This window comes from Pongo abelii, chromosome 13 (assembly GCF_028885655.2).
Source record: "Pongo abelii isolate AG06213 chromosome 13, NHGRI_mPonAbe1-v2.0_pri, whole genome shotgun sequence".
Taxonomy (NCBI): domain Eukaryota; kingdom Metazoa; phylum Chordata; class Mammalia; order Primates; family Hominidae; genus Pongo; species Pongo abelii.
In genome coordinates, this window is record NC_071998.2 from 50,292,890 (window position 1) to 50,364,978 (window position 72,089).

Consider the following 72,089-nt stretch of genomic DNA (forward strand, 5'->3'; position numbering starts at 1 on the left):
CCCCCTGCTGACTTAGAACTGTTTAAAACCCATCACCCACACCTCCCTGGTAAGCAGGTTTCTACCACAGCAGGCTGCATGGTGGAATTTGGCGAGTGTGGGGAGAGTGGAGATGGAGAAACTGTCCAAAAAGAAATTGGCCACTATGCTAGTGTGGTTTTACTGCGTTCATTTGGAACACTTGGAAAGCATGGAGAGTGCTTAATGAAGACCCATTAAAGGGAAAGCTGGATTGTTTAAAGAGCCATCAATTGTGTTAAGCCTGGTTCAGCAATTCAGAATTTTATACACAGATTTTCAATTTTGCCTCAAAAATCGCCATCGCCATTGCTTACATCCAAAAAACAAACAAACAAACAAACAAACAAAAAGCACAACCGTGTCCAGATAAAAGACTTCACTGACATCTATTTTACATGGGCTTAGGCAGGATTGGAGTTGCTAATTTGTTTTCACTACTGGTGAATCTGGAAATGTGAAAGGAAACCTCAAGTCCTTCCAAATAGTGGAGAAAGGAAAGTGTGCATTGTGCCCCTGGTTTGGTTTCAAAATATCCATGAATAAATTGCCCCTGCTCTGGGCAAGTCACTGTGCAAGGAATGGTGAATAATAAATATGAATAAATACAGAGTCTAAGTCCTCAAGAAGATTACATTGTAATAGTGGAGACTGCACCCCAGCCTACCCCAATAATGGGAAGAGCACAGAGAGACTGGAATGGGGCTGAGTTCCAGCAGAAAGTGTCTAAGTTGCATAATTCAGCAATTCAGTAACATCATCAAGGACAAATGTCCTTTTGTCTTTCCTCTCTGCCATCCTCAGGGATGGATGCCTTTTTTTTTTCCTTAGGTTGGATTCCTTAAACACTTCATAGTGGCTAAATGTTGAAGACACCATTCAAAGGCAGAAGAGAGAAATGTACCTTTCTTATGTTCCTTTTAAAAAGTCTGATAAACTCTCAGCTGACTTCCTCTCCCATGTCATTGTCTTGAAAATGTTATATAAATTTTCTAAAACCAATTACTGGGAAGGGTTAAAAATGAGTCCCAGAATTATCCAATGAATAGCAATTGTATAGCACCATATTATCTTGTGGAAAAAGATTAATTTATTAAATGTGAACTTTAAAAATACACTCCAACTTTGTGTAGTTCTGTTTTACATTTTTTCATTTGTTTTATTGTTCATACTTTAACATTATGTCACCATATACTAAAAAAGTAGAAATAGCCCAGCCTCTCTCAACCTGTGAGAAGCTCTGTGGGGAGACTGGACTAGCCACAGGAGACTCATGGAAAAGCAGTCTGACTGGGAATCTCTCAAGCTACTTTGGCCAATCATATGATTTAATCCATAAGAAATAGAATAAATTTACTGCTCTAGCACCAACCAGGCCCAAAGAGCTGAAATTATGAAATGCCTTTAATGGTTTTGTGGCCCACACTGAGTTCTGGTGTCATTTTGGCAAAATGAATAAGAAGGAATCACAGAGTGAGCTCTTGATGCCAATAATGAACGTAATGGAAATTGACTTCTTTCCATTCCAGCTGCAGCAGCAGGAGTAGTATTGCTGCCAACAGAAAACTCCATCATGGTTTACAGTTGAAATACTGGTCAAATTGAAGGGCAGGGGTAACATTCAGCACAGATGCCACATGCCAAATTGCCAATCTCATGCCCAAAGCTTTGCTTCTGGTGTCACAAACACCTCCTTTGAGATTGTTTATCCCATTCTAGCCTTTTGACTAATGAACTATTCATTAACATTCATTAGTAATAACAACTGTCATCTGTACATTTTTTGTAAAGTGCTTTACCTTTTATGTTATCTTATTTAATCTCTGCAGCCATTCAGTGAGCTAGCTATTATTATTATCTCCTTTTGACCTGCGCAGAAATCAAACTCAGAATGTAACATGTGTAACTTGCCCTAGGTAAAATGTATAAGCTTTGAAAATGAGAGTTGAGCCTATTAAAAACCCAACATTGGGAAGCTGGGCAACATACAACTCTGGACTTGGGAGAACCTATTTTGTTGCTGGAAAAATGAGGAATGCAGATAAAGAATATCCGGTAAGTTGTTGGAGGCACTAAATGAGAGGTACACAAGAGAAGTACAATGCAGGGGAGAGAAAGAAAAGCCCATCATTTATTGGAGTAGTCCAGACTATTTATTATATGTTTCTTTTCAAGGTGGAGGTAAATTAATGTTTTTGATATCTTTCAGTGCTGACATGTTGGGTTTTGATATTCTATTAGCCTCTAGATGACATCATAAGATCTTACGCATGGTCTACACCCAAGGGCAGAATAGGGAGATCAGCTCAACTTTCCAATTCAGGTATCAGTATAAATACTGTGACCTCAGATAAACCTTAACTCTTAGGGTAATTAAATTCATATATTTTTTTTCCCACTGACTGCCATGAGGGAGAATTGAGAAAAGTCATGATAGTTTAGTAACTTACAGGGGAAACAAAAATAGCCAGGAAACACATCAGATAGAAACATAGAAATTCAGAACCTAACTTTTAGAATCTTTTCTCTTTTGAACTGGAATGACCTTCTTCTTCATGCTTGTCACTTATTATGATGGGCATTTCTATTTGTAGAAACCGACCACTTGATACATTAAAGGAGCCTTTCAGAGGATGTTTTTCACTTCTACTAATTTCGGGCTTAGAATTCATCACTGAAGGTATGAAACTGTCTTCTGTGGAACCAACTCACACATGATCTTTTTATTCTGGTATCAGCTCCTGGATTTTTTGTTTTATCTTTGAAATTATCTGTATAAAATTGAGTATCAAACCAATTATTTAAGCTGTCCACTGATAATCGAACAACGAGCAGGTGTGAGTCCCTTAGCATAGGAAAATTTGATAAAACTATCCCGAAAGGTCCTTGTGATATTGAAGAAAATAATTTTTGTGGCTGTCTGAACTCAAATCTATCACAAGTATCCAACCCTTTGAGAAAACACCAACTCACTTCTGGAAGTATTGCTCCTTGAAATGTGGCTTTCTGAATGTCTTCTATGTCTAGTGTTCAACAAAGATCCCCTCCACTGTGTTGTCTTCTGTTCTGAAGCCACTTATCTGCAATTCTGAAGCCAAAGTGCTCAACATACGTAAGACTTTAAGGATAAGACTTCACCAACAGTACCAATGGAGTAGATAAGGGAATGAAAAAATTTGAAAGAAAAAGCTTGCCAGTGCAAAATTGTCTTTAGCCATGGCTACACAGCTTACAAAAATGCTTCCTTGGAAACCTTCTAAATTTCTCTAAGTTGTATGTATTTTTTAAAGAAAACATAACAACAAAGTCCTCCATTAGTTAGAAAGATAACTGAAGACATTTTGTAGTTGTATCAGAGCTTTGATTTCAGGATTGGTTGGCGATGTATGAAGGCACTTTCAACTCTGTAATATTATCGATTTGTACTTTGAAAACAGCAAATTAAGGAATGATGGAAAATAATTGAATGGTCATGACAGTACTATTTTTTTCTTCGCATATTTTCAAAGCCAAAGAAGAAAAACTTCAAATTGAATTTCGTCTTGAGCTAAATTAATTCCCAGGGTATTCCTTTCAAGAGCCTTGGTAAATCAGCACACTGTGAGTTTTTCCTGGTACTCAGATATGTAAACTTGGTGTCCCTTTTATCCCTGGTGCCTTGTGGTTAAGGCCAACAGATGGCCTGTGACTTATTTAAAAGTTTTCTGTACCAACAAAAGTAAAGCAGAAAAAGCGCAGAACAATTGCCTAAGCCTAGCTTACATTTGATGTTGCTTGTACACATTTTAGTATATCTTATTATTTAAATTTGATTCAAGAGTTTGGAGGAAGGAGGGAGGCAGAGGTACCTGTAGAGTGATCATACCCTATAAAAAGTTGCAGGCCTGGGAAGCCTTGAGATCCCTCTCCCCTGTTACAGGCAGTAGTCAATCTCTCAGTGGTACAAAGTAAAGGATTAGGTTGGTGCAAAAGTAATTGCGGTTTTTGCCATTACTTTTAATTATTTTAATAGGTGAAGGTCGAGAAATAGAATTGTGGTAAACAGTTCTAGGACAGCAGAAGATTCTAAATGTCAGCATGGGGTTCATTTCTCCTTCAGCCAACATCCAAACCACTGCTTAAGTATACAAGGGAAGGCTTCAGGAAATCAATAGCATCTTAATGTTCAAAATTCACAGTGATAATCAGTGACTGCAGAATCAGTTATATCTTCCTTACACACTAGAGTTATATGAAATTAGTGTTGGTAGTTGATAAGAAATAATGAGAACACTGTAAATGCCTTCACTCAATCCAATACTGTTTTAATCTTTTTTAAATGTTTTATTGAAATCCAAAAAGGATAGAGAGGCTGAAAGAATTTCTGACTCAGCCTGTAGTTCTTCAAGATTGATTACTGTCCTCATTACAAGATACTTACATTTATAGATAGGAAAGGTATTCCCCTCCAAGTCTCCCCTTCTCAGTTTTTATCAGAATTTAATTTTGCAAAGACAATAAATGACAGCAAAGTGCGGTTGCAATAAAATAATAATCACAAAACAAGCTGATTTTGGCATAAAAATAACAAATTCCTGTGAAGAGGTTCATATTTGTGGGGCTCAAATAAAATGTTAATGTGATCTTGTATAATAAAAGGTGACGGGAAGAAATTTAAGACAAATGGTCATAAATGTGGTGAGCAAAATTTACGACTTAGTGATGTTACAGTTCCACTCACATCAACACTCTGTGTTCAGTTGTTGGTGGATGGTCTAATTAGTTCTTTCTGTTGTACTATATTAAGGGCAACCATTTCTCTTCAGCAAAATGGAAATGAAGAAAAGTCTGAAATTTCACTTTGCAGTATCTCTTTCTCAGATTTCTCATTCTATGGGTTCTTCTTTCATACCATTCCTTTTCCCATTTGTTTTCATTTTCTTTGCTAGGAACTTTTATTGTCCTAACGTTTAAATTCCTGAATTTTCACCACATCTTGGACACTGGCTTTAATTAAGCATTGGTCATTCATCACACAAACATGTTTTTGATTAGAACAAGCTTGTCCAACCCATGGCCCACGGACCACATGTAGCCCAGGACAGCTTTGAATGTGGCCCAACATACATTTACAAGCTTTCTTAAAACATTATGAGAATTTTGTGGGTAATTTCTTTTTTTTTTAAGCTCATCAGCTATTGTTAGTGTAGTATATTTTATGTGTGGCCCAAGACAATTCTTCCAATGTGGCCCAGGAAAGCTAAAAGATTGGACATCCTAGTTTAAATCATGGTATGTATTGACTGTTGTTCTTAATGTCTCATCTCAGTCCTCACATTTTCAGATAAGCCTTTACTAACTTCCTGATTTAGGTCAAAGCCCCATTATCTGTGTAATGTATCTTTTTTTCATATCACCTTTCACGGTTGTAACTTTACATTTATTTGTATGACTTCATTTAATGGCAGACTTCTGACTAGCCCTTAGCTCAAAGTGTGGGCAGAGTGCGTGTCTATTTTTGTTTTCCACTGTATGCTCCATGTCTAGCACATAGTATGTGCTCAATCAATATTTGTTTAATAAATGAATAAACTAGAAAAGTCTTCCTGCACATAACATTTGCTGACTAACAAGCATCCTAAGCATAACAAATCCAAAACTGAGGTCTCAGTCCTTCCAAACTCTTTTGTCCTGTAGTCTTCTCCATTCTGATAAATGGAGGAAAACTTAGTTTTCCTGCTTCTTAGCCCCAAATTCTTTGTGTCATCTTTGACTCCTCACTCTTTTTCTCACACTGCAAGTTCATTTCATCAGTAAAGCCATTTGGCTCTATCTTCAAAATTCTGTTTTTGCAGAATTCAGCCACATTGCCCCATGTCCACTGTACACCTTCTAGTCTAATTCACTATCCTCTTTGGTTGGATTAGTGCAATGGCCTCCTAACTGGTCTCCCTTTTTGCTCCTTCACCTCATTATATTTATTTCTGACACGGCAGAGTATTCTTTTGAAAACATAAATCAAATTATGTTACTCCTCTCTCAAACTCTCCAATGGCTGTCTACCTCCTCCCTGGTAAAAGTTCCTATGGTGACTTACAAAACCCTGCACAACCATGACAATAGGCACTTTGCTGTTATGTTATCTGCTATTTCTGCAGTGCTTAGGAAAGTCAGCAGCACAAAGTAGACACTCAATATTTGTTGAATAAATTTCTGCACCTACTAGTCAGAGGCTCTGTTATTTAAAAAAGTATTCTCTGACTCTTAAAAAAAATAGACCCTTCTAATGGGTTCCAATGGATACAATTACCTGTTAGTTAACTCATACTAATAGTGTCCATTACATAGCATGACATTATGAACCTTTGTTCCAAGTCCTACTCCTGAAAAACATGCATAACAATACTTGTATTGTGAAGTCAATTTTGACTCATTAGGAAAATCATTATTGCAATCAATATTAGCTCAAAGAATCATTCAAGGGCGTACTATGTCACAGGCTGCCTATTGTGGTTGCCTGAACTTAGAATTAGGAAAAAAAAAAATTCTACTTGGTAATTTAGTCTGTTTTTATGCACTAGAATAACTGATCAGTTTGGTGGTGATTTTGTGACATTTTTCAGGTAGTGGAAATCATAATCCTTGAATATTTTTGGTGAGGATTTTTTATTTGCATTTTGACAACTGGCAAATCACTAAATCTACAATTCTACACCAAATCATATGCCAATATCATTAGTGTTTGCTTCTGTAACCTGCTTGTGATATGGAGATTTAGCATGGTACAATTTAAGATCTTAAAGGGAAAATAAGGTAAGGGGAATGTAGTCATAGTAAGCCTCTGAAAGCAATTTATAGGATTTTCCCACCTGTACATACTAGCATATGCAACTAAAGTGAATAGTGAATATGTTAAATTGAGAAGACAGTGGTGACATTTCATATAATTTAAATGAAAAGTAATGGCTAATGTACTATGAATTTTTACCTGTCCTTCATCCTAAGATGGCTTTCTGAGATGATTTTGATGTTAAAATTGAAATGAGGATGATGAAAGGAGTAGAGGAAAGGTGGTGATGTTAAAAGGTGATTATTAAAAGATTGGCTTCTGAACTGTTCATCCTTCCTCAAACTCCTTCATTTCTATACTTTGAAGTGCATCTAAGGGTGTTTCAGAAAATTCAATTTTGTTCTTGTGGTTGGAGAAGCTTTATAATTTTGTTAACTACATTTCATTAATTCAACAAATATTTATTGAGCACCTACTTAGAAAAGCCGAACGCTTTTCTAAGCTCTGGATTTGAATGCTATTGCATGCACTTCAGTAGAGAGCCATCACATGTCATTCAGAACTGCCTGGAAGGAAGATTTGTCTCATGAAAAGACTCAACAAAATTTGAAGCAAAAAAGAAGAATTTATCTTATTTGGATAAGAAGAATTCATAGCAAATAATTTTCCCAAAGTCACACTTTTATTTGTTCCAGAAACTGGAAGGTAGAAAGGAAGAAATTTGGGAATAACACTTTAAAATATATATATATATTTCAACCATTTAATACAATAACAATGATCTTGAATAAAATAAATGGGGATTTATGGAAAAATCAGGTCATTTTATATGCAAAACTTTTTTTACAAGTTATTTTAATGATTGATTTTCAGGTGATTGATTTGTTATTGAAATAGACAATCTGAGATTAACATTAAGATTGCTAAAATATGAACAAAAAACCAAAACAATAAACAATGGATTGGCTTCTCTTTATTAAGTGACTTTTGCCATATAGACATGGGAAAATGTACAATAAATCAGTAGATTTAAGTGCTGCAATTTACTGTAACTGAGTCCAACCCAGGAGAGTAAACCCAAGGTCCTCTTTGCTTTTTCATTTGTTATCAAAGCAGTTATTGCAGCAGAAAATTCAAAGAAATGACATTCATTTAAGGGTAGGAGAGAAAGTCACACACAAAAAACAAACAAACAAAAGTAAAAGAATCAAGTTTCACAGCTGTTGAAAAAGATACACTATGAACCTTCTAAAATCTAGGGCTCACAGAAACATACCACATCCATATTCAACATTCCGATAAACACATTAGATCCTTAGGCATCCTTTAAAGACCCATATATTTGGTGCAATTGCATCAAACATAGATAAATTTCCAAGGCCTGAGAATGTTTCACTTATTTTATTCAAGGAAGTAACCTGCTTAAGCAATGAGACCCTCCTCAAAAACCCCCTTCTAACCAAGAATGGCCTAGAGCTCATGCTGCCCACCCATAGCAAATGCGTCGCAAATGAATGGAACTTATTACACTGTAGAAGACTGACTCTAAAATAATAAAAATTACTTATCCTTAAAGAGGATTAAACATATCCTCAAACTAGAAAACTTAAGACAGCTGAAATTCTGTACATTTGCATGCACACATTTAAGCAATAACAGTTAACCAAAATTCAAACTATCAGAAACACATCACTGAGCAACCTAGGGATTTCACTGTCAGCTACAATGCTGCAGTGGGAACCTTATATTACATGTCACCCTGTCTTGACTCTTCTTCTCCTAAGTCCTTCACCAGGCAGTAGAAATTCCCCAGGAGAATGCTAGCTGTTTTCTTTTGGAAATACACAATAATGATGCATGATTATAGGTTAGACTTACATTCTTGAGATGCCCCTCCCCACATATATATCATAATGAGTTTGAATTATTCTTCAAAGTATATAACCAAACGAGTCCCTCTGTATGCAATGTTTGTATCACCAACTTTACAACTATGTGAATTACAATGAAATGAGTAACAGTAGGTGGGGAAGAGCACTGGGTTCTACCCATTTTCTTAATCTGTGGGTTAATCATCATAGCTAGGGCAATTCTAGCTAATCTTAAAAAGATCTAAGTTTAAATGACTGCATCATTGAGATGTTGAGCATGGGTGGCCATTGTAGTCTAGGTGCCCATACTGTTTTGCTTGAGGACCCTTGGTTTGCTGAAGAAGGAAGATGGAATGGGAGCTAGGACACTTGGAGGGGCCAGATAGAAGCAGGGACTTGGTATGGGACAAAGCAGCATCTTTTCTCTCAGGCCTCATGGACTGTGGAGTTTTCATTTCTTGTAAGCATTTGCCCTGAAGGGAGCACGCCCTTTAGCTCTGACATCATCTTCAAGAAGGAGAAGGGCAAACTGGCACCAAATAGCTACAGAAAAAGGGAGGGGAGTCTGTCCTTTCTTTTTTTCATTTTTTTTTTTTTTTGAGCCCATCACCCAGGCTGGAGTACAGTGTCGTGGTTTTGGCTCACTGCAACCTCCGCCTCCTGGGTTCAAGCAATTCTCCTGCCTCAGCCTCCCAAGTAGCTGGGACTACAGGTGTGTGCCACTACGCCTGGCTAATTTTTTGTATTTTTAGTAGAGAGAGAGTTTCACCATGTTAGCCAGGATGCTGTCGACCTCCTGACCTTGTGATCCTCCCGCCTCGGCCTCCCAAAGTGCTGGGATTACAGGTGTGAGCCACTGTGCCTGGCCGAATCTGTCCTTTTAAGTATAGAACAAAACAGGACACCACTTTGGGGCTCCAAGGACTGGTGGCTTCCTATTGCTTTTCCTTCTCAGAGAGTGAGAAAGATGTAACCATTTGATATTGTGGTAATTAATGTTTGGAGTCTTAGCCTGCCTTCCCAAGGCCCAATGAGGCGGAGTGTTATTTCTGCCCCTTAATTGGGAGGCAGGAGGAGGCCCCATGGACATATGTTTTGTTCATGCCCATGGCCTCACCAGAAGTCTCCTGGCTGACAGCCACAGGACACAGTTCACCATGCATCAAGCATGAGCCTTGTCACAGGTTGGCAGGAGAGCAAGCTAGAGCTGCATTTCCTGGCCTCAGAAATTCCTCCTAGTACATATTTAAGTTTCCTTGATTTATTCCCCATATGGTCCATGTGGTTAACCACGGTTTTATTTTTTCTTAATAGCAGTAAAGAGAGACTCATCATGACCCTTCCTCAGGCTCATCACTCGCTCAGACCTATAATTTATTAGGAACATCCTCTGTGGGGAAGAACAGCTCAGCTATTTGGTAATAGGATATGGAGCATATGCACACTGTGCGCTGTGCTGTTTAGGGCCAGATGACAGCTCTGGTAAGTCAGTGAGGCAAGTGAGAATCTGTCTTCCATCCTAATCCACCAAACAGGCCAGGTAGGGCCCAGGCTAGGTCAAGAGGGGGCCAAGTCTTCCTTCTTTGCATACCTTCAGTGCTGTCTGGAGGGCCTCATGGAAATGGCATAGACATTTGAGCAAGGTAGACTTCTGTCTGATTTCAGGACTCTAATGCAGTGGTTCCCAACGAGGGTCTTTTGGTCCCCCAGGAAACATTTGGCATTGTCTAGAGACATTTGTGATTGTTATGATCTGGGAGGTGCTACTGGGAGGAGGCCAAAGAGCATTAAACTTCCTGCAATGCACAGGAGAGCCCTTCTCCCCTTGCAACAAAGAATTATCTAGCTCAGAAGGTCAGGACTGCTGAAGTTGGGACATCCCATCTTGCTGGTTGATACTAGTTTCTTTGCCTCTTCTAAGAGAAGAGCTAAGTATTGATCCTAGTTATAGGATTGTCATAAAGATTAAAGTAAAAAAAAATGAGTACAAAATATCTATACTAGGTACAGGACTGAGACAATTCCTGTCCCCTTCCTCCTTCCTCTTCTCCTGGTATCCTAGTGTCTACATGCTCTCTACTTGCACTTGCCGTCTGCTCCCCAGTACAAATCTGTTTTCAACTCAGCTTAGGCTAAGTTATGTTAAGTTATTCTAAATTATTCCAAGGTAACAACAAAAAAAAACCCCCCAAATCTCAGGGGCCTGTACCAACCAATGTTGGTTTCTCACTTCTGTGACTGCCTCTCAGGGTTGGCTCCAGCTCTTCAATCAGGCTTAGGCTCAAACAGTACCCTTTGTCTGGGACATTGTGATGTCAGATGAAAGAAGAGAGGGGCAAAACTACATGCTGGTTTTTAAAACTTCTACACAAATATGTCCTGCGGTGGCTCACACCTGTAATCCCAGCACTTTGGGAGGCTGAGTTGGGTGGATCACTTGAGCTCCAGAGTTCGAGACCAGCCTGGCCAACACGGTGAAACCTTGTCTCTACCAAAAAACAAAAAAACACAAAAATTAGCTGGGCGTGGTGGTGCATGCCTGTAATTCCAGCTTCTCAGGAGGCTGAGGCAGGAGAATCGCTTGAACTAGGAGGCAGAGGTTGCAGTGAGCCAAGATCACACAATTGCACTCCAGTCTGGGCAACAGAGTGAGACTGTCTCAAAAAAAAAAAAAAACAAAGGCCGGGCTCGGTGGTTCACGCCTGTAATCCCAGCACTTTGGGAGGCCGAGGTGGGTGGATCACGAGATCAGGAGATCGAGACCATCCTGGCTAACACGGTGAAACCCTGTCTCTATTAAAAACATACAAAAAAATTAGTTGGGTATGGTGGTGGGTGCCTGTAGTCCCAGCTACTCGGGAGGCTGAGGCAGGAGAATGGCGTGAACCCGGGAGGCAGAGCTTCCATTGCAATGGGTGATTTCGGCTCACTGCAACCTCCTCCTCCTGGGTTCAAGCGATTCTCCTGCCTAAGCCTCCCAATAAGCCTCCCAAGTAGCTTGGATTACAGGCGCCCACCACCACACCCGGCTAATTTTTATATTTTTAGTTGAGATGGGGTTTCACCATGTTGGCCAGGCTGGTCTCAAATTCTCGACCTCAAGTGATCCACTCGCCTCAGCCTCCCAAAGTGCTTGGATTACAGGTGTGAGCCACCATGCCCAGCCCACCTCATTTTCATCTTCCCTCCTTGGGGTCATGGAGATGGCAGGATACATAGCACCTGACACTGGACAGATGAGATTGACAGCAGTTTGTTGGTTATACTCACAGCCTGGAGTAGAGGACATTGCACATGACGGAGGGTGACCCAGGGGTTGTACTCAGGAATGGAGTGGATAAGCAGAGGCAGGGAGAGGCGGATAGTGTAGTGTCCAGAGGATGAGGTGCCCCTTCATTCACACAGAAGGAAGTGATTGACTTGTTTGAACAATTTCATAGGGTAGCAAGCAATGAAACCTGTTATTCAGGGAAACACAGGTCTGTCTGTGTTCCCTTTGATAAGAAGTATTGTTTGGTTTGAGCACCTTATCTGTGGGAGCAGAGAGGGGAGAGGAGCTGGGGATTAAGCCTTTCGAAGCCGTACTGATTTTACCAGATGTCAGGACAGTGCATAATACTGAGTCTTAATTTTAGACCCTAAACCCCAATCACTTCTGCTTACATTTTCTCAGCCCACATTAGTCACATGGAAAACTGAATTCAGTGACAGAGATCAGTTAAAGATCATTTATCATTTTAAGCCAGGGGTTTCCAAACTTCCATTTCTGCTCATGGACACTTTTGTTCAGTAGGATTTTATCTAAACATCATTGTTAACAACAACAACAACGATGGTATCAACAAAATCGGATCTACTAGGCTGGAAGCAGGATCAGTGTCTGGGCATCCCGCTGTCATCTCATCCACTGATATAACCTGACTGCATGTTTCACACATGAGAAAATTGAGGCCCAGAGAGCAGCAAGTGACTAAATGAGTTATACAGTAGAGTTCAAATCTTCTCTTGTGACTGTATATTTCTAAGCCAGAAATAACACATCCCGTGGTGAAAAAAAAAAGAGGGCAATGGATTCTAAAAGAACATCTAATATAGCAGAGGAGGGGGCAAAGGAAGAGAGTGGGGAGGAAGTAGAAGAGGGAAGGTGGGAGTAGTTATGAAGAGGAGAGGAAAGGAAGCAGAAAAGGCAAGCTGGGGCCGCAAGGCCAGTCCAAGTGTATGTTATGCTGATGACTCCCACATCCCTTTGTCCAGCCAGAGCCCTGAGCTTCAGACTTGTAAATCCAACTCCTCAGTCAGCATCTTCACTTGAAGTCTGATAGGCTTCCCATTCCAGGACAGAACTCCTGATTTTCTACCCTACCCCACCCTGCTTCTCCTTAGTCTTCCTGACCTCGTTAGGGAGGTTGTACCATCAACCCAGGGTCTCCAACCAAATGTATGTGTTAATCACTGACTCTTCTCTTTCTCTTACTTCCTAGAGCCACTCCATTAGCAAGACTCATTGTTTCACCTTTGACTATTTCCAGAATCTGAGCCATTCTCTCCAAGTCTACAACCTCCACCCTGTTCTAAAGCCTGACAATGTCCTCTTGTCTCATCTCTCTGCTTTCCATTTTCCTTACAGCAACCTGAGTAATCATTATAGAACATAAACAAAATCATATCACTTATCTGACTGAAACTCTCTAAATCCCCATCTGTACATAGAATAAAGTCTCAACTCTTTATGAAGACCTCCAGGCCCCACTTTGTTGGGCTCCCGCCCAGCTCTCCTAGTCGATGCTGTTCCTAGACAGTGCTATTCCTAGAACATCCCAAGATTGTATTATTGTATAGGCTCAGCCCATAGATTCTTATGAGGCCTTACTCTTGTGATTCATTCATTCATTCAACTAATATTTACTCAGGTTCAAAAAATATAGCAGGCAGTATCTTCAACACTGGAATTGTCATATAAAATGTCTCCTCCTCAGAAAGGTCTTTCCTGAAACTTGTCATCATTTATCTTACTTTTTTTCCCTTATCTTGCTTTTTAAAACTTATTGTTATTATTGAACTTATTATTACATAAAATTGCATCACTTTTTAACAACTTTTTTTTCAATAGAACGTACATTCTTCAACTATAAAATATGCTCCAGGAGCATAAAAGAATCCAATCTTGAGCAACTCACCAACAGGGAAGAGAAGGGTTTCAATATTTTAATTATGTTCAAATATGTCACTATTAGCAGATGAAATGTGTATGTTTGAGATATCAGAAAATAATGGTGATATTGTTGATTATTAAGGAGTAGGGAACAGGAGTTAATTTATTGAGGTAGGCAATTTATTACCTGCCGTACTCTATTTCTTGTGCAGGCTCATAAAAGGAATTAAGTAATCAAGATTTAAGGAAATATAAAAAAAGACATTGAAGTAATTCCTCAGTGTCCTTGAACCAGTAGCTGGGGAAGGGTGGTTTACTCCGTTGGTCTTTAGAACTAGCTGCAAGTCAGAATCTTTTGAGGATGAAATTCACTGGCCCCATCCCTGGAGATTCTGATTCTCTAAGGCTGGGATGGACCCTAGGAATCTCAGTGTTTTAAAGAAACTTTGCCAGGGCATTCTGATGGTCAGCCTCACCTGGAAACCACTGGGCAAGTAACTTGGGCATCCTATATGTTTTTACTAGGCTAACAAAGTATTTGAATAAAGTGACCAAATGGGTTGCTTTGGGTTGGAGGTTGGACACTGTTGATGTGGAACTTCTGTTTTTTCCCCCATGGCCACATACTAAACCTTGAATTCAGTGCTACAAAGAATCCCTAGGTTATGTTAGATCCATGAAGAAAAAGTGAAATCTTTGATTATATCTATCTTGTGAACATTTGCCTTTTTTTCAGAATAACTTTAGAAGCAAAAAACCCAAAGCAACAGGTCCCACGATGGAGCCTGCTACACTCTTTGAGTAGTGAAATGCAAAAAGCTGAGTGGTGACATTTACCTCTCTGTTTCCTAACACAGAAAACTGACCCCTTAGGTCCAGTGTGTCTGTGCTCAGTACCTACTATCTTGGAACACTGGTACATTTGATTATACTCAGAGATGTTCCAGGAACAATTGCCATGATTAAATACATCCAATGGATTTAAGAATCCTATGAGGAAATAAGACAAAACTCTCATGGTAGTCTTTTTTAACTGGGAGTTTATTCTCCACTGGGAGGAAAGACAAATGCAAAACAGAATTCTTTAGCCTACAGCATGCTAGTTTTTGTTGTCCTAAACTCTTTCATCCCCCAGTAGCATTTGCTGATTATATTTATAAGTTACAAGTAATTTTGAACTCACAGTACATTTGAGAAGTAAACCTAATGAGCATGTAAACAGCCAATTGCAGTGTCAGGGAAATTTACTCAATACATTTCCAATCCTTAAAACTAAAGCTTTCTGAACTATGGATTGGCAAAGCAGTATAAGGATTTAGTTTTAAGGGGCTGGACGAAAAGTTTATATTACTGTAAAATGGAGAGAAATAAAAATTTTTCTTAAGTTACCTAGACATTTTATTTGAAGCCATGTTATTCAGAAGCTGCACCTATAAATCCAGAACATGACCATGAATCTAGGTGCAATGGGGTGGGAGTTTAATTACAAAAAGTCCTCTTTGACAATGTATTGATATACTAAGCTGTCAGTAATAATGACCAGCTGAAGGAGTTTCTGTAGGCCTGATGGTTAATCAGAAATGCAAATGTCACCATTAGACAGCCTGATTTTCTATAAATTCATTTTAGTTGGGAAGAAGCATTGTTAGAGGCTGGAATTCTCCTGCTTCTATCTAATATATGCAAATACTTTAAACTCATTCCTCATTTCAGAAGGCAGCAAATGAAAACCACGCTTGTGATTCCTCATTCTAGTCTTCAAGGGGAACTGTTTTTCCCTCCTAGTCCTATGTCCCTCTTTGATATTCCATCATTCACCTCAAGAAAATCTCAACAGGATTCCTCAAGACAAAAATAGCAGCTTCGCAAAGAAAATTTAACTGGCTCATCCCACTGTTGCTTTTTATAGGTTAAAACATGAGACTAATTTACATACTACTGAATAATTAATAAAAGGTATAGCAGAACAACTGACAGAAAATACGAATAAATACATGAAATCACACAAGATAGCTCTTCACAGACTAAACATAAATGAACAGTCAATAAAAGAACATTAGAAGCAACAGGCTAATTTTGGCCAAAATAAAGTCCCTTAGCTAATATTTCAGTTTTTGGAAATCAGGAGTAACAAATGGGATAAAACAGAATACAAAGAAATATAATACAAAGTGGCAAATACTTTATTACAATAAAGTATGGGGAAGTTCAAAGATGAGAAAGATCACCCCTCAACTGCCAACCCCAAACCCCACTCTGTGAATGTTTCCTGACAGAGGTAGAATTTAAGACGAACCTGAGGTGTAGCCAAGTTTTAGCTATATAGAGTCAAAGGTGGGAAAGGCACTTCAAGCTAACAGAACATGATCAAAGGCATAAAATGAAGAAAGTGAGGAAAATGTGTAAAGAATAGTAAATAGTAGTAGTTCCTTTGTTTTGTTTTTTATTTTGGCCTTAGAAAATGTGTCCAGAAGTATATAAGCTTAGATTAAGCTTTTGGGAAAGTAAATTACAGTCAGGTTGCTGGGGAATTGGAACAGCAGATTAAGAACTAAGGAGACAAAAAAGAATCATTAAAAAAAAAACCCTTGGATACAAAGAAGTGATGTAATTAGCACTTATTTTGGGAAGAGTCACCTAGCGGCAATATAGGCTGGGATGGAGATGAGAATTAACATAAGGACCTTGTTTAATGTGTCTTGATATTTTTCAGGGAGATGAACATAAATTTCTGCTTAAAAACTATCTAGAATAAGATAAAGACAAGTTTCCGAATTTAATTAGTCACTAAAAAATCTTGGGCATTTGACCATTTAAACCTCAGCTTTTCCATTTGAAAATGGGAGCAACAATGTCTTTCTCTAACCTCTAAAGTCTTATTTGTGTGAAACTATAAAGGGCCCCAAATGGCCAACGCAACCTTGAGCAAAAAGAGCAAAGCCTAAGGCACCACATTATGTGACTTCAAGTCTACTACAAAGCTATAATAATTAAAACAGCACAACACTGGCATAAAAACACATAGACCAATGGTACAGAATGAAGAGCCCAGAAATAAATCCGCACATTTACAGTCAAGTGATTTTTGACAAGGACGTCAAGAACACATGTTGGAAAAATGACAGTTTCTTCAATAAAAGGTGGAAAAACTGTATATTTACATGCACAAGGATGAAATGAGATGCTTACCTCACACCATATGCAAAAATCAACTCAAAATGGAGTAAATACTTAAGCATAAGATGTGAAACTGTATAAGTAGTAGAAGAAAACAAAGTAAAAATGCTCCATGACATTGGTCTGGGAAATAATTTTAAAAAAGTATGGTCCCCAAAGCACAGGCGACAAAAGCAAAAATAGACAAGTGGGATTACATCAAATTAAAAAGCTTCTACAGAGCAAAGCCAACAATCAACAGAGTAAAGAGACAAGCCATGGAATGGAAGAAAAATATTTGCAAGCTATACATCCAATAAGGGGTTAATATTTAAAATATATAAGGAACTCAACTCAATAGCAAGAATACAACCCAATTAAAAAAGGAGCACATGACCTGAGTGGACATTTCTCAAATGAAGACACAAAAATGGCCAAGAAGTATATGAAAATACGCTCAACATCACTAATCACCAGATGAGAGCAAATTAATACCAGAAAGAGACATTATGTCAGATCTGTTAGAATTGCTATTATCAAAAACACAAGAGATAACAAGTCTTAGTGAGGATTTGAAGAAAAAGAAACCCTTATAGGCTGTTGGTGGGAATATAAATTAGCATGAACATGATCAAAACCAGTATGGAGGTTCCTCAAAAAATTATAAATAGAACTACCATATGATCCAGTAATTCCACTACTGGGTACATATCTAGAGAAAATGAAATCAGTATATTGAAGAGATATCTGCACTCCCACATTTTTTGCAGCATTATTTTTACTAGCCAAGATACGGAAACAACCTAAGTGTTCATTGACAGATGAAAGAATAAAGAAAATGTGGTGTGCATACACAATGGAATACTATTTATCCTTAAAAAAGAATAAGCATAATGTTTTCAAAGTTCACCATGTTGTAGAATGTATCAGTAATTTATTCATTTACCCAATAATATTCTATTGAATGAATATGCCACATTTTCTTTAGTTATTATCAATTATTGGTGTTTGAGTTTTTTCTACTTCTTGGCTGTTGTAAACAATGCTGTTATGAACATTCATGTGTATGTTTTAATCTAAATTTTCATTCCCAAGAGTAGAATTGCTAGGTCATATGGTAACTCTACATTTAAACTTTTCACAAACTCCTGGTGTTAAGCAATCCTCCCACCTTGGCCTCCTAAAGTGCTGGGACTACATGTGTGAGCCATCACACCCCACCCTATGTTTCAACTTTTGAGTAGCTGCCAGACTGTTTTCCAAAGCAGCAGCAACAACTTCCATTCCCACCAGCATCATTTGAAGATTCTACTTTTTCTACATTCTTGCCATTTGCTTTTTCCAAATTTTTTTTACTATAGCTATTCTAGTGGATATGAATTGGTATCTCACTGTGGTTTTGATTTGCGTTTCAGTAATGACTAACAATGAGCATCTATTTATGGGCTTGTTGACCATTTGTATATCTTCTTTGGAAAAATGTCTATTCAGATCCTTTGCCTACTTTTCAAATTGGTTGTCTTTTTATTGTTGAGTTTCAAGAGTTCTTTATATATGATGGATATAAGTCCCTTATCAGATACATGATTTGTAGATATTTTCTCTCGTGTTGTGGGTTTTTTGCTTTCTTGATGGTATCATTTGAATCACAAATATTTTAATTAAAAAAAACTCCAATTTATCTTTTTTTTCTATTTTTTATTTTGTGCTTTTGGTGTTGTGTCTAAAAAGACTATGCCTAGCCCAGGTTCATCAAAATTTACTCTTATGTTGTCTTCTAAGATTTTTATAGTTTTGGCTCTTACATTTATATTTATAATCCATTTTAAGTTAATTTTTGTGTATGGTGTGGTCCAACATTATTATTTTATATGTAGACATCCAGTTGTCCTAAAACCATTTGTTGAAAAGACTATCTTTTTTCTTTATGGAATAACGTTGGCAGCCTTGTTGAAATCAATTGACCACAAATAGCTTTATATCTGGACTCTCAAGTTTGTTCCATTGTGGCACCTCATTCTGCTGCCACAATGTCTTGATTGCTTTAGCTTTGGAGTAAGTCTTGAAATTGAGAAGCGTGTCTTCCTACTTTGTTCTTCTTTTTCGAAGTTGTTTGTCTTTTCTTGGTCCCTTACATTTCCATATGAATTTTAGATCAGCTTGTTAATCTCTACAAAATGCCCAGCTGAAATTTTGAAAAGAATTTAATTGAATTCGCAGATGACATTGGGTAGTATTCCTATTTTAATATTATGTCTGCTAATTCACAAACATGGGTTGTCTTTCCAATTGTTTAGACTCGTTTCAAAAATGTTTTGTAGTTTTCAGAATTCCAATTTTATATGTCTTCTGTTAAATTCATATCCAAGTATTTTATTCTTTTTTGTATGATTGTAAATGGAATTGTTTTCTTAATTTGACGTTCAGATTATTTCTAGTGTATACAAACATAAATGACTTTTTAATATTTGTATCCTAAAATCTTGCTGAATTTGCTTATAAGTTCTAATAGTACTTTAGCGGATTATTTAAGATAACCTATATACAAGATCATCTTATCTACGAACAGAGTTAGTTTTACCTTTTCATTTCTTATCTGGATGCCTTTTATAGCATTTTCATGCGTTTTTTTTTTTTTTTTGGCTAGAACCTGTAGAATAATGTTTAATAGAAACAGCAATAAGAGTGTCTTGTTCCTGTTCTTAGGAGGAAAGCATTCGATCTTTTACCATTAAGTGTGATCTTGGCTGCTGTGGATTTTTAATAGATGTCCTTTACTACACTGAGAAATTTCTAGCACATGTTGTTTTTGTAAGAAAAATTACTTAAACAATAAGCATGCAAATGAATAAATATTTGATGAATAAATTGGACTTCATGGCTTTATTCTCAAAGCGGATCTGATACTACCCTGAACCCCCAAAAAGAAATCAGTTGAATTCGGATTCTCGAGAAAGTAAATTGAAAACTTTAAGCCTTCCATTTTACCCAATTTTGTATGATTCCTTCTAACCAACCCTGCTACCTCTTTTATTTGTCTGTTATCCTGATGTTCATTATAGCTGCAGTAACTTTTAATGATATAATTCCTGTCTCTAATGACTGCTCTAATGCTAATGCCTAGCAGTTTTATTTCACATCTTTCATTATTGAAGCCTGATAAGCTCCAGGTGAAGACCCAGGGCAGTTTCTTTAGAAAGTAGAAGTAGTAGCCATTAATGAGGCTTAGCCATTTCAGGAAATGATAAAAACTTGATCAAATGGAAACCCCAAGGAGATTATCTTCCAGTAGTTTGTAACAGTCTCCACTAACAATGAGAATTCAATTATTGGAAAAGTTACACCTATGGATATCATTAAAACATCAGACAGCTCATTTTAAATAATCCCTGTTGCTAAAAATATATCCACTTATGTAAAGAATGGGGGCTGAGAAAATTGCTGTATCGACAAGATTGCCCAGGGTCAATTGGGTAATCCATATCTCTCTCTCTCTCTCTCTCTCTGTCTCTTTCTCTCTCTCTCTCTATATATATACATTTATATATACACACACACACATATATATACATATGTGTGTATATATATGTATATATGTGTGCGTACGCACATATATATACATATATGTGCGTACGCACACATATATACATATATACACACATATATGTACAAATATATACACATATATATGTACAAATATATACACATATATATGTACAAATATATACACATATATATGTACAAATATATACACATATATATGTACACACACACACACCCCCACACACATACACATATATTAACATATATATATATTTTTTTCTATATACTCTTGTAGCTCATAACCTTTTCCACAATTCTATTCATTTACCTGGTACTATTCAATAAATAGAAGCCATTATTTTTTTGTATATCAAATCCTATTTGAGACGAGAAGACGTAAATATTTTGCAAAATTCATTGGAATGAGTCCAAACAAAGGTCCTAAATGAAACACTATGGCCACAGGAATTTGGAGAGGAGGGCAAGGGGCAGCTATCTTTTTAAACATGTTTTCTTCTTCTTAAACACAATATAGAGTTTTGTGAGACAGCTCTACTAAGTCATAAAATAAAATGTTTTCTTGTTCTCTGGATTGTTTATTAAGTGTAAAGTAAAGCCTTAAGTGATTTTTAGAAAATTACATTTGAGGTTTGGACCAAGAAAATAGGAATTGAGATTGTTGGGATAGGCATTTTAGCAGTTAACAAATTTCACCTTCTTAATGTTGTCCTAGCTAAGATTAGTAATACCACCTAGCCAAAGAGTTTATTTCTAAGCAGGAGTCACGCAACCTTTCAATTGCTAGATGATACAGAAAAAGCAAATAATTTTAAAATATTGGAATTACCCTCCCTGAATAACAACAAAAAGTTCTTTCTAGTAGCTGTCTAGAAAATCCCCAGCCAACATCACAATTAGTTAAGACAAAGTAACTAGAAGGAGATTTCTAAACATAAATGATCAAGATTAGAGATGGCAGCAGTCCTAATTTACATTTGCTACTAATACACAGTTATGGCTCTAATGCTCTATGTGCAAGCCCAATCAGCAAAACACAGAAGGTTGCCTTCAAGGTGGATTAGAATATTACTTTTTAAAAAGGTAAGAACTGGGCTTCCTAAGCAAATGATCTTTAGATAGGATTTGGAGGGCCTATGAAATTGGATAAAAAAGCCATTACATTATTAGTTCACCAATTATAACTGAAATTAACTATTTTCTTCAATTATGAATTCAGGACAATAATCCATGAAGTATTAACAAGATCTTTGACTACGGTCAATAGAAACTGCAGATTATTTTACATCATTTTATATTTGTGAATATCTCAAAATAATTTCATTTGCTACTTTAAAATAACAGTGGCCTTTAGACATAGAATAGACTTTTATGTAAAACAGAGAAAGAACACATTTAATATACACCACAAATTTAGTTTTTTAAACATTTTGATGGCTATTACAAATAATTTTTGCAATTATATATACGTTTTCTTTTACTAATTTAAAATTATGTATCTGAAAATTGATCTTTGGGTATCATCAGACTGCCAAGGTGTGGAGAACACACATAAGAACCTCTGGAGTGGAGAGAAAAGGAAAGGAGGCTGTTTATGCATACTCCTTGCCTACACGAAAGGGATGTGCCATACACTGCACCTCAGGTCATCTAGTATACATCTGCATGGCTTTCTTATCTCTTTGCATCTCTCCTTTGTTACTTCCAGGTGATGATAACTGAGGATTACCTTCCACTAATTAAGGATCAAATCCAACATCCTGAGTCTGTTTTTATCAGAGAAGATGCTCTCAAAATTGCAAGAAACTTAACATTTACTCCAGCTTAAACAGAAAGGAAAATGAGCAGCCCACATGACAAGTCCAGAGGTGGAGCAGCTTCAAAAGGGAGATGAGAGAGCTTTGGTTCTGCTCCTCCAACCCTCTGAGCTCTTCCTCCTTTCCTGTGTGTGCTTCAACCTCAGGGACAGTAAGACGCCTCCAATGATTCTGGCCATCATGTGCAGATACTACAATATCAGCGAGGAAATAGGGGAGCATTTCTCCCCATATGTAACAGTTAGAAGCAAGAAAATGTTTCTGAGAGCCTCCTGTGGAGACTTCTTCATGTCTTACTGGCCAAGACTAGATAATATTCTTATATCTAAACCAATTGTTGGCAAGGAGACTCTGAGCCTCATGATTGCCTTGGACTAATCTTTGAGGACAGAATGTACATCGTAGCCTCAATCTCAATGATCCAATAACTTTCTTCTAGAAGCACAGTCTAACAGTGCTTTTATGAAGGTGCTGATACTAAAAATTACACAAATAAATACAAGATGTTTCCACTTTTCTCCCATTGGATTATATTTGTTTATCTTTGAGAAAATACCTCAGGCTTTAAGTCACAAGCTTCTAGATGAGAATCATAGCATGAACCCATTGGTGGCCTTATGAGGTGCTCTAAAGGTGAATGCCATGTTGTGAAAAAAAGGCCAACTCCTCTGATGCTGCCAGACCTCTTTCACTGTTCTCCCTGACATACAAATCTTGCTGATAGAGAAGCTGCCAAAATCTGCCAGCCCAACTCTAAGACTTCTCAGGCAATGTTGGGTTGAATTCTCAGGTTTTCAACACCATGAAGTATCTCTAATTTTCTCACTGTCAAAAAATTCTGGCCCATCCTGGTCTTGAAACCTCTTATCTCAGAATGTAAAATTTGAAAATGAATGAGAAATATGGTCTAGTATGCATACTACCTGAACGTTTAAATAAAGATGATAAATGAGTGATCTGTTCTTAGGAGTAAAGAGAGAAACAAAGAGGAACTGGAATAGGCAAATGCAAAAGCATAGCCTGTACTGTGTGAAGGTGTCCTGTAGAAGATTCAGTGAAGGGAGGAAGGAGCACTAAAATGTTTCAGGGCCTCCTTTGAAGCTGGGATATGGATGTACATGTACCTAAGGTGAGGACTCTACATTGCCTGCAGTGGGGGTAGAGGGTGAACTTTGAGGAAGGAAATTGCACTCTCTTCTTTGGACCTTTTCAATAATGCTAAGTCCAAACTATTAGATCTGGCTTGGGCCTGATCTCTTGGTGACAGTGGGAGACTACCATATAATGCTTATTCTGACAAGCTGATCCTGAATCTGGGAACCCCTCACACTTCTAGGTAAGCTCTTGCACCATTTATGTTTCTCCATAGCTGGCCAATAGGAGAACCAAGAGAAAGGAACTTATGTTTTGGAGATGTGTGGTGATTGTTTCAAGTTCTGTGTCCTTAATACACTTCCTTCGGCCTCACTCTCCAGTAAGTCCCAATTCCCTCACTGGCTATCTTTTCCCAGATAAACTCCTAACTCTTTGCCATGCTAGGTTGAGCAATGCTTTTTTGGGGTCTCATAGCACTCTCCCTGTACTTGTTCAGAATTTATCTGGTATGTGTCTCTCTCATGCCAGAATGTGAGCTCTTCCAGGGCAGGCAACCGACCTTATTCATTTATGTATCCAGCTCCTAACAGAGTACTCAGCACATATTAAGTGCCCAAATAATGTTTGATTCATTGAACAGGAATTGCTCAAGCAACAAAATGAAGTTGCATCACTTTCCCAGGAATGTCCAGAGTACCTTTCCAACCTATACCCCTGACCTCTTGCACTCTACAGGGAACATTAAAATGTTTCGGTGACATGTTTTAGTGGTCTGTCATAGGTATCTCTATGGAGCTTTTCCATAATAGTTCAGGAAAATGAAAAGAAAAATCCCTAACATTTCAGTTCCAAATGTGTCATCAAATCTACCAGGTTATTAATATGCAGATAGCATGATGATCAGGCTTTACTATTAAATATCATTATAATTTTTGTTCAAAGGTCACCAGTATCAATCTCCCAATAAATCAAGTCAAATTTAATATATATCAAAGAAGATGATTAATAATAATAAGGCACTATCAACTAATAAGGGTTCCAAATGTGAGTTTGAGATAATCTGTGACTGAGAAAATCCAATGAGAAGAAAATTATTTGAAAGTTATTTTTAACCTGATGGAAAAAAGAAGTGAGCTAAAATTACACCGTCTATTATAAGATTTCAAACTCAAACATCTGAGTTCCTTGAAAGAAGGAACTCAAAATGCATCCATCCTCTTAAAGAGTGAAAGGCATGAGATCTTCTAATCCTTCCCTGTCACTTAGTCTCCTCCACTCCTCTACAGAAGGCAGGACATGGAGCCATTAGGAACTGTTGTGGTGGTTTTAGGAAGGTGAGGGCTAAAGGCTTTGATGTGAGAAGTCAGGATTTCCTTGAAGCCATATTGGCTATTTTCTAGAAGGGAGGCATGCAGAGAAATCATGTGGCTTCACTGACAGGGAAGGACTGAGCTCTGGCAAGACACAGACATTTGATAATGTTCCTCAACATGCGGGCTTTCTATGCTTCTGCATTTATACCCTCTTATCTGAGAGCCAAGGGACAAAAGCCACCCAGGGTTCCTTGCTACAGTAATCAGGCCCTCAAACCTGTCCTCTTTGGCTTTGGATATTTTGAATTCAGATATCTGAGATAAATCTCCCCTTTTCAGGGGCTGCTTTTAGCTGGCAAAACAAATTCATGAAGATGGTATAATAGCTTAACCTTTTACCTGTCCAAGGAGTCATGTTTACATGGAGCCATAGATTTCAATACCTTCTTAACTGAATGATATGGTTAATGGTAGAACTGTCTAGAAACCCAGAGGAAGTGCTCTAATTGAGCAGAAAGGGATCCTTTACACCAGGGGACATAAGCTAAAGTACATTCATCCAGGGGGTTGCTCAAAGTGTTCCATTAGGAAGAAAATGTAAGCATTTATATATATTTATATTTTGTTATCCTTTTAAATTTATTTGATAGTACATAATTTACTGGTTTAGTAGGGCACATATAAGATTTAGAGATAAATTTATACATAGTGATGTTGTGTGCACTATGGTTTTTTCTTTCTGATAATGAAGTGCCTTGATCCATTCAAACCTTGCTATTCTGATAACTTTCTACATTATTTCAGACTTCAAAAGGTTTTTCCATTCTAATTTGGCTGCCCTAAAAGCCCTGGGCCTGGCTGTTTCCATTCCATTTCAGTAAATGTTTAAGGCACTGGACATGCAGCTATAAGGACTGCTTTCTTTACTGCTTAGAAAGAACACATGGCTGACTGAGCTAGGATATCTCCATTCTCAATGTGTTATAGGCCCAGCAATATTGATCTGTATAGAGATTCTGCACCAACTTACAGATTGAGCAATACTGAAGTGGTTATGGTTTTTAGATGCATTGCCTACCAGTGCATGGTGCATTTCCTTCTTATGATGATTATTTTTTTTTTCTTACTCACTTAAAGCCATCAGGTTGAAATTATTATCTTCTTTCCCTGGTAAAGAACTCCTTCCCTGTCTGTCTGCTTAGGGAATACAATTAAAACCATTCAAAACAGAACTTCAATAGAATAAGAACACACATGTAAAATGTTTTAGAAAATTCTTAGATTCCAATTACAAAAGTACAGCATGGAGATGAATTGAATCGAACATCTAAAGGGCACAAATGCATCCTGACAAAGCAAGAGAAAGGCTCCCTGACTATTGAAAATAGAACGTGCCAGGATGTTGAAATAGTTTTCAATTTCAAGTCCTGTGCTGCCAAGGTTTTATAAAATATTTTCTAAAAAATACGTTACTAGCTACTTAAGCTATTCACTTTCTCCAGTAGCTTTGGGTTTATGAGAAGGCCAGAATAACTTAGAAAAAGGAAAAGACTCATCTGGGTCAAAGACTAACTATCCAGCTGAACAATGAAACAAAAGACGTGGGCATCTCTAGCAAAGCTCCAAAGGAATATTATGGATTAGACTTGCATACAGAGAAGAAAAAAAAATTAAATTCTTTTCTCCTTGCATTTCTTTTAGTGACAGAGAATGGAGTAAACCTTGTATTTCCAAGAGAGAGAGGAGAAATCAGCCTGCCACCATAATTTTCCATTTTATTTGCAGATGATTATCTTGGGAGATCCCATTGCATGTGCTTCTTTTATCTTGTTTAGCATCTAAGGGAATTCTGCCTGGATTCTTCCCTATGTCCAGCTTCAAAAAATTATATAAATTTAGAAACTTGATAGATATTACTAACATTGGTATGACTGGGTCTTACCAGACTTGAAACTCAAATATGATCACAGCACACTTACTGTTCCCAAAGTCCTAAAGGGTTTCTAGCCTCCTTTACTCCATGTGAATTCAAATCCCTTCCTCCCAAGAAATTCCCCCACTCTAATTGAAAAGTTTTAACCACTGACAACAGTTTGGAGCCTTTCTCAGTTACTGATGGTTGGATACAAGGATAAATAAAAGGGTGGAGGTATATCATCATATCTGTGGCTTTGTGGTTTTCAGAGCCTGGAAACAATCTCTGATTTCTTTCCTGGAGCAAGGCCTGAGGCCTGAGATAACTAACTCTGCTAAGGGATTCATGTGAATTAAGAGTAAACAAAATTGTTCTTTAACCTCTGCAGTGAATCCAACCATTTCAAACTCAAATTGGCTACAAATATTAAAAGGAGACAAATGAAACAAGAGAATCAGAGAAACAAAGACCTGGTCATCTAATGCAGGTCCTTAAGGATGCAACCTGCAGATGCCTGTGAGGCTTATGGGAGGTAGAGAGGCTTGTACTGAAAATCCAAGACCAAAATATTAACATCTATGCGTTACACAGTCCATTCTAATGCAGTTTGAGACATCATTTCACGTCATACCTGAAAGAGTCAATAGAGTAAAAGTGGTGCAGACTTGGGTGGAGGATGAGACTGGACACATTCTTTGCAGCCGTTTTACTATATTTCCAAGGACATCCTTTTCTGTCCTAAGTCATTCAACCATTGAGACATCTTAGGCTGATACACATTATTAATCTCTTTAGAATCAGTTTTCATACTGGTAGCATTGTGTGCCTATGTGTTTTCATCTAGACAGACCTATTTTAAAATCTTGAAAATCATCATTTACTAGGTACCATATTAGTTATTTAATCCCTCTTTATTTTTAAAACAGAAGCAAAAATATGCTCCTCAAAGTGTGCTAGGAAGGTTAATTTGGAGAATGTTTATGAAGTAATTTATTATTGGACATTACTTTCAATGCCCCAAACAGCAATTACTTTTGCACCAATGTGGTAACTCCCACTAAACACTCAGGGAATCTTTGTTCTTCCCCATCCTACCCTTTAACACTTCACAGATCCACAGGGCCTCAGCATCTATCCCCACATACCCACCCCAATTAATTCTTCAAAACATAAATTCAAAAACTGAGCAGTCTTCTTTCTGTCAGTGAAGTCCTATGACAGAAAAATGGATGAAGAGAAACCTAGAAAAAGAAAATAGAGTGGTGGGGCAAAAGAAAATAAACAAACAAACAAAAAACGTGGGTTCTATTACTCTGGATCCAAAACAACCAGGCAATTAGATCAGTTTAGCCAAGCATTACATCAAGTCAATAAAAAATAATTAACCAAGCAATTTGCTTAATGATTGATTGAGATAATGGCATCAAAAGAATTTCAAGCAGGGAGGGAGGAGCCAAGATGGCCAAATAGGAACAGCTCTGGTCTACAGCTCCCAGCATGAGCGATGCAGAAGACGGGTGATTTCTGCATTTCCAACTGAGCTTTGAAGAGAGTAGTGGTTCTCCCAGCACGCAGCTTGAGATCTGAGGAAGGGCAGACTGCCTCCTCAAGTGGGTACCTGACCCCCGAGTAGCCTAACTGGGAGGCAACCCCCAGTAGAGGCAGACTGACACCTCACACGGCTGGGTACTCCTCTGAGACAAAACTTCCAGAGGAGCAATCAGGCAGCAGCATTTGAGGTTCATGAATATCCGCTGTTCTGCAGCCACCGCTGCTGATACCCAGGCAAAAAGGGTCTGAAGGGGACCTCTAGCAAACTCCAACAGACCTGCAGCTGAGGGTCCTGTCTGTTAGAAGGAAAACTAACAAACAGAAAAGACATCCACACCAAAAACCCATCTGTACGTCACCATCATCAAAGACCAAAGGTAGATAAAACCACAAAGATAGGAAAAAAACAGAGCAGAAAAACGAAACTCTAAAAATCAGAGTGCCTCTCCTCCTCCAAAGGAATGCAGCTCCTCATCAGCAATGGAACAAAGCTGGACAGAGAATGACTTTGACGAGTTGAGAGAAGAAGGCTTCAGATGATCAAACTACTCCAAGCTACAGGAGGAAATTCAAACCAATGGCAAAGAAGTTAAAAGCTTTGAAAAAAAAAATAGACGAATGGATAACTAGAATAACCAATGCAGAGAAGTCCTTAAAGGACCTGATGGAGCTGAAAACCAAGGCACGAGAGCTACGTGACAAATGCAGAAGCCTCAGTAGCCAATGCGATCAACTGGAAGAAAGGGTATCAGTGATGGAAGACGAAATGAATGAAATGAAGTGAGAAGAGAAGTTTAGAGAAAAAAGAATAAAAAGAAATGAACAAAGGCTCCAAGAAATATGGGACTATGTGAAAAGACCAAATCTACGTCTGATTGGTGTACCTGAAAGTGACGGGGAGAATGGAACCAAGTTGGAAAACACTCTGCAGGATATTATCCAGGAGAACTTCCCCAATCTAGCAAGGCAGGACGACATTCAAATTCAGGAAATACAAAGAATGCCACAAAGATACTCGTCGAGAAGAGCAACTCCAAGACACATAATTGTCAGATTCACCAAAGTTGAAATGAAGGAAAAAATGTTAAGGGCAGCCAGAGAGAAAGGCCAGGATACCCACAAAGGGAAGCCCATCAGACCAACAGCTGCTGTCTCGGCAGAAACTCTACAAGCCAGAAGAGAGTGAGGGCCAATATTCAACATTCTTAAAGAAAAGAATTTTCAACCCAGAATTTCATATCCAGCCAAACTAAGCTTCATAAGTGAAGGAGAAATAAAATACTTCACAGACAAGCAAACGCTGAGAGATTTTGTCACCACCAGGCCTGCCCTAAAAGAGCTCCTGAAGGAAGCACGAAACATGGAAAGGAACAACCAGTACCAGCCAGTGCAAAAACATACCAAATTGTAAAGACCACCAAGTCTAGGAAGAAACTGCATCAACTAACGAGCAAAATAACCAGCTAACATCATAATGACAGGATCAAAGTCACACATAAAAATATTAACCTCAAATGTAAATGGGCTACATGCTCCAATTAAAAGACACAGACTGGCAAATTGGATAAAGAGTCAGAGTACTGTATTCAGGAAACCCATCTCATGGTCAGAGACACACATAGGCTCAAAATAAAGGGATGGAGGAACATCTACCAAGCAAATGGAAAATAAAAAAAGTCACGGGTTGCAATCCTAGTCTCGGATAAAACAGACTTTAAACCAACAAAGATCAAAAGAGACAAAGTAGGCCATTACATAATTGTAAAGGGATCAATCCAACAAGAAGAGCTAACTGTCTTAAATATATATGCACCCAATACAGGAGCACCCAGATTCATAAAGCAAGTCCTTAGTGACCTACAAAGAGACTTAGACTCCCACACAATAATAATGGGAGACTTTAACACCCCACTGTCAACATTAGACAGATCAACGAGACAGAAAGTTAACAAGGATACCCAGGAATTGAACTCAGCTCTGCACCAAGCGGACCTAATAGACACCTACAGAACTCTCCACCCCAAATCAACAGAATATACATTCTTTTCAGCACCACACCACACCTATTCCAAAATTGACCACATAGTTGGAAGTAAAGCACTCCTCAGAAAATGTAAAAGAACAGAAATTATAACAAACTGTCTCTCAGACCACAGTGCAATCAAACTAGAACTCAGGATTAAGAAACTCACTCAAAACCGCTCAACTACATGGAAACTGAACAACCTGCTCCTGAATGACTACTGGATAAATAATGAAATGAAGGCAGAAATAAAGATGTTCTTTGAAACCAATGAGAACAAAGACACAACATACCAGAATTTCTGAGACACATTCAAAGCAGTGTGTAGAGGGGAATTTATAGCACTAAATACCCACAAGAGCAAGCAGGAAAGATCTAAAGTTGACACCCTAACATCACAATTAACAGAACTAGAAAAGCAAGAGCAAACACGTTAAAAAGCTAGCAGAAGGCAAGAAATAACTAAGATCAGAGCAGAACTAAAGGAAATAGAGACACAAAAAACCCTTCAAAAAATTAATGAATCCAGGAGCTGGTTTACTGAAAAGACCAACAAAATTGATAGACCGCTAGCAAGACTAATAAAGAAGAAAAGAGAGAAGAATCAAATAGACTCAATAAAAAATGATAAAGGCAATATCACCACCAATCCCACAGAAATACAAACTACCATCAGAGAATACTATAAACACCTCTATGCAAATAAACTAGAAAATCTAGAAGAAATGGATAAATTCCTCGACACATACATCCTTCCAAGACTAAACCAGGAAGAAGTTGAATCTCTGAATAGACCAATAACAGGCTCTGAAATTGAGGCAATAATCAATAGCTTACCAACCAAAAAAAGTCCAGGACCAGATGGATTCATAGCCGAATTCTACCAGAGGTACAAAGAGGAGCTGGTACCATTCCTTCTGAAACTATTCCAATCAATAGAAAAAGAGGGAATCCTCCCTAACTCATTTTATGAGGCCAGCATCATCCTGATTCCAAAGCCTGGCAGAGACACAACAAAAAAAGAGAATTTTAGACCAATATCCTTGATGAACATCGATGAAAAAATCCTCAATCAAATAGTGGCAAACCGAATCCAGCAGCACATCAAAAAGCTTATCCACCATGATCAAGTGGGCTTCATCCCTGGGATGCAAGGCTGCTTCAACATACGCAAATCAATAAATGTAATCCAGCATATAAACAGAACCAAAGAGAAAAACCACATGATTATCTCAATAGATGCAGAAAAGACCTTTGACAAAATTCAACAACCCTTCATGTTAAAAACTCTCAATAAATTAGGTATTGATGGGATGTATCTCAAAATAATAAGACCTATCTATGACAAACCCACAGCCAATATCATACTGACTGGGCAGAAACTGGAAGCATTCCCTTTGAAAACTGGCACAAGACAGGGATGCCCTCTCTCACCACTCCTATTCAACATAGTGTTGGAAGTTCTGGCCAGGGCAATCAGGTATGAGAAGGAAATAAAGGGTATTCATTTAGGAAAAGAGGAAGTCAAATTGTCCCTGTTTGCAGATGACATGATTGTATATCTAGAAAACCCCATCGTCTCAGCCCAAAATCTCCTGAAGCTGATAAGCAACTTCAGCAAAGTCTCAGGATACAAAATCAATGCACAAAAATCACAAGCATTCTTATACACCAACAACAGACAAACAGAGAGCCAAATCATGAGTGAACTCCCATTCACAATTGCTTCAAAGAGAATAAAATACCTGGGAATCCAACTTACAAGGGACGTGAAGGACCTCTTCAAGGAGAACTACAAACCACTCCTCAATGAAATAAAAGAGGATACAAACAAATGGAAGAACATTCCATGCTCATGGGTAGGAAGAATCAATATCGTGAAAATGGCCATACTGCCCAAGGTAATTTATAGATTCAATGCCATCCCCATCAAGCTACCAATGACTTTCTTCACAGAATTGCAAGAAACTACTTTAAGTTCATATGGAACCAAAGAAGAGCCCACATCGCCAAGTCAATCCTAAGCCAAAAGAACAAAGCTGGAGGCATCATGCTACCTGACCTCACAATATATTACAAGGCTACAGTAACCAAAACAGCATGGTACTGGTACCAAAACAGAGATATAGACCAATGGAACAGAGCAGAGCCCTCAGAAATAATGCCGCATATCTACAACTATCTGATCTTTGACAAACCTGAGAAAAACAAGCAATGGAGAAAGAATTCCCTATTTAATAAATGGTGCTGGGAAAACTGGCTAGCCATATGTAGAAATCTGAAACTGGATCCCTTCCTTACACCTTATACAAAAATTAATTCAAGATGGAATAAAGACTTAAATGTTAGACCTAAAACCATAAAAACCCTAGAAGAAAACCTAGGCAATACCATTCAGGACATAGGCATGGGCAAGGACTTCATGTCTAAAACACCAAAAGCAATGGCAACAAAAGCCAAAATTGACAAATGGGATCTCATTAAGCTAAAGCGCTTCTGCACAGCAAAAGAAACTACCATCAGAGTGAACAGGCAACCTACAAAATGGGAGAAAATTTTCACAACCTACTCATCTGACAAAGGGCTAATATCCAGAATCTACAAGGAACTCAAACAAATTTACAAGAAAAAAACAAACAACCCCATCAAAAAGTGGGCGAAGGACATGAACAGACACTTCTCAAAAGAAGACATTTATGCAGCCAAAAAACACATGAAAAAATGCTCATCATCACTGGCCATCAGAGAAATGGAAATCAAAACCACAATGAGATACCATCTCACACCAGTTAGAATGGCAATCATTAAAAAGTCAGGAAACAACAGGTGCTGGAGAGGATGTGGAGAAATAGGAACACTTTTACACTGTTGGTGGGACTGTAAACTAGTTCAACCCTTGTGGAAGTCAGTGTGGCGATTCCTCAGGGATCTAGAACTAGAAATACCATTTGACCCAGCCATCCCATTACTGGATGTATACCCAAAGGATTATAAATCATGCTCCTATAAAGACACATGCACACGTATGTTTATAGTCACACTATTCACGATAGCAAAGACTTGGAACCAACCTAAATGTCCAACAACGATAGACTGGATTAAGAAAATGTGGCACATATACACATGGAATACTGTGCAGCCATAAAAAATGATGAGTTCATGTCCTTTGTAGGGACACGGATGAAAGTGGAAACCATCATTCTCAGAAAACTATCGCAAGGACAAAAAACCAAACACTGCATGTTCTCACTCATAGGTGGGAATTGAAAAATGAGAACACATGGACACAGGAAGGGGAACATCACACACCGGGGACTGTTGTGGGGTGGGGGGAGGGAGGAGGGATAGCATTAGGAGATATACCTAATGCTAAATGACGAGTTAATGGGTGCAGCACACCAACATGGCACATGTGTACATATGTAACAAACCTGCACATTGTGCACATGTACCCTAAAACTTAAAGTATAATAATAATAAAATTTTTAAAAAAAAGAATTTCAAGAAGAAGGTTTTTGTGAATATCTCACCTTGATCTTTTCTGCTTCTCCTTCCTATTCCATTTGTCTGTTGTGGTTTTCTTGGGGGGAGACTTAAAAAACTACAAAGTAATATAAGTCTGGCCAGGCGCGGTGGCTCTCGCCTGTAATCCCAGCACTTTGGGAGGCCAAGGTGGGCGGATCACGAGGTCAGGAGACCAAGACCATCCTGGCTAACACAGTGAAACCCCGTCTCTAATAAAAATACAGAAAAACAAAATTAGCCGGGCATGGTAGCAGGCACCTGTAGTCCCAGCTACTCGGGAGGCTGAGGCAGGAGAATGGCGTGAACCCGGGAGCCGGAGCTTGCAGTGAGCCGAGAACATGTCACTGCACTCCAGCCTGGGTGACAGAGCGAGACTCCGTCTCAAAAAAAAAAAAAAAAAAATATATATATATATATAAGCTCATTGTAAAAGAAATAAAACAAAAATATGTAAAGTGAAAAATGAAATTTCTGTCTTATTCCATCATACTCCCCTGAGAAAGCTATAATAATATTTTGCTATATTTCCACTGCACTTACTATTCTTCAATCTACTTCTTTATTTAGCAAGTTATTTTGATCATCTTTGCAAAAGAGTGTGTAAAGAGCCTCTCATTCATTTTAACTGCAATGAGTATGACATTTTAAAATGTACCCTAACATATTTAATCAATCTCCTGATCAATGGACATTTTCCTGCTCTTCTTTGATGAAGTTCTACTGAATCATTTATTTCATGGGTTTCTGTGTCAGAGAAAAAGTTGGAATATCTTTGCCAAGGGTACATCTTTGGATCCTTGAGAACTAGGAGGTCCCAGGGATAGATATTAAAACCATTTATTTTATTTTATTTATTTTTTGTTATACTGTAAGTTCTGGGATACATGTGCAGAACATGCAGGTTTGTTATATAAGTATTCACGTGACATGGTGGTTTGCTGCACCCGTCAACCTGACATCTACATTAGGTATTTCTTCTAATGCTATCCCTCCCCTTTCCCCCAGCTCCCAACAGGCCCCAGTGTGTGATGTTCCCCTCCCTGTGTCCATGTGTTCTCATTGTTCAACTCCCACTTGTGAGTGAGAACATGCGGTGTTTGGTTTTCTGTTCCTGTGTTAGTTTGCTGAGAATGATGGTTTCCAGCTTCATCCATGTCCCTGCAAAGGACATGAACTCATCCTTTTTTATGGCTGCATAGTATTTTATGGTGTATATGTGCCATATTTTCTTTACCCAGTCTATCGTTGACGGACATTTGGGTTGGTTCCAAGTCTTTGCTATTGTAAATAGTGCCATAATAAACATGTGTTTGCATGTGTCTTTATAGTAGCATGATTTATAATCCTTTGGGTATACACCCAGTAATGGGATTACTGGGTCAAATAGTATTTCTGGTTCTAGATCCTTGAGGAATCACCACACTGTCTTGCACAATGGTTGAACTAATTTACACTCCCACCAACAGTGTAAAAGTGTTCCTATTTCTCCACATCCTCTCCAGCATCTGTAGTTTCCTGACTTTTTAATGATTGCTATTTTAACTGATGTGACGATATTACAACCATTTTTCTAAGTAGTTAAATGGTGAATGAGAAAAGTCTCACTCAGCAATGTGATTTTAATGAAGGTACATTTTTTGTGGGTTAACTAGCATTTCTGTGTGCTTGATAATTTTTTGGAAACACTTCAAAATTCTGTTAGATTTATTATATCTTATCTTTAGCTCGCACAGTACTATGGTTTGTGATCTGGTTCCTGTCCAGCCTCAATTGTCACTCCTTCCCCACCTGCTTACCAAGCTGTAGTCACTTGGTTGCTAAGCACCGAGGCTCACCCTTCACCCCACCTTACCTCTGTATTGTCGTGTGGTCTGTGCCATGAATCCTGCCTTCTGCTTATCTTTCTAGTGAATGTTGCATGTTCAGAAACTTTACTTATTGCTTCCCCTGTAAATATCTTCCTCTTCCTCATCTCATCTCATTCCACTAAATGTAGCTGTTTTCTCCTTCCCACTTCCATTGCACTGTGTCTACAGTAATAATGTGTTTAGTGTGACTTTTTCTCTAGGGAATAGGATTCATGAGGGCAGGTACTACATTGTGAGTGTTTGGGCTAGTCTGCAGCCCAGGGAAGCTGATACCTAGGTATCAGGTGATTCTGTGACTCTAACCCACTTGACTCAAAGGGAAGCTACCTAGAGATCCATTTTTCTTTTTTGGTGGCGAGGAGAGGTTAATATTTTATTATTGTTATTATTATTAAATTCCAAATTTTATTTTAGATTCTGGAGTACATGGGCAGGTTTGCTACATGGGTATATTGCATGATACTGGGGTTTGGGGTACGATTTATCCCATCACTCAGGTAGTAACATAGTATCCAATAGTTTTTCAATCCTTGTCCCCTTCTCCTACTTCCCCCAATAGAGGTCCCAGTGTCTATTGCTGCTGTTTTTATGTCCATGAGTACCCAGTATTTACCTCCTATTTTTAAGCAAAAATATGCAGTATTTGGCTCTCTATTCCTGTATTAATTCACTTAGGATAATGGCCTCCAGCCACTCCATGTGGCTGCAAAGGACATGATTTTGTTTTTTTTTATGACTGCATAGTATTCCATGGTATATACATACTACCATTGATGGGCATCCAGGTTGATTCCATGTCTTTGCTATTGTGAATAGTGCTACAGTGAAGATATAAGTGTATGTGTCTTTTTGGTGGAAAAACTTATTTTCTGTTGGATATATACCTAGTAATGAGATTGCTGTGTTGAATGGTAGTTCTAAATTCTTTGAGAAATCTCCAAACTGCTTTCCACAGTGGCTGAACTAATTTACACTCCCATCGACAGCACATAAGCATTCCCTTTTCTGCACAGCCTCACCAACATCTGTTGATTTTTGAGTTTTTAATAATAGCCCTTCTGACTGGTGTGAGATGGTATCTCAGTGTGTTTTGGATTTGCATTCTCAGATGATTAGTGATGTGCATTTTTTCCTGTGTTTGTTGGCCACTTGTATATCCTCTTTTGAGATGAGTTTTCTCATGTCTTTTGCTCACTTTTTGATATGATTATTTGTTTTTTGCTTGTTCAATTGTTTATGCTCCTTACAGATTCTGGATATCAGACTTTTGTTGGATGCATAGTTTATGAATATTTTATACCATTCTGTAGGTTGTCTATTTACTCTGCTGACAGGTTCTTTTGCTGTGCAGAAGTTCTTTAGTTAAGTCCTACTGGTCAATATTTATTTTTGTTGCAGTTTTTTTTTGAGAACTTGGTTATGAATTCTTTCCTAAGACCAATGTCCAGAATTGTGTTCCTGCCTATGTTTTCTTCTAGGATTCCTATAGTTTGAAGTCTTAAATTTAAATCTTTAATCTACTTTGAGTTAATTCTTGTATATGGTTAAGAGTAAGGATCCAGTTTCATTCCTCTGCACCATTTATTGAATAGAGGGTCCTTTCCCCGTTGCTTATTTTTGTTGACTTGTGGAAGATCAGATAGATGTAGGTGTGTGACTTTATTTCTCAGTTTTCTATTCTGTTCCATTTTTCTATGTGTCTGTTTTTGTACCAGTATCATGCTCTTTTGGTTACTATAGTATTAGAGTATAGTTTGAAGTCAGGTAATGTGATGCTTCCAGCTTTGTCCTTTTTGCTTAGGGTTGCTTTGGCTATTTGTCTATTTTTGTTCCATATGAATTTTAGAATAGTTTTTTCTAGCTCTGTGAAAAATTACATTGGTAGTTTGATAGGAATCTATAGAATGATTTGGGTAGTATGACTATTTTATCAATGCTGATTATCCAATCAATACACATGGAATGTCTTTCCATTTGTTTTGTCATCCATGATTTTTTCCAGCAGATCTCTCCTTGTAGAGATCTTTCATCTCCTTGGTTGGTTGTATTCCTAGACATTACATACATTTTTGGCTATTGTAAATGGGACTGCATTTTAAACTTTATTTTTATCTTGAATATTATTGGTGTATAGAAATACTAGTTATTTGTGTACATTGATTTTATATCCTGAAACTTTACTAAAGTCATTTATCAGTTCCAGGATCATTTTGGTGGGTTTTCTAAATGGGTTTTCTAGGTACTGAATCATATCATCAGTTAAGAGAGACAGTTTGACTTCTTCTTTTCTTATTTAGATGTATTTTATTTCTTTTTCTTCCCCAATTGCTTTGACTAGGACTTCCAGTACCATGTTGAATAGGAGTGGTGAGAGTGAACATTCTTGTCTTATTGCAGTTCTCATGAGGAATCAGTCCAGCTTTGCCCCATTCAGTAATGATGTTGGCTGTGGGTTTCTCATAGATAGCTTTTAATATTTTAAAGAATTCTCTTGTGATGCCTAGTTGGTTGAGCTTTTTACTCTGAAGGGATGTTGAATTTTATTGAAACCCTTTTCTCTGACTATTGGTATAATTATATGATTTTGTTCTTAATTCTGTTTATGTGGTGAATCACATTTATTGATTTGCGTATGTTGAACCAACCTTGCATCTCAAGAATGAAGCTTGCTTGATTGTGATGGATTAACTTTTTGATGTGCTGCTGCTTGATTTGGTTTGCTAATGTTTTGTCTAGACTTTTTGCATCTATCTTCACCAAGGCTATTGGCTTGTAGTTTTCCTTTTTTTTGTGTGTCTTTTCTAGGTTTTATTGTCAGGGTGATGCTGGCTTTGTAGAATGAGTTAGTGAGGAGCTCCTCTCTTTCATTTTATGAAATTGTTTCAGAATTGGTACCAGCTCCGTTTTGTATATCTGGTAAAATTCAGCTGTAAATCTATCTGGACTGGGGCTTTTTGTGGCTGGTCAGTTTTCTGTTACTGATTCAATTTCAGAACTCAATATTGCTCTGTTCAAGGCTTCAATTTCTTCCTGATTCAATCATGGGCGATTATGTGTTTTCAGGAATTTATCCATTCCCTTTGGATTTTCTAGTTTGTGTCAATGGAAGCATTTACAATAGTTTCTGAGGATCTTTTGTATTTCTGTGGGATCACTTGTAATATCTCCAACATTTCTCATTGTAGTTATTTGGGTCTTCTTATTTTGTTGTTGTTAATCTAGCTAACAGTCTATGTACCTTGTTTATCCTTTCAAATAATCAACTTTTGGTTTTGTCAGTTCTTTGTATGGATTTTGGGGTCTCATTTTGTTTAGTGCTGCTGTGATTTTAGTTATTATCTTCTGCTAGCTTTGGAGTTAGTATGTTCTGTTTTTTTCTAGTTCCTGTAGGTGTGATAATAGATTATTCATAAGAGGTCTTTCTTTTTTTTTTTTTTTTTTTTTAGATTTTGGAATATAATTTATTTATGGAGCAAATTGCAGTCCAGGTTAATTGGAGATCCAGAATGTTTTGTAAACCTTTGTGTGCATTCTTTTTTTTTCTTTTATTTATTTATTTATTTATTTATTATTATTATACTTTAGGTTTTAGGGTACATGTGCGCAATGTGCAGGTTAGTTACATATGTATACATGTGCATGCTGGTGCGCTGCACCCACTAACTTGTCATCTAGCATTAGGTATATCTCCCAATGCTATCCCTCCCCCCTCCCCCCACCCCTAAACAGTCCCCAGAGTGTGATGTTCCCCTTCCTGTGTCCATGTGTTCTCACTGTTCAATTCCCACCTATGAGTGAGAATATGCGGTGTTTGGTTTTTTGTTCTTGCGATAGTTTGCTGAGAATGATGATTTCCAATTTCATCCATGTCCCTAAGAAGGACATGAACTCATCATTTTTTATGGCTGCATAGTATTCCATGGTGTATATGTGCCACATTTTCTTAATCCAGTCTATCATTGTTGGACATTTGGGTTGGTTCCAAGTCTTTGCTATTGTGAATAATGCCGCAATAAACATACGTGTGCATGTGTCTTTATAGCAGCATGATTTATAGTCCTTTGGGTATATACCCAGTAATGGGATGGCTGGGTCAAATGGTATTTCTAGTTCTAGATCCCTGAGGAATCGCCACACTGACTTCCACAATGGTTGAACTAGTTTACAGTCCCACCAACAGTGTAAAAGTGTTTCTATTTCTCCACAACCTCTCCAGCACCTGTTGTTTCCTGACTTTTTAATGATCGCCGTTCTAACTTTTTAATGATCGCCATTCTAACTTTTTAATGATCGCCGTTCTAACTGAGATGGTATCTCATTGTGGTTTTGATTTGCATTTCTCTGATGGCCAGTGATGGTGAGCATTTTTTCATGTGTTTCTTGGCTGAATAAATGTCTTCTTTTGAGAAGTGTCTGTTCATGTCCTTTGCCCACTTTTTGATGGGGTTGTTTGTTTTTTTCTTGTAAATTTGTTTGAGTTCCTTGTAGATTCTGGATATTAGCCCTTTATCAGATAAGTAGGTTGCGAAAATTTTCTCCCATTTTGTAGGTTGCCTGTTCACTCTGATGGTAGTTTCTTTTGCTGTGCAGAAGCTCTTTAGTTTAATGAGATCCCATTTGTCAATTTTGGCTTTTGTTGCCATTGCTTTTGGTGTTTTAGACATGAAGTCCTTGCCCATGCCTATGTCCTCAATGGTAATGCCTAGGTTTTCTTCTAGGGTTTTTATGGTTTTAGGTCTAACGTTTAAGTCTTTATTCCATCTTGAATTGATTTTTGTATAAGGTGTAAGGAAGGGATCCAGTTTCAGCTTTCTACATATGGCTAGCCCGTTTTCCCAGCACCATTTATTAAATAGGGAATCCTTTCCCCATTGCTTGTTTTTCTCAGGTTTGTCAAAGATCAGATAGTTGTAGATATGCGGCGTTATTTCTGAGGGCTCTGTTCTGTTCCATTGATCTATATCTCTGTTTTGGTACCAGTACCATGCTGTTTTGGTTACTGTAGCCTTGTAGTATAGTTTGAAGTCAGGTAGTGTGATGCCTCCAGCTTTGTTCTTTTGGCTTAGGATTGACTTGGAGATGTGGGCTCTTTTTTGGTTCCATATGAACTTTGAAGTAGTTTTTTCCAATTCTGTGAAGAAAGTCATTGGTAGCTTGATGCAGATGGCATTGAATCTGTAAATTACCTTGGGCAGTATGGCCATTTTCACGATATTGATTCTTCCTACCCATGAGCATGGAATGTTCTTCCATTTGTTTGTATCCTCTTTTATTTCATTGAGCAGTGGTTTGTAGTTCTCCTTGAAGAGGTCCTTCACGTCCCTTGTAAGTTGGATTCCTAGGTATTTTATTCTCTTTGAAGCAATTGTGAATGGGAGTTCACTCATGATTTGGCTCTCTGTTTGTCTGTTGTTGGTGTATAAGAATGCTTGTGATTTTTGTGCATTGATTTTGTATCCTGAGACTTTGCTGAAGTTGCTTATCAGCTTCAGGAGATTTTGGGCTGAGACGATGGGGTTTTCTAGATATACAATCATGTCATCTGCAAACAGGGACAATTTGACTTCCTCTTTTCCTAATTGAATACCCTTTATTTCCTTCTCCTGCCTAATTGCCCTGGCCAGAACTTCCAACACTATGTTGAATAGGAGTGGTGAGAGAGGGCATCCCTGTCTTGTGCCAGTTTTCAAAGGGAATGCTTCCAGTTTTTGCCCATTCAGTATGATATTGGCTGTGGGTTTGTCATAGATAGCTCTTATTATTTTGAGATACATCCCATCAATACCTAATTTATTGAGAGTTTTTAGCATGAAGTATTGTTGAATTTTGTCAAAGGCCTTTTCTGCATCTATTGAGATAATCATGTGGTTTTTCTGTTTGGTTCTGTTTATATGCTGGATTACATTTATTGATTTGCATATATTGAACCAGCCTTGCATCATAACAGGTCTTTCTAACTTTTTGAGGTAGACATTTATCACTGTGAGCATTAGTCTTAACACTGCTTTTTTGCATCCCGGAGATTTCACTATGTAGAGTCGCTGTTTTCAATTATTTCAATTTTTCTTCTTTGCTTTCTGCTTTAATTTCATTGTTTACCCAAAGGTCATTCAGGTGTAAATTGTTTAAATTCATGTAACTGTGGGTTTCAGGATAACTTCTTGGTATTGATTTCTATACTTCTATGGTCTGAGAGTATTATTGGTATGATTTTGATTTTGTTAAAAAAATTATTAAGACTTGCTTTATGGCAAAGAATGAGGTTGATCTTGGAGTATGTTCTGTGTGCAGATGAGAATAATGTATATTTTGTGGTTGATGGGTGGCATGTTCTGTAAATATCTATTTGGTCCAATTGTCATGTCAAAATTTAGAATTTTTTGCTAGTTTTCTGCCTCAATGTCCTAACACCATAAGTAGGGGGTTGAAGCCCCCCACTATTATTGTATAGTTGTCTCAGCCTTTTCATAGGTCTGGAAGTACTTGCTTTATTAATCTTCTCCAATGTTGGGTGTATATATATTTAGGATAGTTAAGTCTTCTTGTTGTGTAATGTTCTTTTTTGTCCTTTGGTACTGTTGTTGGTTTAAAGTTTGTTTTATCTGATGTAAGAATAGAAGCCCCAATTCTTTTTTGTTTTCCATTTGAGTGATCTTCTCTGACCCTTTGCTTTGAGCCTGTGGGGGTTGCTATGTGTGAGAGAGTTCTCTTGAAGACCCGTATTAGATGGGTCTTTTTTTTTTTTATAATTCAATTTGCTAAGTTGCCACTTTGTGCTTTTAAGTGGTGGCATTTAGCTCATTTATAGTTGAGTTTAATATTGATATGTGAGGTTTTAATCTCATCATGAAGTTAACTCATTGCTTTACAGTTTCTATTGTTTGGTGGCTTTATAGGGTCTGTGGGTTATTATGTACTGAAGCGTGTTTTTATGGTAGCTGGTATCATTCTTTCATTTTCATGTTTACAACTTCCTTAATAATCTCTTGTAAGGCTGGTCAAGTGGTAACAAATTCTCTTAGTACTTGCTTGTCTGGAAAAGATTTCATTTCTCCTTCTCCTCTGAAGCTTAGTTTGGCAGGATATGAGAGTCTTGGTTATAAATTATTCTCTTGAAGAATGCTGAAAATAGACCCCTAATCTCTCCTGCCTCACAAGGTTTCTGCTGTGAGATCCACTGTTAGCCTGATGAGTTATCCTGTGTACATGATTTGACTTTTTTCTCTAGCTGCCTTTAAGGCTTTTTGTTTAGTGTTGACTTTGGAAAGTCTGGTAACCATATGCATTGGTGATGTGTATTTTGTATAGTATCTGGCAGGCGGTCTCTGGATGTCTTGTATCTGGATGTCTACCTCTCTAGCAAGGTAAAGGAAATTTTCCTGAATTATTCCTTCAGAAGTCTTTGCCATGTTGTTTACATTTTCTTTTTCTCTCTCAGGAATGCCAACAATTTGTAGGTTTGGTTTCTCTACATAATCCCATATTTCTTAAAAGCTGTTCATTTGTTAAATTTTTTTTCATTCTTGTCTGACTACATTAGTTTGAAAGACCAGTCTTCAAGCTCTGAAATTCTTTATTTTGCTTGGTCCAGTCTATTGATAAATCTTTCTACTGTATTTTGAAATTTCTTAAGTACATTTTTCAATTCGAGATGCTCCTATTGATTTATTTTTAAGATGTTTACTTTGTCTTTCATTCCCCACATTGCTTTAGAAGTTTCTTTGTGTTGATTTTAACCTTGTCTTGGATCTCACTGAGCTTTCTTACAATCCATGCTTTCAATTCTTTTTCTGTCATTTCTTAGTTTTCGTTTTGGTTAAGAACCATTCTGGAGAGCTGGTGTGATTTCCATGGTGGTCTCACTGTATTCAGATTTATCATGGTGCCAGAATTCTTGGACTTGTTCCTTCTCATCTGGAGATGCTGGCCCTTCTAATTTTTGTACTCATTTTCATGTAGGTAGGATTTTTTTCTTTCTTTCTCTGTATTATTATTTCTTTTGTTCCCTTTTTCTTTACCCCCTACCTAGGAGGTGTGACTGTAGAGTATGTTGGATAGGGTCTTTTGGCTTTGCTTCTATAGCCCTATGCACTTCTATCAACATATTTTATATTGGGATGTGAGATGTGACCCACAAGCCAGTAGATGACACTTATGAGTAAAAGCCTTCTACTCATAAGTATACAGCTCTGGGTATACACTTGATCACTGTTTACTGGGAGAAGCTCTCTGTTGCTGCATGCAATGGCCTGATCCATGGAGTACAGAGGGGTATGAGCTCACTGCTCAGCCTGAGTGAGGGGGCGAGATGGGCAGGGCCAGGTGAAGTAGGCCCACTTACAGGTTCCCCAGTGGCAGGTACAAGCACCAATGCCAAGGAAGAATTAGTGAATGACCACCAAGTGCCCAGATGTATGCCTAGGCATGGAGCTGGGAAACCTCCTCAATCCCAAGTTCTCTGCACAGGGAAGGGGGCAGCCTAAACTCCTAATGCAGGAGAGTGTGTGGCCCAGAAGCCTGGAGATCTACTTGGGAGTGGAGCTGATAGGTCCCCACTGCACTACAATCTCTGCACAGGAAGGGAGGGACAGCTCAGGCAGCTGGTTCAGGTGAGCAGGGTGTTCTGAATGCCTGGAGATCGGTATGGGTTGGAGCAGAGTGGGCCCCACAGCACTATGGTCTACACCTAGGAAGGTGAGACAGCTTAGGTTGCTCAACCAGGTGTGCAGGTACTCCAAATGCCTGAGGATCTGCCTGAGCACAAAGTGGAGTGGGCCCCCCGTACCAGAATCTCTTCTCAGGAAGAGTGGGGTGAGGTGAGCCAGGGGCAGAGGGGTCCCCTGCACCAGAATCTATTATCAGGAAAGGGGAGGTGAGGTGATCCAGGTGAGCAGGTGCTCTGAATGCCTAGAGATCTGCCTGCACATGAAGCAGAGAAGACCCCGCTCCACCATGATCTCTGCACAGGAAGAGTGGGACAACTCAGGCTGACAATCCAGACAAGCAGTTGCCTTGGATACAGGGAGCTCTTCCTGGGCATGTAGTGTAGAGGGCTACGCTACACCACAATCTACGTCCAGGAGGGGTGGGATGTCTCAGGCTGCTGAAGCAGGTAAGCAGGTGCTCTGGATGCCCGAGGATCCACCTGAGCTTGAAGTGGGGAAGGCCCCTCTGCATGTGGATCTCTGCACAGAAAGGGTGGGGTGGGGCAGCTCAGGTTGCTAGTTCATGGGAGCGGGTGCTGTGAATGCCTGGGATTCTGCCTGGGCATGGAGCAGAAAGGACCCTGCTGCAGCACAATCTCAGGGGAGCAGATTGGGATACCCAGCAATGATATATGCAGACTGATTCCAGGTTGCCAAATTGGCTTGGCTGCAAGTTTCATCATCCAGGAAAAAGTGTGTCTGTACCAGCTCTTCTCCTGTCCCAGACTGGTGATGGAGGAGAGCACAATTCCAGTGCCTACTGCTGAAGTGCTTTTCACAATTCTGGCTATGGAGGCCCCTCTCCCACTCCAGAGAAAGTACTCCAATCTCTGGCCCAAGACTAAAATGCTTACACAGCTATGCTGCCAGGTTGACAAGGAATGACTGACTTTGTATGTGCCCAGATTAAAAATGGCATCCTGCTCTCAATCCTGGGTCTGTGAAAATGCCTGCAACTTTTCCTGGTGTCTTTCTCTCATGGCATCTCTAAGCCTCTTCCCAAGTTAGCTCCAGGGCTTAGGAGAAACAAAGTGGTTTCGTTTGGCCTGGGTTGTTGAGATCTACAGTGGGTAGGTGAGTCACAGAGGGAGGCTCTCTGCCTCTCTCATGCACTAGGGCTTCACTCATTTTTGTCATCCAGACACTGTAATGGGTGCTGTTTGCTTACATTCTCCTCCCCAGGATCTAGGGTGGCTTTCATGATAATAGTGGATTTCCATTTTCCTTCTTGAATTAAAGCTCAGAGAGTTAATCATTATGTACTATCTTGCTATTTCCAAGTGGCAGAGACACACTAAAAGCCCCTAATCCACCATTTTGGAGAATAAATGCTTTTTTTTTTTTTTCGAGTTGGGGTCCTGCTCTGTCACTCAGGCTCTACAGTGCAATGGTGTGATCATTGTTCACTGCAGTCTCAAACTTCTGGGCTCAAACCATTCTCCCACTTCAGCCTCTCAAGTAGCTGAAACTACAGAGGTGTGCCACTATGCCCTGCTAATTAAAAAAACAATTTTTTTTTGAGATGGGGGTCTTACCTTGTTTCCCAGGCTGGTTCTGAACTCCTGACCTCAAGTGATCTTCTCCCCTGGGTCTTCCAAAGTGCTAGGATTACAAGCATGAGCCACTACACCCAGCCATGATCCTCTTTTCATCTAACATAGGCTCTAGATGAGAGAAACTGACAGTTACTACTATAGTCTGAAAGTACATGTGGACAGTTTTATATGATGGTTATTTCAGAAGTTGCCTTTTCTGCCTAAACTGCCATCACACTGAGAGTTATGTCATCCCTCCTACACAGTATACTTTTCCCACTGCTAAGTAATGCTCCACAATGCATTGTAGCATCCAGTACAATAGCAGTTTCCATATGGCTCCTCACATATTTACTTCTATGCTCATTGGCAATTTAGAATGGCATTGTTCATTATATTTCAGATGTCAGCCTGGCTGGAGCCTATCCAAGGATGTGTACTTAAACTGTCAGAAACTGAAAGCCTGACATTGGGCATGACTCATTACCGTGCAATAGATGTGAGAGAGCATTTCAGGGGAAAATCAGCTTTAATCAGTGTCAGTAGATGCCATGTGATTTTCCCCAGCACTGATAATGATGCATCAATTCATATATGACAGCTGCTGGACACCCGCTGTTGCGTCATTTATGCTCCTCCATGCTACCAGGTTGCAAACTCCAGTCACTGACCTAATTCGCTCCTGTTTTTAGAGGATCAACAGCAGTAACAACAAAGATATAAATAAGTATCCTTTCTAAATAAGTTAGGTATGTAACCAGAATGATTATCATGACTGAAACTAAATACTGGCCTTTATGTTCACAGAGAAGATTCTTTGCTTACCTACTGCTTGCGTGGAAAAGTAAGATTTCCGGATTTTTGAGGATATTCCTAAAGGTAGCATCTCATGTGCTTTCTAATAGCTTATTTAAGTTTGGCGCAATCCCTGTAAAGTAGATTGATAGCATCATCTCCATTTTGCAGCTGAGAAATGTGAGGTTCAATAAAGTTAATAATTAAATCATTTGTCCCACTGAGAATCATTAAAAGTCAGGAAGGCTCAAACTAAAATGTTCTGCCTCTATGGCTTTCTAGAGGAGAACTGATGACAAAAAAGTTCTGGACAAAATCAGTCAATAATCCAAATTGCAAATACTCCAAAGAGCTCTAGACAAGAACAGCCATCAAAATGAAGAAGCTGAAAGAAAAAACTTTTACCAAAGGTTTTCCATTCTCCTATTATTGGCCCAAGAAATGGAAGCCATCTCCAGCTTTACACAAGTTACCACAGAAGCACCTTGACAAAGTCTCAAGAGCTGTATATTTTTCCATTTTGTCACTACCGTGGAAATACTGCCTGTTCAATTATTATCACGTTAGTTCCATTGGTAGTTTCCCAGAAGGAAAGGGGCAGATATACCTCTGTTTATAATAGAGTTTTGTAAACAGATAATCAAACATTTCTTCTGATGGTGAGCAAAGCTATTGTCTCCTCAAGACCCTCTGAGGATGCCACTAGGTAGACAAAAACCTGAGGAATTATGATGTTATACTATCACATCCTTGCCCCTAGGATAGTTAGTATGAAATCCTTTTTCCTCCTTTCACTGTAACTTACTTTTTTTCTCTTGCTATGCCTTAGTAACTCTGAGAAATGGAAAATCTGAATGCCATGGCTGTTCTCATTTACTGGGGGTTTTAAAGATAGTTTCAGGAGGTTCCCAAAGGTCTTCAACTGTGTGTCTGATGGACTCCAGGACCTCTCAGACTTGCAAAGCTCCTTTCTTTCTATAGGTATATTTGGAAAGCAATAAATAATTTCTGAACACTTTGGCAAAGACTTAATTCTCACTAGGAAACAGCATAGGTACAAACCCACTCACTAAACCACAGAAGCCTGGCACACGTTTGGTTTCTTTTTTTGTAAAAAAAAAAAAAAAATGGACTATGAGTCAAGCAATCAAGATAAGTTTACATATACAGTTGCTTCCCTTCAGCAGAAACATTTGGCAAAGTAGATACCCTTGACTTCTTTAGGATGATATGGAAAATTAGCAATTGCATGACAATATATTGTATGTATAGACTGTTAAATTGTTTTAGCAAATATTTTGATCATGATATCAGAGGAAACCTTAGTGTATATTATATATCTCCAGGCTATATTAGAATATTCTTGTTTCTTCTTTCTTTCTTTTAAAAAATAAAACCTTTTGTTTCTGGGAAGAGACAGATACCTTACAGGTAGTTAGATTTTTAGGAAGTCATTTTTGTTATATTGACAAATATTACCAAGTTATTTTGAAGTAATACATTGTGTATTGATGAGAATTGACTAATTAATGATAATAGGTTAATAATTACAAAAAGGGGCAATAATCAGTGGGTGCTGGGTAGATGGTTGATATACTTTTCAGTTGAAGCTCTTTAATTTTTTAAAGTATTTGAATTGGTTCTCAGAGAGTGTGCTTAAAATATATAAAAATGACTGGACCCCTCTGTAGCTCATGGCACCACTGGCAAGGCTTGCAGCTGACATAAGACACCAAATCTTGGGCTTTCCCTTTCAGAGAACAGGGAAACAGCTGACAAATAAGGGAGTGCCGCATGGTCACACGATTAATTTTATCGAATGGGATGTGAGCAGAAGTAATATGTTTCACTTCCTGGACAGAGGAGTTAAGAAATGAGTGTTCTTTCTTCATGTTTTCTTTCTGCTTCCACCAGTTGGTGAACATGAGTATGAAGAACTTGGAAACCATATAATTACTATGAATGGAACCAGAATATGAATGGGACCTGGGCATTTGAGTCACTAGGTAAAGAACTGCACGTTGACCTGGAACTGCTATCAGATTGTTATGTGAGTTTATAAATTTCTGTTATATAGAGACACTGAAATTTTATTTTGTTTTGTTTTCATTAGAGTTGGTGTTACTCTAAGTAACATAGGTCAAAGCTCTGAAAAGTCATTGGTTTGCCCATTAAAATGAGTCAGGCAGTCTGACAGCACCATGAGTTTCAGACTCAACCGTCTCTTGGTGATAAGCTCTGGCTGGCTGCAATTCTTCTCTCACCCACTAGAAAAATAGATGACCTGGTGTCTGGAAGGTTAAAATGGCTAGGACAACCCTTCTTTAATTTTGCCAGCTTCAAGAATATCAGGAGAGTAAACACATCTCCTGTTTTCTGTTCTGCTAAAATTTTCAATACTGACTTAGAAAGTTTGGGATGATTGCTTCTCAAAATATAGGTTATTAAATGTTTGAATGTCAATTTGTCCCATATGAATCATTTTCTTACCATATCATGACATACAAGAGCATTAAAACAGCATAGGCAAATATTAAATATTTTATCAATAACTTGAATAATAAGTATATATTAATCAGGGCTCCCCAGAGAACAGAACCTACAGGCTATATAGGGATATATAAAAGAGGGTTTATTATGGGAATTTCCTCATATATTATGGAGGCTGAAACATCTCACAAAAATGTCTGCAAATTGGAAAAGCAAGAAAGCTGGTGGTGCAATTCAGCTGGAGTCTGAAGGCCTGAGAAGCAAAGGGAGCCAATGGTGTGACTCCCAATCTGAAGCTGAAGGTCTGACAACTGGAGGATAGGGGAGGAGGGACTGCTGGTGCAAGTCCTGGAGTCCATGGGCCAGAGAATCTGGAATTCTGATGTTCTAGGCAGGAGAAGATGGATGTCACAGTTCCAGAAGAGAGAATAAATTTGCTCTTCCTCTACCCGTTTGCTCCATTTGGGTTCTCGATGGACTGGATGATGCCCTCCCACATTGGTGAGGGTAATCTTTTTAGTCTACTGATTAAAATACTAGACTCTTCTGGAAACACCCACACAGACATACTCAGAAATAATGTTTCCTAGCTATCTGGATATCCATTAACCCAATCAAGTTAACAACTAAAATGAACCATCACAGAGGGCATGTTTTTCAAAGTTGCTGCAGAGACCAAGACGAAAAGGACAGGTAATACAACAGATAAGAGAATATTTCTTTTGGTCTCATGCTTCCAAGCTATTTCCTATGTCATATTTGACCTCAAATATCCTTGTCCTTTTTTTTTCTTCTAGTTAACTCCTATAGGTCTTTCAAAATTCTCACTTCCTCCAGGAAGTCTTCTCTTCTTCCACCTGTAGTTGATTTATATTTATTTTCTCAGTACTTTCTTAGTGTCTGGGCATGTCTCTATTTTTGTACTCACATATAGCCCAATATTTTGATTACATTTATGGTTTTTTTTTTTTGGTCTGTTAGTCTATAATTTTTTTCTTATGGCAGACACTTTATCTTATTCAATGCTGTATCTTTAAAGTACAGCATTTTGATTATTTTATTTATATCCTGTCTTTTTCTATTTATTTATTTATTTGAGATGGAGTCTCATTCTGTCTCCAGGCTGGAGGGCAGTGGCGTGATCTCGGCTCACTGCAAACTCTGCCTTCCAGGTTCAAGTGATTCTCCTGCCTCAGCCTTCTGAGTAGGTGGGACTACAGGCACAGCTAATTTTTGCATTTTTTAGTAGAGACAGAGTTTCACCATGTTGGCCAGGACAGTCTCGATCTCTTGCCCTTGTGATCTACCCACCTTGGCCTCCCAAAGAGCTGGGATTACAGGCATGGGCCACCGCTCCCGGCTATATCCTGTCCTTTTCTAAGACTAATTTATGTTGACTATATCCTCAATGAACAAAAGACCAAATCAGTACATTTAAAAAAATCAATAATCACAAATGATAAACTCAAATAAGCAAGGTAAAATAAAAGTGGTATCACGGTAAATTTTCTACTTTTTAAAAAATAATAAACAAAACAGAAACAAAAAATATGCTCTGTTGGCAAATAAAAATATAGGATTCATGGCTTTTCAAAAATCAATGTAAAAAATATCTGAAGTTCTAGAGGACCACAAGTTTGGAAGGAACCGAAGAAGAGATGCTGCATAAATACAAGCAGAGGGGCCTGATTAGAACAGAGGATAGTGCCATATGCTCTCTAGGGTGAGGGTACATATACAGTATTCTTTATAATGATAGGTGCCAATACTCAAGAGGAACCAGAGGATGCCCAAAAGACAATGACCAAGCCAGTGATGAAGACAGATCTAGGAAGACCTTTCAAATACCCAAAGGCTCTCATGCACAAAAGGAAGTTAAGTTACTCTGATGAATGATATATGTACAAACTGAGGCAAATGCATATAAGTTGCAGAAGATCAGTTGTACGGTTTTGGAGATACATGTTCCAATAATAAAGAATTTTCAAAAATATTAAGGGCTACTTTGGGAAGTTTGTGGACTTTGGACAAAGGCTGAATTATTTTTCATCAGAGTTGTGGTAGAAGAGATTCCTGCCTTAGGAAGAAGGTAAATACTACAGACAGAATGTCACCTCTTCCTAAATTCATATGTTGAAACCTAATCCTCAATATTACTGTGTTTGGAGGTGAAATTTCTGGGAGGTGATTAGGTAATGAGAGTGGAGCCCTTATGAATGAGATTAATAACCTGAATAAAAGAGACCCTTGATGGCGCTCTTACCCCTTCCCCTGTGTGAGATCACAGTGAGAAGAAAATCCATCTGTGAACAAGGAAGCAGGCCCTCACCAGACACTGAGTCTACTGGCATCCCGATCTTGGACTCAACAGCTTTCAGAACTGTCAGAAATACATTTCTGTCTTTATAAGCCACCTAGTCAATGGTGTTTGGTGATAGCAGCCTAAACAGACTAAGAAAGTAAACCATAAAAATGTGTCATCCTCTAAAACCTGAATATTCCAGATAGTCTACATTGAATCAGACTAATCATATCTTACTCCAATGTGTGCATAAAACTATCCTATATTACCTGTATCTCTTTGCTTCTTCTCCTTCCTTCTCTTCCACTTTTGCCTCCTTCTTTTGTCTTTCATTTTTTCCTTCTTCTTCCTTCTCACTAACAATCCATCTAGCAGCTACCATACAGGCAACGTAGTAAGTACTGTGAGTTCAATAATGAGCAAGTTAGACAAGGTTGCTGCCTTTACAGAGTTTGCCATCTAATGAGAAATATAGACAAGTAAACAGGTAAATACAATGCATATTGTAAAAGGTGATGAAAGGCGATTTAGAGAGTGCTTATTAACCCAGGGCATAGAGTGTTTGAGGGAAGCAACGTCAAGTCTGTAGACCTCTTGGAGCAAGCCCAGCAATGCAGGCATTGGTGGCATTGACACAGCAGACCCAGTGTAAGCTGCATTCATCTGGTTCTTTCTATTGATATTTTTCCCAATATTCTTCAGGCACTTTCTAAATTTACTTTTCAATCATCAAATGTCCCTGTGAGAGAGAGAAATATCATATCCTTTTATATCCATCTGATAACTGTCAGTGCTCTACAGGTGAGTTAGGAGGTGGTGGGGGATAGAGAGACAAAGAGAAAGAGAGAGAGAGAGAGACAGAGAGAGAGAGAGAGAGGAAAATTACATAAGTTTCCCAGGAGATATTGTCTCTTGTGACAAGTTGGATTTTAATTTCAGGGCTGGGTATAAGCTAGCCTTGAATGCATAATGGTTAACATGATTGCTTACTGAGCCACCGTCAATCCAGATTTGAAACTCATTATAGTAAATTGTTTTGGGATACCTTGAGCATGAAAAATGCAATAAAAATACAAAATATATTTTGCAAAGAAGGTGGTAAAACTATAAAGACATTTTTAGAGCTTGCCTCATGGAAGTGAGATGCCAAAAACAATACAGGGGACCCTGACTCTGCCCATGGAGAACAGTAGTATCTGTTGAAAAGAAGAGATAAAAGATGAAAATAGCTTACTGTGGTCTCTGAGGAACGACAAGGGACTAATTAACTGAACTGGCCTCAATACACCAACCTTTATTACTTATTGTCTATTAAGATGTCTCTACCAGAAGCCAGTGATGACACATGCTAATTGCATGCTATTTGTGTTGACTATCATGCTCTCCATAATGATCATTTGTTTCTACAAAATTGCTACATGTCAACACTTCAACCAAAGTGTCTGGTTAAGGCACAAGTGACCTCTACTAGGCATAATTTGGGTTGGTTTTCATTCTTTGTCAGTCTGTCAAGGAAAGGCAAAGCATCTGGCCACCATAACTGGGAATGACATTAATTTAGTACTAAAAATGTATTACAGATTTTCTCCTCCTTATTCTAGCTGAATGGCATACCCACCTTACTGCAAGAAGACTCTTACTAAAATAATTTTTGAAGCATTGGTATTTTAATTGGTCATGAGAGAGAGATGTTGTGTTTTTTGGGAATAAAATCTCTACTAGGATCTATGATTGGCCTAGGATCTTTCCAATCCAAAATGAATAACTTCACCTAAAAGCATGACATTTGTTGTAATGAAGAAAGAAGTAGGTAAGAGTTCAAGGGTACTGGATTTCAGTTCCAACTCCAACTAGTTGAGAGAACTTGAGTAAGTCATTCTCTTTGATTTGATTTTTCCTCACCTAAAAAATTTGGAAAATCTATTTGCAGACTTCATATTTCTTTATCTCATAATTTTGGGGCTGTTTGAATTTTTTCTTTATAGCACTTCTGGTTGTATTTGTACTACTATTGTGTGATTCTTTGATTCGTAACTTTTTCCCCCATTGATGCACCATGAGAGCAGGAACCGTGTTTAATTTTCTTCAACATTTCAGCTCCAGCTTCTTGTATAAGTTTCTTGTACAAAATAGGTACTCAGTGAATACTTCTTGAATCGATGAATAGATAAACAACAGTTTAGGCTAGATTCTATTATTTCGAGTCTTAGAAATGATATTCCCTCAAGACTTACTCAATAACCCAATCAACACATGACATCTCTAAATTTCCAGGGCAACTAATCTATGTTTGTTTTAGAGAGCTTAAACTCTTCCATCTTCCATTATAATTATTTTTATAAATGCTAAGCCTCCTATCTAGGGCTCTGAGAGATGCCCTGAGCAACTGCATTTTGTCTTATATATAATAGGAATTCGATAAATCTGTGTTGAATTTAAGAGAGTGTCTGTGCTTTATTTATCTTTATATCTAAAGGCAATAGATGTTTTATAGTGTTTATTAAATTTGGTGATATTTCACTTTTTTGTCAGGGATCTTTAGACTATAAATAACAAGTTGAACTCAAACTGGCTTAGCCAGTAAGATTGTAACTTATGACTCACGTAACTGGAACGTCCAGGTAGGCTTCAGAAGGGTTAATGCTATCACTGAAGTCCCAACTTTCTCTTGCTTCTCTCTCCCTTCCATAATTTGTGCACCTTCCTAAGAGTGTCTGCTTTTAAGATGACTGCTAGCAGCTTCCTAGAAGTATATTTATTTATTTTTAATGGTCCTCACAGTGTGCCAGGTGCTGTTTTCAGTGATTAATAAGTATTAATTATTATTAATACCACAAACAAATGCCACGGGTAAGAATTATTATTATCCCTATTTTGCATATGATATTAATAACACTGAGGACCAGAGAGATTAAATAATTTGCTAAGATCATACAGAGTAATCATGATTTAAACCCAGGTACTTTTTGTCTCCAAAGTTTCTGCTCCTAACCACTATACTTCGTCATTCAATACAACAGAAATAAAGCTTCTTTATTATTAAATACCAAAAAATAAAGCAGAAAAAGCCTTCCCCAAAGAACCAAGCAAATATCTCTTTGCACTTTATTGGCCTGGTTAGATTAACTGCTCATTCCAGTCACCTTGTAGCAAGTGGTAGCAATGTTAGGATTGACTTAAATGTATTAGGACTAAATTCTGGAGCGGAGTGATGTGAAAATCTTATGGTCTGAGTAGAACAGGGTAGATATCCAAGAATAGTTGTTGATACTGTTATCATAGGTATGAGTGAGGATTTATTCGGTAGATAAACAAGAGCAAATGGACACCGAGACAAGTAAACCTCAAAAGATATTTTAAGACCAGCTAAATGTCAAATTTTCTGTGACTTCAAAGAATAAATGTAATCCTACATCAGTTCACTAGGAAATGCACATTTTAGTTTGTGTACAACAGCTCTTGAATAATTTCATAACCCTGATTAGAGGAAGTCTATCTACGTGGTAGCTAAAATTCATTGATTACTGACTGCACTGGCTAGATAGACCAAGGAACTTACTTGATTGAACTTTAGAATTGGAATTGTTATATAACTGTCCCATAATTGAGCTTGTAGAAATAACTGGTCCTTGGTTTAAGAAAATTCAAAGGGTGTATTTGCTAATCTTTGGTCTGTAGTAATATGGTAGGTAAACATTTGAATAAAACTAGCAGCTACCTAGTTGTAGTTTGAGAAAACTGAACAGGAGTAGATTATTGAGTAACTAAATCAACATAAATCAGCAATTAAAAAAAAAAAAGATGATGTCCCAACCAATTTATGGACTTCTGCTTGCAAATTGGCTCCTCTGCACACAATCTAGAATGTATCCAAACCTCCAAAATGCTTAACTGAAAAGATAAGGGATCTGGATTAGAAAATAGCTGACCTGTGCTGAAAACCAGATGCCTGCAACTCAGCTGCAATTTCTGGGATAAATAAATAATGGACAAAAACAACGTTTTAGAAACTCTGGTGTCAGTGAGCTAATGGACAGCTCCAGACAAAGACTGGAGAAGAAAAGCATTGTTATTTGAGGATGGTAATAGAAGTAATTATCTTTGTGCCAGAAAAAAATAGCACATAAAGGCTATGATGAGTCTATACAATCAGTCAACAAAAGAAATTTTCTAGAATTATTTGACCTAATTACAATAGAGAATTTGCTCGCTGTTTTTGTAAATATCTTAGGGATGTAGCACTCACCACACAATGATCTGATATCATTAATAGGTTGTGCAGTGTAAATCCCAGAGCCAAAAACAGCCTAGGGACTCTGGACAAAGAACAAACAAAGCACTGGGAATGAAATGAGCAAATCAGGCACATGGAATTATAACACATTGGAGAGAATAGAAATAAAAAGAAAATCTGAGGCTCTGACTTTGCAAAACTAAAATACAATAAAACAAATGCAGAACCAAAGGTGAGTAATGAGTGAAAGGACCTTCTAACTCTAAATTCAGTTTAGATCATCAGCTTCGTCATCCAATTATCTCTGGTTTTTTTAACATCTATGCAGATACAAAAAGAAAAAAGGATAGAAGTATCTTGATAAAAAGTAATTAGCAAGAGATATTATTACTGATCCTACAGCATTATTTTAAATTAATCAACAGTCTTTTTAGGAGTCTAGATATTTGGGAGTACATAACTACTTTTAAAATATGACTTATAGCAAGGATAACTATTCCAAACATATTTTAATCCATGTGCTTACCAGAAGATTCTGGTAAGCACTCCCTTATTCTGGCAATCATAAATGTCTGTTTTCTCTGATACTGTTCTTGGGTTGCTGAGTGTTACCTGATAAAATCATATTACCTTTTAAGTCAATTTTCCCCCAAAATTTGTAATTTTGATATTTAACCTGTTCTTTAGTGATGTTTAACAATTATTTATATACTTCTCTTTTCCAATCCCAAACTTTTACTGCTTCAATTTTACTACCCTCTATAAGGTCTGTTTTATTGATCATTTTCTATACTTTCACCCTTCTGCATGATGACTTAGCCTCTTACTTCCCAGGCATAAACCCCCCTAATACTCCTTTATGTGCCTTTTATCCATAGCCATAGTTTTCCTTGTTTGTCCTCCTTTCTATTTTAGAAGAGGTAGGAGAGTGGTGGAAATCCTTTTTGCTGTCCAAGTTTTATCCCTCAGTTATGCTCTGGAATATAATATTCTCTTTAGTCTCCATGAAACATTACTTGGTGAACTATCCTTTATTTTTTCTTTCTCCCTACCTTATCCTTCCTCTTTTTCTTATGCTCAAATGTCCTGTTTATAAAACCATGTGATTTTTCCTCCGTAGCAAGCCACCATCCTCTTTCTTTTCTCCTCTTCATGGCTAGATTTTAAGTCTTTGTCTAAAGTAGGATTTCTCAGTCCTGGCACTATTGACATTTTGGGCCAGATAATGCTCTGCTGTGGGAGCTGTCTTATGTCTTGTATAATGTTTAGCAGCATGTGTAGTCTCTGCCTACTAGATGTTAGTAGCACTTCCCCAGTTGTGACAATCCAAAATGCCTCTAGATATTGCCAAATGTTCCCCAGAGGGCAAAACCATTCCTGGTTGAGAACCACCATCTCCATTTATTTACATCCCAATTGCTATTCAGTTCAGTGCAATACAACTGCTCTGGACAACTCTATGCAAACTGCTTAATTACAGAACACTAATATTCTAATGGCTAAATCCAGTGGTCTGGTTTCAGTCTCGCCTTTTTGACAATTAACTATGTCAGTGGTTTCCTCTGTTTGAAATCCCATTCTTCAATGGCTTACAAGGACTGCTCTCCAAGTGCTTCTTTAGTCTCTTTTGCTGATTCTTCTTCTACCCTATTCCTAAACCCCACATGCTTATCTCTCCTTAAGGCCTAGGTCTACCTTCATGACTCTAACTAATCAACTACAAATAGGCCAATGACTCCACAAACTTAACTCCACCCCAGACTGCTTTTCTGAATTCAAGACACACATTTATAACTATGAAGAAACTTGTTTCTAGTTGATATCTCAAATGTACTTCAAAACTCAACATGTCCAACTGGAACTCTCATGTACATATTCTCAAAATCAGTTTCATGTTCACTATCTCTGCTTACTATAACAGCATCCATCAGTCAGCAGTCAGCTAAGCTAACACTTTATAGTCAGTATAAACTCCTCCTAATTCTGAATTTCTAGATTTGTCAGTCACCAAGTCCCTTGAACCCTAGCTCTAAAATCTCAACTGTTCTTTCCATTTCATTTTTGTGGACATTGCCCTAGTTCAAACAATATTCCACTTTTACCTAGACTCATGACTGTAAAGTTTCTCTTCAACTTATTCATTGTCAGTTATTTTTCTGAACTACATATCTTGTTTGGCCACTTCCTTGCTCATGCTTTTGGTGGTTCTCATTGTTTAAAACTGTGTTTCCCAAACTATGATACTAATAACTTATGGTGATACAGAATATGATTTTGGTGATGTGTACATTTTTTTAGTTTAAAAAGTTTTGCATATAATTTATATTAGGAAAAAATATAGCTAGCACATCAAATCTTTGATTTCACAGACATATTGCTGAGAATGAGCAATATGTTATTGCTCAAGTATAAACAGTCCAATTAAAAGTAGTCTAAGAAAAAATATCAAGTACGTAAATAATGGTTTATAGTGGTGACAAAATTTGTGTCAGTGGTATATAGATGTTTGAAGTTTGGTAGCTGTCAGCCTTCTAGATAAAATCTAAAGTCCTTAGTAGGTCATAAAGTTGTTCTCATAATCTCATCAAACCTCTACATAGTAACTTATCCCACAATTCCCCAATAACCACTCGATATTCAAGCCAGCCAAGAAGTTCTTTTGTTACTGAACATGGTATGTAACTTCCTGACTTTCTGTCTTTGTTCTTACTGTTTTCTCTGCCTGGAATGGTACTGTGGCACTTCCAGTGGATTGCTTCTCTCCATGTCTGTTCCAAAATTTTTCCAATGTGGCGTCTTGTGTGGCTAGTCTAGAGGATTTCCCAGACTCCCTTGCACATGAAGGTCTGGATCTGTCTGGCTCAAGACTGGCTAATCAGAAACACATGCCTGAGATTTATTAGTCAGAAAATGATTCTTATAAGGCTGATCTTCTGTCGCTTCTGCCCTTTCTGTAGCAAGCACAGCCATGGAGATGTTTGGTTTTCTAAGGAAGCAGGATACAGGATAGCCCAGGAGTTGACCTGCAAGGCAGAATTCAGGCATTTGTGGGAGATTTATTATAGCAGATTATAGCAGAGGTGGACTGGTCCCAGAAGCAAGAGATGGTGGGGGATTTCAAACTCTTTGGCTTCTGGATTAGCTTTTAGACTCTTAATGGTGACAGAGGTATTTGCTATTCTGTTGGCCAGTTCCATAGTATTATTCCGGAAGCTGATTCTGAAAATTCAGCCTTAAGCCTATTCCTTTAAGCTCTCCAAGGTTTCTGTGAACACCTAATTCCTTATGTTGAATGGATTCCTGCTTAAGCTAGCTAGAGCACTTTGATCATCTGATGCTGAATGCTGACTAAAAAAGATTTTTGCTTCTACTCTTTCCAATTTGATTTTTATTCCACTTCTTTGCACTTTTAATAATGAATGTCTTATTACTTTGATAAATAACAAATTTTTTTACATGTGTTATTTGTAAATATTCACATACATATATTGGGTAAATATAAATATGTATGTATATATGATGTATATATCAGCATATTCAGAAACAAAATAAATGTTCCTGCAGAAGAACCCAAAAATTTTCACAGTAAAAAGGGCCAAATGCCTGTGTTTCTCCCACCATGTCCTGCATCCAAATTGCAACTTGATCTTTCTTTTTTCTTTTCCTCTTTTTTTTTTTGATCTCTGCTGCAACCCTATAACACAGTTCTACTTATTTAAAATCCATAATTCATTTAGTCAGTGGCAGGTCTGTTATCTCCAATATACTACCAAAATGTTGATTAGAATTTTCACCCTTTCAAAATAAATAAGTTGCCTAAGAATCTAAAACCCCAGATGACAGTCCCTGTCCCCCTCCCAAATTAAAGAGGAGCCCTTATTGCCACAGCGCGATGATATTTGCATCCAGAGTGAGCAGAGACTGAATTTCTATCTTTCTTGGCACATTGTGCTACTTATTTCAAAGTCTTTAAAGGGAGATGTTCTTATTTATTTATGTTAGGTTTTCAGCACAGTTCCACCAGGCACTGCCTGTTTGAGTTCTGCCTGTTTCTTGATGTTCTAATTCACCGCGAGCAGAGATGCGTTTCTAGCAGCATGCAGGTTGAAAGGCTGACATCAGCCTGGATGCTGCTACTAATCAGGCTCCCTGGTTTGTTCCAGCACTTTAACTTATTTCATTTATTTATTTATATGTTTGTTTATGTTTTCCCCTGCTTAAAAGTCAACTATGGCCATGTCTATCTATCTCCACAGCTTAAGAAATAAAGACACAAGGAACAAATGCCTCTCTGTACACATACAGTAGACAACTCTTTCGACTGCATTCCCCCCTGCCCAGAGTCTCCTTTGTTGTTTGGGATTAATTTAGGCATCTTATTACTCTAAGGCAAATAAAATATAATATTATAGCTAACATTAATTGAATATTTAATAAGTTCTAAATGAATTACATTCAAAAATCATTTAATTCCCACAAAGTTCCTATGAGTTAGATCCTAATTTCACAGTTGAAGAAACTGAGATTTAAGAAAGCTAAATAAAGTTTCAAATGAATATAAAAGAATCCCAGGTGCATATCTATGAAAAACATTGCTATTTCTTGGGCTACATCACTCTGGGGGTAAACTAGTCTCCTCACAGCCTCAGAAAAACAATTTATCTCTAATTTTGATGATATTCTTGGAATTGCAGGCACTTCAGACTCAAGCAAAGCACTAACCACCAGTTCTCCTGTGCTCACTGTCCTCTGGGATACCAGATGGTCTTTCCATTTCATTTCTCTCTTGCTTCTCTGCCTAAAATGCTTGCTGTTATTTCTTTCTAGCCTCTGTTGCAGAGGTCTGGGTACTCTGTCTAGGAGTATCTCTGCTGGCAGTAGTCTATGTTAGAACTTGAGAACTGAGAAGTAAAATCCCTGAGTAGAACCAGTTTAGAACCAGGGGTATAAAGCAAGTACCAGTGGTATCAGAACCAGTGGTATCAGAACCAGTGGTATAAAGCAGGTCAAACCCAAATGGAAAATCTAGTGGATGACTAAAAGATGGAATCCAAACTGATGTATGATTGGTAGGATCAAAACTAGCAAAAAAAAAAAAAAAAAAAAAAAAAAAAAAAATTAGCTGGAGGGACTGCAGTGAAAGACCATGGAATCAAAACCAGGTTGCGGAAAAACTCCTGTATCTCTAATGCCCTGTGCAAGTGCTCATTTCCCAGCCAGAAGAACCTCAGTGTCAACTCAGATGATGTCCACAGACAACCAGTTTAAAACAGAAAAAAGCTGCTTATGCTTCCCTTTTTGATGGAGTGGTGCCTGATACATAGTAGACCTCAATAAATACTGTTTGGGAAAAAGTGCCTGCATCCTGGGATGGAAATGCTTATTGATTAAAACCAAAGGTTGTTACGTCAGACCAACAGTCTGTGGATTGCCCAAAACAGGCTCCCTTGATTTTCAACCATACTGAGCTTTGAGTTGTTTCTTCTGTCTTTTGACACTTGATTGCTATTTATGGCTGGCTAGAAAAGATTTAGTGGTTTAGAAGGAGAAGATATGCACACTTCCACACACAGAAACACGTAGGGCTTCCCCAGACATCAAATAACTCTAATGAAGGTTTGATGAGTTAAAGGTAAGTGAATCAGAAATTTATTGATTCAATTTCCTCTGTAATACACAAGGGTTTAAAAATTCAGAGAAGAGCTCAATTTGAAGATATCGGGTTTAAAATATCAAAAGCAAAACTTTGCCAAACCATAGTACAATGATTTTCTCCCAGTCTAAGCTGAGAATGTCTATAAAATGCATGGATAATACATTTATTTTAAGTCTGGTTTAATAGAAAAATGGTTGAACCTGGGTTACTAACCCTGGGCTTCACTACCTGCTTTCATAAAATGAATGATAAAAGTAATAATAGCTAATATTTATTCAGGACATCGTATGGGTCTGGCACTATTCTAAGTGCTTTACATAGATTTCTGCATTGAATTATCACAACAGTCCTATGGAGTAGGTACTACTATTATCAACATTTTATAGATTAGACTGAGGCACAGGGAGATAAAGGAATTTGTCTCAGGTCAAACAACTGGTAACTGAAAAACCTAAGATTCACACCCAAGCAGTCTAACTGCAGATCCATGTACTTTTAGTTCTTTGATCTAGATGTCCTCCTCTACAGTCCTTTCCAGTCTTATATCCTTTGACCAACTGTCTGTTATCTTCCACGGTGCTGTTAGAGGCATTGGAATACTGACACTATGTCTCTACCCTTGGAAGACTCAGAAGAGGGAAACAAGGCACTTAACTTCAACAGCTTTGATTCATATTCAGAAAGCCAAAATGAAGTATCCAGGGATTCATACATGGGACACATGCCATTTTTCAAGCTGAGTCTGGGAAATCTGAACTGAAATATGAATGATATCTTCCAGGTCCTGCCAGAACCCCACGGTTACAGCATGGCCTACTGATGTATACTACTAGTTTCTCAAAATGGTTCAAAGTAAAGGTTTAATGTCGCTTTAACTTGCCTTGTCTGGGATAATGTGATACCCCTTATTCAAAATGCTTTGACCTCTATAGAGTACCAATCGTTTCCAGTGACTGCAAGTTTGGATTTTGTAATTCAGACACATAGATTATAAATAAATAAAAGTATATTTAATTTGCAGTCTTCGTCTGGTAATGTGATATTCAGTGTTAAGAGGAATAAAGTAAGTAAGGACAACTAAAAACTATGGGAAATGACCAAAAGTAAATAAATTCTGATAGAGTCATGAAATGGAATATTCTTAACACATTAATAATGTTGATAATCCTGTGTTTCTCAAAACATGAGTGCTCAAAATAAAATATAAGAAAGGAGAGTAATATATTGAATAGAAGTATAACCATAATATGTGAACCTGGGAGGCGGAGCTTGCAGTGAGCCGAGATCGTGCCACTGCACTCCAGCCTGGGCGACAGAGCAAGACTCTGTCTCAAAGAAAAAAAAAAAAAAACAAGTATAATCATAATAATGTAATATAAACAAACAAAAATCAAGCATGGAAATAAGACTGGAAAGAAATTCATCAAAATATTAATAGCTTTTGTTACTAGGTGGTTGAATTATGCTTTAATTTTTGTCAGGACTTTTGTTTTCCAAATTTTTAATAATGAGCATGTATTTTTGTTGTCATGAGATAGAACCCTAATGCTAAAATATATAAATATTGTTTAAAAGGCTCTCTGAAATTTTTAATAAAATCTTTACTAATACATGCAATTTTTATGAATGCCCTAATGATGGCATGACATACAGCAAAAGAAATACGTAAGTGGAAGTATGAGAAAAAAACATACAGAAAGAATAGTACATTATGAATCAGATAATGTGGTTTCTTGGATTTGCTATTCACTAGCTCTGTAACCTTGAAAAATCATTTAACCTCTCTAAGCCTCAATTTCTTCATCAGTAAAGTAGAGATAATAATATTTGCCCTGTATACCACAGAGAATTGTTGAGAAGATGAAATAGGTACAGAAATGCTTTGGAAAGTTTAAAGTAACATACGATAATAAACCCTATTCCTATTAAAGGGTGATAGTTAACTCTTTCAATCTCTGAGAATAATATAAGAATTTCTAAGTTACATGTTTTTTAACGTTATTTGCTTTTAAAAATTGCCTTGACTGTGAGTGAATAGTCTTACTTTGAGTGCTACAAATAAAGGCTAGAATTTACCTAGTTATAATATGTTTGGTGAAAAGGTGGGGCATGGAGTACAGGTGATGAATTCCAGCATACCTACTAGAATTTCTGGTGGGAATAATGGGGGGAAACTTTAAACACCATTGAGAAAAGCAGATATAAAAGATTCTAAGAGGCAGAACGTGCCTATGTGAGACACGAGGTCAGGAAAAAAGGATCATTAAATTAGAGAACAAATGCCTTCTTTCCTGTCTTATACAAACATGCTTTTACAACCACTTTGAAACAAATCATTACAACACAGTATGCTTAGTGCTATCGTGGCAAGAGCAAAGTGCTTTAGGATCATGGAAAAGGATGTGGCTAACCCTGCTACAAGCTGAAAAAGCCTTCATAAGGCAGGCGATGATGGAGCTGGATTATGAAGATTGTTATATGGGAATTAGAGGGAGAGCATTTCAGGAAGAGGAAGAGGAAAAGGAGGTGTAACAACAGGGAAGCACCAAAGAGCGTGACCTGTTCATGGGACTAGATCCTCTGTGCCTGGAGCTGAGAGTTAATTAGGGAAGAGGTGGGAGATGAGCCAGATAATAATTGGGGCTAGTGTGAAGTGTCTCATACGCTCTTACAAAAAGTCCACTTTAGTCTAAAGTATGTTGATACAAATAATGTTTTAAAGTCATGGAATTGTATGGCCACATTAGACTTTTAGAAAGATAACATTGGCAGCCAGACTGTGAATGATAAGATGAGAATTTGTCTAGTGGGCAGAAGCCAGATAGGAAGCCACATTTTGCTGAGAGATTATCAAAACCGGACATCAGAGAGGACACAGGAACAGAGTGGATGAAACGTTTAAAAAACAATAAAAAAATAAAATTAACTCACATTCATAGAGCATTACCACATGTAAGGCACTGTGAGATGTACCTCACTTGGGGTATCTTATTTTATTCCTAAAACCCCTTGAGGTAGGTATCATGCTGATGGCTATTTCCCAGATGAGAAAAACGAAGCTAGGGATTTTATGTCACTTGTCAGAGGTCACAGAGTGGTGAAGGCTGCCTAATTTTATGGTCTGAGTGTGGAGATCGCCTACTTGTGAAAGATTGTGAAGAAATGTGAAAGGCCCAAGTGATCTCCCACAGTTGCAAATTTGGACTGTGGGTGGAGAGAAAATAAATGATAGAGAATAGAAGAGAGGGGAATATTGAAGAGACTGAGAATACAACCCACATTGGAATTGTTGAATGTCAGATATCTGAGTAGAGAGTCCAAGAAGTACGTGGAATACTACTTTAACATCAAGGTGAGAGATCTGGGTTGGAGATAAATGTTTGATTAATTTATTGGGCATTTAAACCATGACTAAAAGAAAATGCTGACTAAAATCAGCTATATTAATTGAGAGAAAGAAAAAAAGAAGAAAGAAAAAGGTTGAGAGAGATGAAGGAAGGAAGGAAGGGAGAGAGGGAGGAAGGGAAAGAGAGAGGAAGAGAGGGAGAGAGGGAGGGAGGGAGGGCAGAAAAAAAATCTGTGGGAAGGGTGCCAGACCACCAACCTCAGAGAAGCAGAACTCCTGGCTAGAATGTACTTTTTAAGGTACATTGAGGGCTACTGGACCCATGGGACACATTTTCTCTCTTTCTTTCTTTCTTTCTTTTTTTTTTGAGTCAGAAAAGAAGCCTAATAAAATGCAGGCTCCATTGTGATCATGCCAGTGTGATCTGAGGTTGACAAAGAAAATGTCTTGCTAACCTCTGTGCTTAGGGTGTCCTCCAAAACCCTGAAATATTGTTGCAATCCATTATTTTTCCCCACACAAAAGAACACTGCTGTTCCATTTGAACTCTGTATTTGATCAGTTAATGAAGAAACCCAGTGTTTATTCTGAGACGCAGCTAAAGTCACATCTTGACTTATTGACTGTTCTGGCTTTGATGGAGCAAATTACATACCATTATGGAACAGTCAGATATGCTTCTCTGAGTACAGTTACCTCCCTTACTCCCAAGTACTTTTCTATTGATTCTGTAAAAAAACACAATATCTAAAATAAAACAATGAAACCCATCCTCATTTACATGGGAGAAGTATTTTAAACTCTGTGCACTCTTTCTCAGTAATATTATGCAACATGAAAGCTGTTCATCCTTTTTGAATTTTAACAAACCCCAAAAGCCTCTCCATCAATTTCATTTGAGAAAGGCTGGTGTGGGACGCTCTCCACAAACTTTAATTTTATAGTAGAGTTCTTCAGTTCAAATGGGCTTTTGACCTAGCTAATTCAATTGTCTTTGTTATTGATAGCTCCAGAGCTGTAAATAAACCTCATCTGAGAATGTGCTTGTGAGGTTTACTTTCCAAACAGCATTTTGGATGACCCTCAGAGTGGCAACATTTCCCTTTGTTTCTACAAGGGTATACTGTTTTTCATCATAACCAACATAAAAGGGTGACGTGAAGTGTTTATTATGGCAGAATATGGGGCATCAAAGTGTTTTCCTTCCCTAGAACCATGCTCCCTCTGGGATCAGCCAGGGCTGGCTCCACGACCACTTTGCCAGAGGAAAACACACATAGTTTAAAGCATCCAGTTTGCTGCACCCTTCTGCTCCATCTGACTCATTCCTCCCCTAAATAAAGGAGGAGCGTGGATAAGAAATGGCCTAGAGAACCATTTTTGCAAAGGCAGGATTAAAGGAGAGCATCTGTGAAATGTAAGGTCCCTTCCTCCCTGTCATCAGTTAGAAGGTTGGTTGAGCTGTTGGAGCTTCTGGAGGATTGGAGTAAACTTAGGGGAAAACGGCTAAGAATAGCCTAAGGGAAGGAGCAAAGGCCAATACCCAAGATCTTGGCATGTCTTGAGGGCTGTTTTTTTTGTTTGTTTGTTTGTTTTTTGCATTGTGTTGATCTGGACTTTCCTAGAGAGAGTTGAAGAAATCATGCATATGTTCATCCTGGTCTGTGCGAGGTCACCGGCTGTTTTTCCCTGTCTCCCTCCGTTTTCTTCCCTCCCTTCTTTCCTTCATTTCTTGTTCCCCAATCCTTGCTCCCATCTCCTACCTCATCAACAAACAGGCAGCCATTCAAGCATGTTTGATATTGTATTCTTTCATTTATATATATTCTTACAAAATATAAACTATATGCATTTAAATGCATACACAAATGTAAGTATGTTCTAAATCTTATTTTTATTTCCTTGATTCAGCACTGATTTTTAAGATGTATGTTGCTGTATATAATTTAGTTGGTTGCTTCTAAGTACTCCATAATATTCCAAAGGGTGAATCTACCATGTTGACTTATCCAGTCCTCCAACTGGATAACTCGATTGCCTCCAATTCCCCACTATCTAAAAATATGCCACATTTAAAATTCCTTGTATACATTTGTCTGCTTTTCCTCTTTGATATATATCTAGGAGGTAGGTTGTTAGTTCCTAAGGCATACTTCATGGCATTTGATTCATTTTGGCTAGAGGGGTTTCCAGAAGGACTTCCTCAGGCCATAGCCCACCAACGGTAAATGATGGTTTCCATACTTGCGCAGCCCCACCAATGCTTACCGTTTGTCTGGAATAGAAAACTTAGGAAAACTAATTACTGATGAATTTAATTATCCCTTCTTTTACTTGCTAGCCTTTCCCTTTTGTGAATGACCTGTTTATATGTATTGCACATTTGTCTATTTGGTTCTTATTGTTCTCTTGTTAACTTTTAGTTTTTTGTATATGGCATATGTAAGTTTCTTGTAAACTTTTGACATTACAAATAGCTTCTCCAAATTGGTTACCTGTATGTTAATTTTGTCTCTAATATCCTTCATTGAACAAACATCTTTAATTTTAATAACAAAAAATAATTTATTTTGCTTTTAACATCATCCTACATTATTTTCTATAATATTTATATTATCTTTCACATTTAGATCTTAATCCTGAATAAGTGAGGGAGTTGGGGAGACAGTTTTCTGAAAAGTCCATCTTTCCCCATGGGTTTGTGATGCCATGAAAATATGTGTCATATTTCCCTCTATATAAATGTGATTTTATCACTAAGCTCTTATTCTGTTCCAGATATCTGTCTGTCCTTATACTAGTGCATGAATGATTTTTACTACTAATTATTTCATAATGTATTTCAGCAATTGATAGGTCAAATTTCCCCTTTGCCAACTTTTCTCCCTTTCATACACATTTAGAAGACTTTGTTAGATTGCTCAAAAAATATCAAGCTTATTTTGTTTGGAATTATATTTAACTTACAGATTCATTTGAATATCTGACATCAGGTTGTCCCATTCAGGGGTATGCATTTTTTTCTTTTAATCAATACCTTTGTTTTTAAAAAATAAAAGTACATTTTTATTTCCACACAGAGTTTGTTTTCTCTTTAATCCATATAACTTTAAAATATTTTGTTATCATTTTAAATAATATCCTATTTTTGGTTATATTTTCCATTTGTCTTGATTTGGTTGTTGCCCCTAGGGCTGGTATTTTCTTTATCTGGTGGATCTAAAATACACTGAAATCTGAATTCTGGTGGAAGTTGAAACTTTTATACCTGTGTCATGTCTGGGATTTATAACAGTGATGTTTTTATTACTAGAGAGATTCGAACTTTCTTCTAAAAAGCCTAAAATACTTTGCAAATATCATTCTCTAAAATTCCCTCAGCACTTCTAAGAGATAAGAATGTAGGAGGCATGGGCAAAATACTCTTACTTCAGTTATCTGAGGCATCTTGGTGTCATTTGATGTACTAATCAGTGAGACCCAAGGGCAAGACAAGGCTTTCAGCAATGAAGACAACTCCCTAACTAGTGCAGTCAACTTACACACATGCTTTGTGATGGGCTTAGCATATAGGAACTAGTGACTGAAGACAGACCAAGGTTTCTCTGAGGAAATGCTTTGCTTTGCCTGTATTTGTTTCAACTTTTGCTCACACTGTTTTTCCAGCCAACTCCTTCTCCTTTTTCCTCTTTTCCAATTCCAGATATAGAAAAAAGAAAAGTTAATCCAAAGCAAACTTTCAAATATATTTTATAGGCTTCAATGTACCACTTAAAATGCCAGACTATTAAACACCAGACATAGAGTGTGTTCTCAGGGGCAATGACTGTGGGAGTAATGTTTTCACTAGTTTTTAGCTGACAACTTGTGATTTCATTGCTTCCAAGTATTATTTACTCTCTCTCCAAAAACAGGTCTTTGTTGTCATTGTTTTCTTTCTCCTCTGGTTCTTCTTCTTCTTCTTTTACTTCTATTTTTCCTCCTCTTTCTCCTTCTCCTTCTTCTTCCTTTCTTCCTTTCCTTCTCCTCCTTCCCTTCTTTCTCCCCTCCCACTTCCACTTCTTTTTCTCTCTTCCCCTCCTCTTCCTTGTTCATGTTGCATCTTTTTAAAATGAGACAATATAGGCAGATGAATTTTGTAAAAGCATAAACACATATTATGATGATTTTATTTTATCAATAATGTGAAAAGACATTGAAGAAAAAAATGAAGGAAAATATATCTTCAATTTTTTTCCAACTAAAATTGGGAAAAATTTAAGAAAATATAAAATAAAATGGATATGTTATATTTTTAGGAGTTAAGTCAATACAGAGATTTGAGATAAATTCAAATTAAAAAAATTATTCTCACAGGTGCTTCTGTGATCTTTTCTCTATATGATAAAGACAAATGTGCACCACAAAAAGTAAGTATGTGAGGTAATTAAGATGTTAATTTGCTTGATTTGTCCATTCCACAATGTATACATATTTCAAAACATCATGGTTTATATAATAAACACAAGTTTTTATTTGTCTTGTCAATTGAAAATAAATTTTAAAGTAATGAAGATAAATGTATTCCAATTACTTCAATCAAAAATCTAAGTATAAGGGTAATAATTCTTCCCCATACAAGATTGCTACTCATACCACATTTTAGTATACAGATATTTACTTTGTAGCTTTTTCAGATTTGTAACAATTTAGCTTTGCTTATCCTCTAATCTCAAACCACTCAATTTGGGGATGACTAGAAGGAAAAGAGCATGACAAAGTAGAAGGTGAGGTTTCTGTAATACAGACTTGGAAAATATGAAAGCATTGAGAATGATTTTGCATTTAGAACTCATTCCAGCTGCCTGCTTTTATAGTGGGGACTGGACCTTATAAAGAAAAGGTAGATGGACAATTAGCCCAATTCAGCAAAGTTTCAGTGTGTTCTGGCTTGAAATTATAAGGAACAGAGCAGATACTGTAAGTAACCCTGTCCATGAGGACAGCATCTGAGAAATAAAAGTAAACATATTAAATAAAGATGGCATCAATCTCTTTACATCTTAGGTGCATAAGTTACTTTGTGCCCTTGGGATGGGTTACAGAACTCCAGAGCAGAAAGCCAATTTCAAATCATAAATTAGAAAGGTATCAAAACTGGAGAAAAATGACACCAATATATTTTAGTATATGTGTATATCAGAGTTCAATTCCAGATAAGGTTTAATTCACGGAATTAGTTTGTTTAAACAATATGGAAGATCTGGAGGAGTAAGCTCTAGGCAGAACTTCCAAGAGTAAATCTAAAAGCAACACTGCAGAACTAACCCACAAAGAAGTGGCTGCCTCAGCCACAATAAGGAAGGTGAGGGATGACTAGGAAGCCACTGGCTTAACTCTGGACTCTGGACCACACTCCTTCTACCACCATATGAGGGTCAAAAAGCTGCAGCTGCTAAAACAACTGGCACCAGAAACACACCACCACAGCCACAAGCCATCTCAACAAAATGAATATTGCTCTAAACTCTCAATACCCACAAAACAGTAGCCTGGTTACTAGGCCCCTGCTTCTGCTCTTGCTGAAAAGCCAACTGCTTCCATGGCTAGGCCCACTAGCAAAAGTCTCCCATCTCACTTTTGCCTGCCAGTTCTTAAATAAGCGCGTCTGCTTGGTAGGAACTAAATACTTGCAAAATCCAAGCTATAAAGCAGCCGTGCAATAAGGCATAACACAAGGGGATTAGAACAGAGTCGAATGAATCAATACCTATCATATGCCACAGGATGCATATTATCTGCAACCAAGCAACACAAATTTATAAGCATCTCGTAAAACCTGTCGTGGAGGGAAGATCCTGTAAAGTTACAAGTGAACAAAAATCAAAGTAGGAAAATAGTTGGAGTCTCAATTTTATTAATTTTAGATGTGTAAAATATCATTGCATGATTCTTTATTTTATATGTATGATTTAATCAAGGTTAAAATATTTTCAAAGGCTTCCATGACTTCACCTACCACCTCAGTCCCCTTTGCCTTATTTTTCTCATAAGTTCTCTAATTTATCACCTGTAATTCCCCTATCATGAGAGTTTTCAGGAACCCAGCTTTCAAAGATAGAGAAGACATATGCAATAAGATGTATTTTTATTAGTCTAGAACTTTACCCTTCCGGAAGGATAAGGTCTTGACATCTGCAGCTTTATGCTTCTCTTTTTTTCTATGACATTTTATAGGACTTTTTTCCTCATCAGTTAGGAGGACATTTTATAGGACTTTTTTCCTCATCCAGTGTATTAGTCAGTTCTCACACTGCTAATAAAGACATTATAAAATACCTGAGACTGGATAATTTATAAAGGAAAGAGGTTTAACTGACTCGCAGCTCCTTAGGTTTGGGGAGGCCTCAGGAAACTTACAATCATGGCAGAAGGGGAAGCAAACACATCCTTCTTCACACGGTGGCAGCAAGAAGTGCTCAGCAAAGGAGGGAAAAGCCCCTTATAAAACCATCAGATCTGGTGAGAACTCACTCACTATCACAAGAACAGCACAAGGGTAACTGCCCCCATGATTTGGTTATCTCCTACCAGGTCCCTCCCATGACATGTGGGGATTATAGGAACTACAATTCAAGATAAGATTTGGGTGGGGACACAGAGCGAAATCATATCATCCAGGTTGTTTCAAAACATATTTTTTAAAATGAAAGTGAAGGTCTAATTATGGAAAGACACACAGACCACCCACCCATGGATTTAGGGACTAAAGCTGGGTAACCTGGGCTGGCAAATAAGGGGGATGGAGCGTGAGCTTCAGTGGAATCTGGCCTGATAGGGGTAAGGGTGAGATATTTGGTGAGAAGTAAGGTCTACCTGGTTCAGCCCCCAGTGTGGCCTGTGCAGAAAACTGACTGTAAACTGAGCCCAAAAATGTAAGCCCCTCTAATGTCTGCAGAACTTATCACCATCCAGAGAGTCTCACTCATTACCTGTGCACCACTTTGTGTGGTCACTGAGGTGAGGGCCTTCTTCCAGGTCATGAGGAAAAAGCTCCTCCATGTCCAAGACTTTATTAAGCTCTGTGTCAACCGAGTTTTGAGAAAACTTTGCTTATTTTAAACAGCCTGGTAACTTATAATCCCTGAATAATAGCTTGTGGGTGGACTTCGTGGTCAGGAAGAGGTTGTATGCAAGGAAAATTGTAGCACTTGTACCTGGGTGGCCCTGGACATCAGTAACACACTCGTTGCACAGAATGCAAAGGGTGTTCATATACATCATCTCCTTTAACCCTCACAATATCCGAAAACAGAAAGCACAGAGGTTATTATCTTCATCTGACTGATAAAGAAACAAAGCTCAGAGAGGTTTTACAACTAATCAAAAGTACACCACTCATAAGTGACAGAA